Genomic DNA, 72089 nt, shown 5'->3' with positions numbered 1-72089 from the left:
GCTGCCTCCCTGCCAGCCCACCCCGGGACCCCGCCCCCATCCCCGCTGGGCCATAGGCAGGTGACAGCAGTTCAGGAGACTTCTGACACCAGGAGGACCCAAGGGCAGGGAGCCTGTGGAAGCGTCAGCCCTGGCCACAGGTTTCCCTGCACCTTCCTGCTCCTTTTTCCCTCCGAGATGATGGGATTGAGAGCTGGGCCTCAGAACAGTGCTCTGTGTACCTGCCGGGTAGCCAGGACTTTCTGAAGAAAGTGCTAGAAATTCTCCCTGGAATTGCTCAGCTTCTATCAGCTGTGTGTGACACGGATGGAAAGGCTTCCTACAACCCACCTCTCACCCCCCCAACTCCTGCAGAGTCGCAAGGGGCTGCCAGGAAGGGATGCAGCCAGGACAGTGGAGGGGACTCCGGACTCTGGGAGCCACGGGAGGGCGGCAGGCTCTCAGCTCACAGTCTGCAGGGAGGATGCAGCTGACCCCGACTGGCTCGGGGCCTCCCCAGCAACGAACACCCCCGGGCTGTGGTTCTGCTCTGCGGTCAGAGGCTTGTTCCCAGCTGCCCTGGCTTAGTGGGAAAATCTGGGTTTGAACCGGCAAGCCCCGGCAGCTGTGGGCAGGAGGCCAAGGAGGGTGCCTCCCTCCTGATGTCCTGTGGCCGATGGCCCAGGCACACAGCCTGGAGGGTGTCCACTCCTGCACCCGTGTCTGGCTCTACTTGAAGGCTCCTCTCTGCATGTAATAAAGCAGACACCTGTCTCTGGGATTCCTGTTTTGACCCTTGAACCCCAGGCATGGAGCTAGGCCAGACTTCCCTGCACAGCCCTGGTCTCCGGGGGCTTTAGAGCAGGACTTGCTGCTGGTGGTGACAAGGACCACCCAGCACAGGAACCCGGAAACAGAAGGAGGGAGAGGGGAGGAGCGGGCTGGGGGGCGGGAGGGCCCTGAGCAGATCCCGGTGCCAGGTGGCCCCAGGCACCTACAGTCTCTAGGGAACGGCAACATCGTAGCCTTTCTGACCATTCGCCGGCTGCCTTGGAACCCTGAGAAAGAGCTGGAGAGTCACTTCTCCCACGTTTAGAGGTTGAGGATACCAGACGGGCAGCCCGCAGAGCAGGTCAGCTGGCAAATGGCTTCCTGCTTCTCACCGTCACTTGCTGATGGGAGCCTGGCCCGGCTGCTATGAGGGCGGGTGGTCGGCAGCAGGTGGGCCCTGTCCGCAGCCTCAAGGACAGCCTTGAGCCCTAAAGCCTCCCCTCTCCCTGTGCCAAGGCTGTGGTTGCCCCGTGACGCTGATCAGCACAAACGGCTGGAGAGCCGCCGAATCTTGGGAAAGAGCCTGCTCTGCACTGAATGCTTCTGTCCTCCTGAAATTCACACAGTGAGATCCTACCCGCCAAGGTGATGCTATTAAGGGGTGGGGCCTTTGGGAGATGCTTAGTCCTGATGGTGGAGCCCACGTGGATGGGATCAGCTGCCTCATTACGGACGCCCCACAGAGTTCCCTCCTTCCTCCCTGCGAGGACACAGCCAGGAGCCTGCTGTCCGTGGCAGAGGGCCTTCACCGGAACCCGACCAGGCTGGCCCCCTGACCTTGGACTTCCAGCCTCCAGAATGGTGAGAAATAAACTTCTCTTGTTTACACACCACCCAGTCTGTGGAGGTTTATTACAAATGGACCAGGACAAAGCCCACCTCAGGCAATCAGCCCCTCCACGCACCCAGCTCCCCGTTACCCACCCCCGTGTCTTCCCCTTCCTCCCCCCCGCCCCCCCTCACTCCGACTCCGCCTTTGGGGTGGTCTCTGCTGCTCTCCTCTCCTCTCGTCCCCCGTCTCTCGGCTCTTTCTCCTTCCCTCTTCCCTGGTGCCGGGAACTCCTGGTTCTAACATGACGGAGCACGATGCTGTGGCCTAATGATATCCAGCCCGGGGAATTTGGCAACACACAAAACAGAGACAACTTCACACACACACTCCCACCCGCCAAACCCCATCCCAGCCACCCACAGCTGCGCCCAGGGGCAACCGCCGTGCAGACCAGCTGCTGCCCATCTGCTGTCATTCCCCCTCTTTTCCAAATGACATCTTCCAATATCAAAGACACTGCCAGCTGTCAAAATCAGGTTCACATTTTCATATACGGGACAATGACTGCCGGAGAGAGACTGATGCAAACACATAAACAAACGGAGGGGAGGAAGGGGAGGCCGCTGGGTTGCCTCCCTCCAGACTCATCATTTCTACAGAAGCAGGGACTGAAGTGACCTCTGAGTTGTTAAAACAGCAACTGACAAGCACAGCCTCGCAGCCATCAAGGCTCGCATCAAAGGAAACTAGAAAAAGGCATAAAGGAGTTTGATCTCTGGAGGAAAAAGGCTGGGAGGATGCAGAGTGCTGGGAACAAAGGGAGGCCAAGCCTGGGAGTGGATTATTCGTTCTGCCGCCAACATAACGAACGATGTGTCATGAGCACGGAAGAAAGCAAAGTGAATTTCTAACCAAGATAATGAGGAAGCCAAGACTGGGGAGTAGAGCCATTCAGGAGGGGGGTGACCTTCTTAATTAAGCATCTAAGGATGTCATCCTTTCTTTCTTGAGAACCAGCCCTTGTGGACACATCTCCCTGCTAAAAGTGTAAAGAGTTGCTCTCGCCAAGCTAAAGGTCCAGAATAGGGTTAGAAGTTAGGAAGTTAAAGTCCTTATTCGTGCCCTGTTACCTTGAACAAATCACTTAAATGTTCTCTGCCTCCGTTTCCCCATTTATAAGATGCAGAATCCTAAACGCAGACTCGAGGATGGTTTGGAGCACGGCTGGGGAAGCAGAGCGTACAACTCCAGGGGCCCTCAGAAGGGGCGGGGGGGTGGTACCGTGGATGGAAATGGTACCCCACTGACCGCTTGCCAAAGGGACGTGTTTATTTTTAAAGGGCGTTCAATTTCATAGAACATGATGACAGTCTGCAGTGTGTGTTCCCAGTGCCTGCCCCACCCACAGCTTCTATGATGAGGCTGTCCAGCCTACAATCATGCAACAAGGTCAAAGTCAGACCCAGGAGGAAAAGCACTTCAACTGATAGGCTCTTATGCCCTTCCCCACCTCCACTAAAACGGGGAGGCCAGCCCAGGTTGTTGGTAAGCAACAAAGGCCTTAGGGCAGTGGTCTTTTGGACCTAGTTGTGGCTATAACAGCTGGTGACTCCAAAGGGTGTGGTGATCCAAACGCCTGGAGAAGCAAAATCATTCATCTATAAGCCAAGAGGTTCCAGAATGGGAACTGATGGGCAGCCCCCAGGGATTCTGCAGGAGCTGTAGCATCATAAAAGTCCTCAGCCTAATAAAAAGGGGTAGGTCCCACTCAAACATTGCAGGGAATCTTGGTCCCTCAATTTATCCTGAGACCTCAGAACAGAGCTGGAAAGCCAGGTAGCTCTCCCTGTGATGTAGTGGCACAACCCTGTCAACAGGCAGAAGCTCCGGAAGTCCCACAGAGCAACCGCAACTCACTGCAGTACAGAGAAGTGAGTTCACATGGGGTCTCCCAAATTCTCCCACCACCCACAGGTGCTCAACCTGACAGCGGAGGTCCCACACCATGAGGCTAGGATGGCGCCTGCAGGGCTCAGGGCAGTCTGGGGACAAGTCACAATGATGGTGCTGTCCCTGCCATCACTGGAATTTGTGGGTCCAGGAGCCAAGCAGAGGAGGTGGCTCCCTTTCTGCCCATGCAATGGCTTCATTTCTGTGCCACTGTCATATGGGATCTATATTGGCTGTGGTTACGTGAGCCATTTAGTACGTGGATTACAGAATGGAGAGGGATATCTAGAAGGGATCTCAACATAGCCCAGGATGAAACTGACTCTGCTGAGCAGGTGCCTTCTGAAATGGCCCTGCCTAGTGATGCTAAGGCAATAACTAGATGTGGCTTTCGATGAGGTGTGTTTTGACAGCTGGATCATATTAGAAGGGAATATATTGAAACTACATAGTGGAAGGCGTGTCATGGGGCCTCAGATCCACGCCTTTCCTGGGAGCAGCAGGCTGTCCCCACTTCTCACCATGCTGTATCACGTAAGCCACACTTCCGCACAGCTGACTGGAAAAGAAGTGGCCTGCGCCAAGGGCAGCCCCAGAAAACTATCACATGGGCCAGTCCACCTGCCTCTCTCTTTGGAACTGGAGCTAAGAGGCCGTTGGCCATGGAAGGGGAATCTGAGGTGTGATGCTGGGAGGTCGGGAGGGAGCGTGATGGGCCACCTCCTGAGGAAGTGGCTCTGTGGACGTTGAGGCAGTGGTGCGGAGGAGAGAGGAACACCCAGCAGAGGGAGAAGCAGAGGCTCACAGCAGGAGAGCGGGGTCCTGCCGGCCACCATGCAGAGCCCTCACAACCCCCGACAGTGACCCAGGCCAGTTCTCGCTGGTCACGGGTATCCTTAAAATAAACCCCCTTTTATAAAAATAAATAAGTAAATAAATATTTTATTTTATTTCATTTTTAGTAACTTAAGACTCTTGCTATGAAAAGAGCCTAACTAGAGCACATTTCCTACTGGACTAGGGAATGATCTATTCTACACGGGTGCTAGGAATCTGGTGACATAGTAACTGCCTAGAAATCAGGCTTTGGTTTTCTCGTCAGAACACGAGCCTGGTTTCTCAGCATATCCAGCCTGAGGACATTTTCACACCCTAAGGACCTGCTTTACTTTGGCATTGCTTATTCTTGTCATCATCGATAAGATTAAGGGCTGCTTTCACTGTAGTTACTCTATGGAGAGCTTTTTCATTTTCTTAGGTGAAAAGGGGGGATAGGAGGGGACGGGGAGAAAGAAAAAGGATTGTTTCCTTTCCAGAGAAAGAATCGAGAGCGAGAAACAATGGCTGGGTCTCTCCAGCATTAAATGAAAAGACAGAGAAATCCAGGGACTCCTGTGGGATCTCGAAGAATGAGGCACTTTTGGCCAGCAAGCTAATTCAAGGTTGTGCTAATTCCCGAGGGTATCTGCTGCAAACCTCTTCAGAAGCCTCAGACAGGCTGCCCTTCCTGTTGCCCTCACAGGTGTTAAGTAGTGGTTTCCAGGTGCAGATGGCTGTTACTTTGGAGACTAGACAAGAGCATAAGGCATCCTTGGAGGAGCTCTGCCCTGGGGTTCAGGGAACGAAGAAATCCTAGCCACCCCCCAGCCAGGCCTAGCTTCTTGGAGTTGTGTCCACAGAGAGGGGTCCCTGGAAGCTTCCCAGACAGGGCTGGTCTGATGAGTGCTGACGCAGCCCCGAAGGGTTCGTGGGCAGGCCAGGGGACCTGCTCAGCACCTCTTGGGTGCAGCAGGACGCACCGTGAAGAGCCCCGAGCTGCGGCGGGTGGCAGTGGCACACCGCTGGCTCCCACTTCCATCCACCGTCTCCTCCTTTGTCCCGGTGTCCAGGCAACTGCAGGGAGATCCCGACAGGGCAGCAGGGTGCCCAAGTGGCAGCTTAGCCACCTGGCCTTAGTAACTGGGTGCTGGTCGTGGTCACGTCAGGGCGGCTGGACCGTTTCGTTTCAGGATCGACGTCCAGCTCACCTCAGCTCCGCCTCCTGACAGAGGCCACAGGGCAGGATGTGTCAACCTGAGGGCTCTGGATGGGTCCCGAAGGGTCCACGGTCCCTACGATGCACAGGCTTTGTGCACTGCACACTCTTCTGGGGAAAATCCGCAGACTTTATCCAGCATCTTGAAGAGATCTGGGAGCCCAGAGAGCAAAATGGGCTCTCCATAGTAGAAAAGGAAAGGTGACTGGAGTCCTGGAGTTTTCTGGAACAGGAGGCAGACAAGCGATTTCCGTGTTTCTCACAGAAAAGCCTGGACTCAGAGGAAAGAGTCCAGGCTTTGGCATCAGGACCGCTTCCCTGCCCCTGAGTAGTGTGGTGACCCTGGGTGAGTTTCTTATCCTCCCTGAGGAAGGACACTGCATTCATTGAACATCTACGATCCAAACCTCTTCCCCACTGCACAGAGCCTTCCGTGGGCCCTGCGACCCCATCTCCACCCTCCCCAATTCCCCAGTTCCTACATCTGCAACCTCTTCTCTGAATGTTCTCTTCACCTGCACATGCGAACCTCAGCCTGGCTCTGTCCAGCAGGCGCTGCGGCTCCGGAGCCTCTCAAGTGACACCTGTCCTCCCGCCTCCTTGCTCCTGCTTGGCGCCCAGGACTTTCCCCTCCTCCCTAAGCCGGCCACACACCCCCATCACCTCCCCCAATACGCCTTGGATTAGTCAGGGTTCTCCAGGAAACAGAACGAAGAGCATGGATGCAGATATACACAAAGAAATCCATTATGAGGGCCTGGCTCATGCAATGGTGGAGGACGAGAAGCCCCACGATCTGCCCTCCGCAAGCTGGGGGCCCAGGAAAGCCGGCGTGTAGTTCCAGTCCAAACCTAAGGCCTGAGAACCAGGGGAGCCGACGGCGGCAAAACCCCCAAACGCGGTTAAATCCAGCTCTGCCCGCTCCACGCCCATGCCCACGAGGCTGCGCTCTGCCGAGGAGGCACAGCCACGACCGGGACGGGCGGGGGGCGTCCCTCCTTAAAGGCATGACCACGGCCGCCGCGGCGGGGGGGGGCTTCCTGCTGCTCGGCGCCACAGGTCCCGAGGCCACCCGCGCCCCGCTCTCCCGCCACTCCTGCGCGGCAGTTCCCTCTCTCCTCGGACCCCCAAGACGCCTCTTCATCCTCACTCTCGGCTGCTGCCCAGGCTCTACTTTCACTCCGCACATTTCACTTGCCCGGGCTCTCGCTGCCCCGTCTCCCGGCAGCTCCGGCCACATCCTCTGCCCCCTCTCCGGGCGGTAACCACGGGCGAAGCGTCCCTGCTGCCCTTGCGCACCAGACCCCTGCCCACGTCCCCGCTCCCCTTCACAGCAAGACCACCCTGTCCGCAGTCACATCCACTCATGTTCCCCTCCTGCTGTCGGCTGAGCCCACTTCAGTGGGACGGCCACTCCAGCGCTCCACAGGAACAGCTCTCGCCCGGGTCACCGACGACCACCTCAGGTGTCCACCCTCAGTCCTCACCCTACTGATCCCTCAGCACCACTGGATTAGTTGAGGACACCCTCCTCCCTGAGACGTGTTCTTCTTTCTTATTCTGAGACACCACACTCTTCTGGATTTTTACTTACCTCCCAGGCCGTCCTTTTCATCTCCCGGCTTGTGGCACGCACCCCTCGTCCCCACCTCTGGCCACTGGAGGGACCCAGGCTGAGTCTTTGGACCTCTCCTCTTCTGACTACATGTGCCAGCCTCCTGATAAATGCCAGCCAGATGGTGATGGCTCCCCACGTCTCTCTCCAGCCTGGACTCCTCCCCGATGCCAGGCTCCTACATCCAGCTAGTCTACATCTGTGCAGGGATTTCCGGTCGGCATCTCAAATCTACCCTTCCCAGAGCTTTCCCTATCTCACTCAGCCCACTACCTTTCTGAGAAGATTATTGCCAGAGAAATCACAAAGTCACCCTGAAAATGTCTTTGACTATGCATATAGCAGACTTAAAACATCCCTTTGGGTTCCATGAGCAGGAAGAACGCTTCAAGAACCAGGTGAGGGAGCCAAGGAGAAGGGCTTACGCCCCAAGGAGAATTTCAGGTGTAGTCAGGGAAGATGATGAAATAGGAGAAACTCCTTTGAGATGAAGCTGGGGTGCCCTTTGCAGGCCAGATCAGAAACCTAAGGGAACGTTCCCCTTGTCAGGGGTGGGAACCCTCACAAAACCTGTCTCTCAGGAAAGAATCTGTCACTTCTGTGAACCAGGGGCTACTGCGCCCTCCCTTTGCTCAATGGGAATCTGTCACTTCTATTTCAGCTCTGTACGTTGGGTGTCAGGAGGGCAGGCAGACAACTCACCTCCCCTTAGTTCACTGGTCACCAGAACACAGGATCGGAACCTAGTCCTGCTGGAGAAGAATGTGTGACCCGGAGATCCTGGATGTAACTTTGGGTTGTCTCCTGAGAGAAGGAGATGAGACTGTGTGTGGAGGGGAAGAATGAGATGGCTGGTCACCAAAAGGATGTACTGGGGCAGAGACAACGCAATTTCCTTTCCTTCTGGGCACCCAGGAAGAGGGTGTTTCCCAGTCTCCTCTGTAGTGGGTGAGGCCGAATCACAACTTTAGGTTGATGCAATACAGGCAAAGACTGGTCCCTAAAACAATGCCCTTGTGTAATCCTCCCTTTTATCCCATCCTTTGGTGACCTTGGAGGCCACATGTTGAGGATGTCAAGTGCCACAGGATGGATGCAGCCGAGGTCCCTGAATGACTATGTCACTCAGAGTCCCCAAAGGACATAGTATCCCTCCATAAGTCCTGCCCTTCCCCCACCTCCGCCTCAGACCACCATGGACTTGAAGTAAGCAAGCAACGTTTTTATTGTACTAGGTCATTTTTAGGGTTGTATGCTAGAGTAGTTACCTTACCCCAACTTATACAGCAGGTACTCAATAATTACGGTGACTGAGTGTTCTAATTCCAGAGCCCAAAGCTTTTAACCACCACACTCTCTTTTAACTGGCTTTCTATATGCATTTTCCCCTTTTCTTCATAAAATAAAATTCTTTCCTGATTTTATAAGTAATATGTGCCCAGAACCCAACACCAACAACAGAAGCAAACAAGCTGATGAAAAATGGACACAGGGCTTGACTAGACATTTCTCCAAAGAAAATATACAAATAGCCAACAAACACATGAAAAGATGCCGTCGACATCATTTTTCATTAGGGAAATACAAATTAAAACCACAAAAAGATACCACCTCACATCCATAGGATGGTTGCAATCAAAAAACCAAAACATGTCAAGCGCTGGCGAGAATGTGGAGAAACTGGAACACTGGTGCACTGCTGCTGGGAATGTAAAATGATGCAGATGCTGTGGAAAACAGCATGGCAGTTCCTCAAAAAATTAAACAGAATTATCATATGATCCAACAATTCCACTTCTGGTTATTACCCAAAAGAACTGAAAGCAGGTTCTCAAAGATATACCTACATACCCATGTTCACAGCAGCATTATTTACAATAGCCAAAGGTTGGAAGCAACTCAAGTGTCCATCGACGGATGCATGGATAAACAAAATGTGGTTTAACATACAGTGGTCTATTACTCAGCCAGAAAAAGGAAGGAAGTTCTCACACGTGCTACAACGTGAATGAACCTTGAACACATTATGCTAAGTGAAATGAACCAGTCACTGGGACAAATACTGTATTACAGATTCCACTTACATGAGGTTCCACAGTAGTCAGATTCACAGAGGCATAAAGTAGAATGATGGCTGCCAAGGACGGGGAGAGGGGGGACTTGTTTAATTGCTACAGAGTTTCAGTTTTGCAAGCTGAAAAGAGTTCTGGAGATGGGCTGCGCAACAATGTGAAGGTACTTAGAACCACTAAACTGTATGTACACTTAAAATAATTTGTTAAGATGGTAAATTTCATATTATGTGTATTTTATCACAATTAAAAAAATTTTTTAAGTATTATGTGCTCATTTTTAAAACATGACAAAATATAAAGGAAGTTTTAAAAACATCATCCTCTATCACTCCAACAGAGTCTACCACTGTTGAGAGAGTCCTTTTATGTAGCCAAAGTGGAGTTGTTTTATAAAACATTGATTCAAAACTATAAAGCGAAAGCCCAGTCTTGGTGGAGAAAGCAATCCTGTTATAGAGGGGGAGAATTAGCCCACTTTTTGCTTCCAGGCAGACTGGAACAACTCCAGTATTTCTTTCTAAATCTTCACATTTGAATTTGGTGAATATTGCCTTTGTAACTAACAGTGCGGAGGCCTCTGGTGTGTTTGGATGACTATAATTAGCTTTGGATTCAGGACCATACAAACTGATACCTGGGGCATTTCTTCCCTTCATTCACACATGTATGAATATTCATTGAATAAATATTTGTTGACTGTCTACATATGCTAGACAATGGGCTAGGGGTTCAGGAGACAGCAGTGAACAGGAGAGTTCAGGTAAGAGGACTCTTACCTTCCAGTTGGGGAGACAAACAGCAAACAAGTAAACAAACTGCAAACCCTGAAGGGCTCTGTAGGAAAGGCACAGGATACCGCTATGGAAACCGCTATTGAAAGGAACAGGAGAGGAGATGACATCTGAGCTGAGACCTGGAGGCTGGGAATGAGCTCCCAAAGAAAGTGCTGGAGACTCCGAAGGACGTTAGGACATTTATAGGAACAGACAAAAGGAATCTGCCGCGATGGAGGTCAGAACAGTGCTTACCTCTGGGGAGGGTACTGACTTTGGGAGGTACGGGGGCAGGCTTCGTGTGCTGGAGATGGTCTGCATCTGAATCTGGGTGAATATATATGCATAAAAGTATGTAAAAATTCATCCAGCTGCACACTTTAAGGTTTGTGCACTTATCCTACAAATAAAATTAAATACCCCTTCCCCCCAAAAAGGGAAACGAAAGTGGGGGTGGCTTTCCAGGTGGAGGGAATAATAAGCAAGAGTCTTGCAGGTGTACTGTCCCTCGTGGAGAACAGCCAGAAACCCGCAGCTGGAGCTGCACAGAGGTCAAGGAGCGCCGTGGGGTGAGGTTACACCTGGGGAGGGAATTAAGACTGGGGCTCTGGGGCCAGGGACTTTAACTGTTTACACTTTTCAGAAATACATTCTTTTTGAACATATCTTCATGTTTTACGTGTATCATTTTTAAAAGTAAATAAGGTCATTTGCTTTTGTTTTCAAAGCGTTGCTTTCCGCCTTTCCTATCTGCTTGTTCTAAGGAGGTTAATGGCTTTGAACATCCTTTTCTCGTCTCAAGGGCGGGGGGGGAACCCCAGGACTATAAAGTCCTCATAATTCTTTCTCATTAGGGCTGCGGTCCTAGAATGCCCACTCAGAATACACTCGTCATTTTCTGGTTCGTGGAAGAACAAAGGGAACCGTGCCGGCTGGGGGACGGTTCCTCACTTCATTCATTCCTGTAACATTTACCGAGAGTCTGTTAGATACAGACACCGCTTGTCTTCCAGGTATTCCCAGGTCCCAATCTCTCCCTGCTCATTTCAGGATAGAACCAAAGGCTGTGACGCTAAGTCTGAGGCAGTAGGATCCGGGCTGCGGGCGGGCCGCGTGCACAGAGGGACAAGCCCATCCAAGGGGAATGTGTCCTGGCCTCGCGGTCAGGACAGTTCCAGTTGCGGCGCCGGGAACCAGTTGAAGGGACGGGGAGCACTTTCTAGACCAACCCTGGGGAAACTGTGCTGAGCCTCTTGGAAAGGCCCCTTTCTCACCGTCTTCGAGACCCGCACACACTGATGCTCCGAAGGGCAGGTGGTGCCGGGTTGGGGCCCACCTGGTTGGGGCCCATCTCCCGAGCTCTTCGGCTCTTCCGGGCCGCCGCGCAGGCCGAGGGAGCGCGAGAGGGCGCGAGAGGGCGCGAGAGGGCGGGGCGAGGCCGCCACACGGACGCCGCGCGGGAGGGCGGGGCTAGGCCTCCACGTGGACCCCGCGCGCGGGTGGGCAGGGCGAGGCCTACACTTGGACCCCGAGCGCCGGCGGGAGGGGTGAGGCCTCCACGTGGACCCCGAGCGCGCGTGGGCGGGGTGAGGCTTCCACGTGGACCCCGAGCGCCGGCGGGCGGGGCGAGGCCTCCTCCGGGGCCCGATCGCCTTTCCGGAGGGACCATCCTTGGTGGTGCGGGCCTCTGTCAGGACATTTAGCATCCTCAGCTCTGGCAGGACAACACCCCTGGGGGCGGCGCGCCAGGGGAAGATCCCCTGGGCGGCTCTCTCGGTCCTAAAATGGGTTAGGAGAAGCGCAGAGGGGCATCCACGCGGCCGGGGGGAGGGGGGCAGAGGCCGCGGGGGTCGCTGAGAAGGCCCCTCCTCACCCGCCCCGCCGCCGCCCCCAGCCCTGCAGCCGGTCAGTCCCTGGGCGCCCGAGGTCAGCCGACTGCACCTGCCGCGGCACCTTTGTCAAAAATCAGTTTTGGGCATATGTGTGGGTCTACATCCGGACTCTCTAGTCTCTTCAAGGGACCGATTGACCTAAATAACTATCTGTGGCTACTGGCTACCAGATTGGACAGTTCGGGTTTAGACTGAGCATCTCAGAAAGGATACTGTTTGTAAGGCTCGTCAGAGAAAACATTGTTCTGCCTTGGGCTCCACAATAATAATTACTTGAACATTCCATGCTTACCATGTGGTTGCTGAAGAGGAGTTAAACTTCCACTGTTACCCAGGAAGTGGACTTCCATTTTTCTCTATCAGTTTACTGTCAGGTCTTTAAGGGCTAGAGGCCCAAGAAGAGAGCTCCAGGCTCCAGGTCCCGCATTCAAATGCAGACTTCGAAACTGAGTGGGCAAGTTCCTTAACCTGTCCTTGACTCGATTTCTCCATCTATAAAGTGGGTATCATAATTATACCTATTTTATAGGCTTGAGGGTTAATAATACGTGGAAGTGCTCAGGATAATGCCTGGTGCATGATATGGACTCAAATAAAAGCTAGTCATTATTACTTCGTGTAAAACAAACAAAACCCCACAGTAGAGGAGGGGGACAGCCTACACTTTCTGAAGCCCCCTTTCTTGTCTTCTGAGGATCTCTTGTGTGCATCAGTACATGTTTCAAGCACTTTAGCTTTGGTAGCTGTGCAGGCACTGGGGGGTCTCCACAACCCCATTGCTATTATTCCCATTTTGCAGATAAGAACGAAGCCATTTAAATATTTGTCCAAAGTCACACGGCTACTGGGTGACAGAGTCAAGATCTAAAGCCAGCTTTTTAGGCTTCTGAAGTTTGTGCTTTTAACTTAATGATTTTCAAAATTTTGTGCATCATTCGGAATGGAGAGCTTGTGAAGGGCTCGCTCTTGCGCCCTCCGCCAGGCATCCTGTGCAGGGGGGGCCGGGGGGCAGTGGTGGTGGTGCTGGAGTCCGTATTTCACAGGCCTCCCAAGGGGCTCCCCGGACGGCACTGGGAGAAACAATGCGCTCCACCAATTTCCCTCCACGTGACGGGCCTTTTCCAACTGTTTTCAATCAAGAGACCATCTTTGCTAGAGTAAACACACCTCCACTTTCCAGTAGGTGGAAAGTCTGGCTTAAGAGGAAACTGGGATTCAGAACGAGCTGGGCACAATGATTTATTTCCGCTTGGATCACACACACTCTAGAGTAGTTCACTTCCTCCTCACCAGGGTTTTCAATGTAGCCAGAAATATGCCTATTTCGATACTGAGCTCCAGAGAAGATACTCAGCTATGTGGAAGCATTAAGGCATTGCATCAATTTATCACGAGATGGGTGGGTGGGAGGGGAGATCTGAAGACCCACAGGCAAAGCCCCTCTGTGGAGCTGAACTTCCCGTCTGCTGCGGGGTGACGACTTTCCATCCTGGGGGAAGCACTATTGTCTCTTGTTCCGCCAAGGCCCCACCAAGGTCTGTTTGTGTCTGGCGGAAAGGAAGCTCATCCACACCGAGGAGCACAGGCAACGCCGGCAGCCCTGCTTGAAGCCCGGCGTGGAAACGGCTTGCTTCCTTTGCCGTGCACGTCTCTGTAAACACACTGGGGAGGAACTCGGTCCTCTGTGTCCCAAATAAGGTTGAAGAAGTTACGAAGGGATGTCGCTGTAGACCCACAATTTCTGTTCTCTGGGCAAGTAATAAAAGGGCCAGTGGTGGCCCAGCCGCTTAATCTTGCCGGTTGTCCCTTCAGAGGAGGTACTTGGAAGCCTCCAGGGTCCCACCCCAGTTGCCAAGTGCGCCCCCAGCTCTGCACTGAGGACCTGGCAACCACTACGGGATCCCGCGTCTGACATGTTGCCGGACGCCCGCTGGAGATGTATGGCGCTGCGTCTGAGAAGAGTAAAGACACAGGGGGACCCTCTGGGCTCTGTGCCTTGATGGCCTCACATTCCCGTTTCATCCCAATAAAAAGAAAAAAGCGTTAAAAGAATGCTTTTAAGGAGAAAATATTTGCAAAGCACAAAGGATTGGTGTCCAAAATATACAAAGAATGCTTAAAACTCAATAATAAGGAAATAAACAGCCCAATTTAAAAACATCAGCAAAAGATCTGGACACCTCACCAAAAATGACAAACACGTGAAAAATGCTCCACATCTTATGTCATTAGAGAACTGCAAGTTCACACAATAAGGTGCTACTACGTACTTATAACGGCTAAAATCCAAACAAGGACAACACCAAGTGTTGGTAAGGATGCAGAGCAACAAGGACTCCTGTTCACCGCCGATGGGAATGGAAACGGGGCACCCCTTAGGAAGACGGTTTGGCAGGTTCTTACAAAACTAAACATAGCTTACCATATGATCCAGCAATCGCACTCTTTGGTATTTACCCAAGTAAGATGAAAACTTACATCCACACAAAAACCTGCACAGGGATGTTTAGAGCAGCTTTATTTATAATTGCCAAAACCTGGAAGCAGACAAGATGTCCTTCAGTAGGTGAGTGGATAAACAAACTGGCACATCCAGACAGTGGATTATTCAGAGTAAAAAAAAAAAAAAAAAAAGAGCTATTGAGCCATGAAAAGAGATAGAGGAAACTTACAAACTTACATGCATATTACTAAGTGGAAGAAGCCAATTTGAAAAGGCTACATACTGTGTGATTCCAACTATATGACCACCTGGAAAAGGCAGAACTATAGAGACAGTAGAAAGATCAGTGGATGCCAGGGGTGGGAGGGAGGGGTAAATAGGCAGAGCATGGGATGTTTTGGGCAGTGAAACTATTCTGTACGATACTACAATGCTGGATACACGTCATCATACATTTGTCAAAACCCACCGAATGTTCAAGACCAAGAGTGAACCTTGATGTAAACTGTGGACTTTAGTTAGTAATAAAGTGTTGATATTGGCTTATCAGCTGTAAACAACAACAAAAAAAAGATATAAAATGCGTGTATAGGATGACTGCAATTATGTAAAACAGAAATAGCTAACAGGAAAGAATAAAGCCCAGTCATAATCCAAAGGGAGGCATTCCTAATTCTGACAGGCCCTAAAATAGGAAGGCAGGTTCTGAATAAGAAAGTATTTTTAAAGGAAATATAACATTGTGTTAGTGCTCCCTGTATGCCAGGCACCACGTTGGAACGTTTTAACCCTCACAAAAACCCCAGGAGGTTGACACTCTTGTAATCTTTGTTTACAGGTAAGGGAACTTGCTCAGAGGCCCTGGCTCAAGTGACAGCCTTGGGATTCAAAGCACTACATTATACTGCCTTTAAAAATAAGTAGCAACTAGAGTGAGGTTAGTTGTCCATCCTCACATCCTTCTGTCTTCCTCTGGCTCTCCTCACAATCCCCCATAACTGTTGTCTTAAAGTTACCAGTGACCTCGTGACTGTCACGCTCGTGGCCATACCTCCTGACCTCTACTGTATGTGGCAATAACGACCATTTCATTCTCAAAGTTTATCTTCCGGTCTTCAGGGAACATTCTCCACTATCTGCATTCTCCTTCTCAGCCTTCTTTGACGGATCGGCTTTGCCCTCCCCTGCACCCACCAAAATAGACATTGCGAACTTCCATTCTCTAGGTGTGTGTTTGCGGGGAGGGAGAGTTGAGGAGTGTGTGTTTTAGTTACGCCCTTCAGGTGACTCTGCTGCAGGTGACCCAGGGCCACGCTGTGAGACAAACACTGGATGACCAGGTGTCACTCAAGCACCACAAATTCAGCAAGAGCAAAAGAATCCATGTTTTTTTCTTCCAAACCCTTGCCCGTCTGGCTCCCTCCCGTCTTCATGCCCTGCTGCCCCGCACCTGCCCTTGCCTGTTCCTCCCACCCTCTCACTCCTGAAGTCGATGACATTTTCTTTGCCATCTCTTTAACTCTTCACTAAGAATATCTCACTTCTCCCTTTCTGGCCCAGCAGAAATGTTGTCCTTTGAAAACCCTTTCCCAGTTCTCAGCAGGCAGAGTTCACCTGTCCACCCACTGAGACCCCACGGCTTGTGACCAGGCTGTAGCTGGTTATGCCCCTCGTGACACTCAGCTCCCAGCCAAGAGATATTTGCTAAACAGCTGATGGACTGTGTGCACCAGAGGTGATCTCATTTTGCTAAGAAGACCCAGCAGCAAAAAGGAGAGTGAAATTCCTGCACTCGCACGTAGGACCTGAAAGATACCGGAGAGCGCACCTTTACTTGGAGAAGGTTGCTATGTGTCAGGGGTCAGCAAGCTTTTTCCATAAAGGCACAGACAGTACCTCAGGCTCTGAGGGCCACGTGGTCTCTGTCGTAACTGCTCAACTTGACCATTTCTGACGAAAGCAGCCACAACGACACAAACGAGTGGCCGTGTTCCAAGAAACTTTATTTGTGCACACTGAAATGTGAATTTCATATAATTTTTTTATGCGTCATGAAAACGTATTCTTTTCAACCATTTAAAGATGTAAAAACCATTCTTAGCTGTGGACCGTAGTTTGTCCATCTCTACGTGTTGTTGACCTGTGAGCTACGGCTAACCCTGTGTCCTTCAGCACAGGACTCGGTACGCAAGCTTCGTTTTTTGACTGGAAGGCCCCCCCAGGTGAAAACTTTATCAGTACAAGTAGAGGAGAACCTAGAATCTTGAGGACAGGACAGAGCACCTGCTCCTCCGCTGGACCAGACACAGTCAGAAGCCGGTGCTGCCACCTAGTGCCCAGCCAGCCCCAATTGGGGTCTTTTCTCTTGCCGCTCCCTAAGGACCTGGAAACATTTCCTGTCCTGTTAGCACATGGTGACAGCTGGGGTTTGTGCTCCTGGCCACACCCAAAGAGGACTTCAAATCAGTTAAAACAAAAGTGTAAAGGTAAAGAATTATAAAAACTTGATAAATCACTTAAAGTGAAAAAGTAAGCTTCAAGCCACAGAATTCTAAGGTCATTTAGCTCAGTTTCTACCACTCTTTTCCAAGCAACACTTAGCTTTCGGGTAAGAAAAATGAAGGTCCAGGAGGGCCAGGTGTTCAAGACGACAGAGTTTACGGCAGAGCTGGCCTGAGTTCTGCCTACCTTACCCCAGTGCGGGGTGCCCTGCACTGTCACACCATGCCTGTAGCATCCTGTGACCCGGGCACAAAGAATTGGAGGAGCCTGGGGGCTAAGAGCGGCAGGTTCCAGCCCCAGCCTTGCCACTGAACCGCTCTGTGCCCTCAGACACTTGGGCGGCCTTCATGCCTCAACCTCCCCAACGGTAAGATGGAGCAGAGTACCCACCTCATATGGCTGTGGTGAGGTTGACACATGCCTGCCCCCCGCTGGGCATGAAGGCGTTCGCCACCATCACGAATGTCCTGAGCACCTACTGTGTGCCAGACACTGAGTGCTTTATGTATTTTGTCAGATTCAATCCTTATAACTATTCTAACAAAGTGGATGTTATCCCCATTCTGTAAATGAGCCTGAGAAAGGTCATGCGTACTGTGGGTGGGTGCTGAAAATAAGGCTTTACCAGCGCCACCTCTTTGTACAAGTCCATCTGATGGAGGCTTCCAATGCAAAAGTGAGTTACCATGTCACAAATACCCAACCCTGATACGCTAGCAAGAATGAGCACCGAGTACTAGGTGACCTGGTGGCATTCTTAACATCCAGAAAGGCTTTTGGGGCGGGTGTGACTGTCACTGTTCCTGCTTGAAGGTGACTTTGCCTCTGTCATTTTTGGTCTTTGGAGTGTCTTTGAGTAGTGGTGGCGGGTAGAGGGAGTGCTTGGGACAATCTATATATAACGGTCAGAGCTTTTCAAATAGCAGCAGTGAAGTATCTTTCCTGTGTGCCCTGCTACTGCACTTCTTAACTTCTGAAGGCTTAAAATTATGGACTGGCCACCAAATGCTCAAGAGTCACCGAGACATCTGGGGACAATAAAAACCTTTGCAGAGCAAGATTCAGTGTTCCAACAGAGCATACTGCTGCATGTTTCAAACCTTGGATGTAGGCAACAGCTGCTGCTCCTTGAATTCATCTGAGACAGGCAAACGCCGAAAGCCTAGTTCTAAAAGTACTGAGGTCTCCCAGTTCTGCAAACTTTCCCTCACCCCTTCAACAGAGATACAGAAAAAAGACATTCTGACTGACCAGGACCCAGCCCACTCCTCTCTCAGGAACCCAGAGGCCCCATGGTTCTTAAGACCATGGGTGCCTATCGCTTTATACGGTTTAAAAGGTCATTGCCCTGGGGTCAGTGAAGAAGCAGTTGCAGGCCAGGAAGTGGGGCAGGAGGTAAGCACTAATCTGAAGTTGGGGCCTGGCCTTCATCACTGGTGGCATGTCTGTGGCACTTAACCCCTCTGAACCCTGAGTTCCTAGTCTGTAAAATAGGGAGGAGGGAGACCCCATACCCTTCACAGTTGTGCAGGCCAATGAGCCCAGAGAAAAGTGCAAAGGAAACTCTAAAGTACCATCAATGCGTTTAAGATGTTTATAACAAACTGAGATTGCAATGTCTGAAAGAGGAGACCGCTCAAATTACTTTTATGGCCAGTTGCCTGCATTCTTTAAGGTTTTGAGCACAGGTTTACAATCTCAAATGTTTTCTGCCTTACGTTCAATTTTCTCTACATCAGGTCAAGTGGGCAATGACGTCCGCTTGCTTGCATTGTCCTCGTCCCCCACCAGGCGGCGCTGCTTCCCAATTAGCAATTTCTTTTGGGGAGAGGCTGGCCGAGCGAGACCTTTTACAGTGGATCAAGTCGGAGCTGCAAGAGGAAAAAGAAAGACAATGAAAAACCACCCAGCCCCCCACCTCACCCCACCCCCAAAGTTCAAGTAGCAAATCAGGATCTTAGAATTAAGAGCTCTGGAGACTTGAGGCCAGCAGTCACTGAAGAAGAGGTGTGACTGCAGGCAGGCAGGATTTTTGATGCCTACACTTGTGATGTACCCCACTTTCCAGAGCAGGAACGAGGGAGCCTAAAGCCATCTTGCTTCCAAGATGGACAGACATTTGCATACACACAGAGTTCACGTCATGTGTACCCATGCTCCAATGTAGGGGCTCACAGTTTTCAAAAGAGGACAGCATTTAAGAATTAGGTCTATTTTTCCTGAAACGTGGAAAAGTTATTTTTGCACATATGAGTACAACAGCTGTGATTCATAAGCAGTGGTATACTAAAATACTGATGTTCGATTGACCTTAGGTATACAAACCGTGCGAGCGGACGGGCGTGCTCTGGGAAAGGATGGTGCTGCCCTCTGCAGGCGGTCTAGGGCACTGCAGTGAGAACACGCCCTCATCTGAGTTTACACCTGCCTCTCAATCTCGGGCCCCGGAGCCCTTCATTCTCATAATAGAACCCAACTTCAGACTGTCTTCCATCCCCGAGGAAAGGTCCAGAGGTGCAGCCACCATGTTTACGGTCAGGGCACCTCTTTCTTCTTTCATCCCCCAGACCTCAACTCATTTCTCTGGACAGAAACGGGCCCTTTCTATGGGTGGGGTAGGCGGAGGGAGTCAGCATTTTTCTTTATCCTTTGAGAGGAAAGATGGAAGGGTTATGGGGTTAACTACTGTCACAGCTTGCCTCCATTTGGTTTCACTGCCTTAACCTTAAATGTTTTTGTAATCAGTATGTAGAATTGAAAAAAGGTGTCCTCCAAGCTCAAATGGATGGTGGTGCTCAAGTACTAGATGCTACCTGTTAAAAAAAAAAAGAGAGAGAGAAATTACTTTATACTGTGCTTTAACCTTTTTGGAAACTTCTCAGAAAAATTAGATGTTTAGCACTTACATAAAAAATTAAATGTGGATTTGCCTTGTAAGACCTTGTTCTACTTTGGTACTGCAAGGCTCAGCCCATGGATATAGAGCCCATAGCTACCTCCACATAGATTTAATTTTTGAGCACAAGAAATATTTTGTCTTTTATAAGTGGACAGAGCGGAAACAACTAAGCTTAATATAAGGAAGAACTACAGTTACCAGGCTCCTTGCCACCCAGAGAACCACTGCCTTCACACAGACTTAACTCTCATCCACATTTTCCTCGTCTCTGAAAACAGAATCACAGTTCTCCTGTGCGTTGAAACGGAATTCAACTAACATTTGGGTGCCTCCTTGGTGCTACTTCATCATGCTGGACCTTTCCCATATATTATGTAATCCTCACAGCCGTAACTTAGACCAGCTCATCTTCTATCTGGGGAAAACGTGGCTCTGAAGCCCAGGGTTCCTTCCATCCTCTTCCTTCCTGTCGCCTCATCCTAACCGGTCTCTCAACTTCCAAGCCTTCTTTCAAAAACTATCGTCAACGTATTTTTTCTCTACTTAAAAATGGCAACTTCCAATTTTTCACTCAATCAACTCCAAATTCTCCAGTCTGGCTCTATTTTACCTACTGAACCACAAATCTCATAACTCTTTCAAGATGTTCCCTCTATGACAGCTGCCTGTGTCACCTCCCGACCTCACAACCCATCACCTCGGGTCCTGTGCCTTTCCACACACCTTCTTCCTAGAGCGCGCCCCCGGTCCACACTGGTCCAAACCCCGCCCGTGCTGTCATGTCAGGCTCTCCTCCACACTCAACCTCCTCCATGAAGCCTCACACAAATCCCTCCAAGCCTACACTTATTTCTCCCTCCCCAAGCCGCCCCGGGCACTATCACAGCATCAGGATATGGACTGAGGGGCATGCATGCTGCTGGTGAGAGTGTAAACCACTTGGAAAACCACATGGCGAATCTGGGAAAACTGAATACTTGGCATGTCCTACAACCCAGCACTTGCATTCCTAGATGTATATCCCAGGGAACTCTCGCACATACAAGCCAGGAGACTGGTACAAAACTGCTCCTGTTACAAGAGCAAACGAGTGAAAACCACCCAAATGTCTGTTGACAGAATGGATGTGTGTGTGCGTGTGTGTGTGTGTGTGTGTGTGTATTATTCTCCCCCAATGCAATGGAATATTGTAAAGTTAGTGAAAATGAACAAACTGAAGGAATGCAACATCAGGACTGTAAAGCCAGATGAGTAGAGACAGTCACAGAAGACGAGGTAAAGGGTACCCTTTCTAAAAAGCTCAAGAAAAGTAGAAATACACTGTATATTTGGGGAAGGAGGATGTAAAATGTGAGGGGAAAAGAGGAATAGTGAAATTGAGAGTAGTGGTGACCTTGCGCAGTGGGGGCAGGAAGGAGAAGGGTCGGTTAAGGGACACAGGTGATGATAGGAGGTGTGTGAGTTAACTGGAGGCGGGTCCATAACTGCCGTGTGTTACGTGTAGGTGCCTGTTTGCTGGCTAACGGAAAAGCCATCGGGGTCCTGTGATCTTTTCGAACCCACTGCCCAACTGGGTACAGAGGGAACGTGCGTTAGGTGGCTCAGGACAATCATTCTTAGTGTCCATCACTGCACAGAACGTTGGGGACAACCGGAGGGGCTGGGCCGAGTGACATCCGTCGTCACCAGAGGACATGACTGATGCATGGATATGTGGAAAGCACCTCCCCACAATCTCTTATAAAATTACTGATTGTGTAAAGACTGACTTGAGACTGGATTATGCAAGACAGAACCAATGTAATTCAAAGGTACTCTATTGGGAGAGTTTCCTGGAAAACAAAATGGTATTAATAAATTTGAGGAAGTAGTTAGGTCCTCTACGCTTTTGGTGAGGGAGGGCCTGAACCAGAAACACCGCTCTTGGGTGATAAGGACTCTGTCTGAGCCGCCACGGTGCCTCTGGCACACAGTGTGTGCTCAGGAAGCACAGAAGTGCAGACTCTTCTTTCAGCGGTCACACAGGTGACATATATATAGTAAGGCTGCTTGTGGGAAACATTTCCAGATGGTAAGTAACTTGGGGATTCACTGCCCACATTGCAGGAAAATAACGGGTTGATTCTTTAAAAAGGGAAAAAACCCCAAACCCACGAGGTATGATGTCCTCCTATCTTTCACTTTTACAAAATTTGCAATAAAGCACAATTCTTAAGCCATTTTTCATTTTTTTTATTGCTGTTAATTCAAGGAAAAAAGGTTGCATAAAATCCAATCTGTTCTAGAAATATAAGTGGCCTTTCCAGTACATAACATTTCAAATATCAAAGTATATGGTAAACATACAAATAAGGAGAAGGTAACATACCTCCTATGTACAGTACAGTCTTTTAAATCATAAAATAAGCTCCATAAAGTACAACTGGCAATGGTTCACAATGCGGTCCAGATGGGGCTTATCAAAACTCTCACTTGAACAACTCAACTGCAGCTCAACAATTAATTTAATAATGTGGTCCAAAAATACCCAGATCAAACAAAATACATTTAATCAAAATAATTTCCTTTACTCGGACTTCTTCTCTTTTTAAATTAAAGCTTTCGTCTACCCCCCCTTCACACACCCCCCTTCCTTCCCCTTTAACTCCCACCCTGGAAAGAAGGTTTCAAAATGTACATTGGTGCTATAAATATAAATTCTATCTGTGAAGCATTACACGAAGCTTCTTTCTTCAAGTGTTTCCTTTTGTCTGGCAATCTGTTAGGCTTCTGAACCGAGACCAGATATTCAAGTTCCTCTGCTGCACACCAATGTGACCCCACACAACAAACATCTGTCGATTCTGCCCTGTACTGAGGATGGGGAAACAAACCCAACCCCAAGCCCTCAACCTGCGACTCTACAGTGGTAGCTGCTCACTGCTGTTGAATGCAGCAGTCCAAACCTGCACCCCGTTCTTCCAGATAACCTCAGTGCACTTTAGGAAATCAAAAATTACCTGGAAGCAATTTAGTACATAGATTGGCTTTAAAAAAACTTTTGTTTTTAAACAGCAGCATTAAACTTAGTGATGTGACACTGACGTGATTCATACCATCTTAACACACGCAGAATTCAGTCTTTCACATTATAATCAAGCATAGTGGTAAACTGTTATAAAAGTGACTTTGCTACGAGACAAGTTAGGGAACAAATACCTGACTTTTGTAGAAACGCAGAGCTTCTGTTCAGATTGCAATAAAGCATACACATTTTAAACACAATGGAACACTGTAACAGTTGGTGTAGGAAAAGAAATCTTGACTCAAGTGTCTCTTTTACATGACACAGTGGTAGACTACAGGTAAAATTGGCTGTTGATTTTCATGACAAACACACACACAGAAGAACCACACTCACACTAGTTTGTTCACTTTATGTCTCTCTGAAGCAACAGGCTAAAAAAGTATGATGAAGTAAAAAGGTTTTGTTTTTTTTTAAAGAAAAAGCTCTTTGTCCACTTCATATGTCATATTTTCTCAGTTTCATATGATTTTACTTCCTCCTCTCTCTTCCACTTGTTTTAATTTTTATTTGGACAACAAGCATTGCATATATGTATTTACGTGGTGCTGTTTATTACATATATACACACTATTTTGGGAATGTGATTCTCCCTTATGATTAAGGTGAAACATTCTACCCTCAATTTATATGCAGAGCAGTTTACAAAGTGTGGACAATGCAGTGCCAACCACTCCTGCGGCCACTGGAAAGAGTGGGGGTGGGGGAGAAAAGCGGAGTGTAGGACGAAAGTGAGAAAAACTGGGGAAGAAGCAAAGTTTTTTTCCAAAACCACAGGACTGTCACCAGTGTTACTAAAAAAGGTCAAATACACAGTTTTAAAGATTCAGTAAACATTGCACACAGCAAGTATTCAGTGTAAAAAAAAAAAAAAGCACGCATCAACATTTTCCTTTTGGTAGTCTGTTTGGATGTTTAAATTACATGTATCATACAGATAAGCCTGTTGTTGTACCAGGAGACCAGAGGCTCAAAAGCAATGCATTCTTTTTTGTTTTGGACATTTTGGTACAAGAGAAATGAAAACTCCCAACTGCATAGAAATCTAGGAAATGTATAGACAAAGAAACACAAACAAAATACCTTTCCTTTCCTCCCCTCCACACCCCAACCATGACTCCCCACACTTCAGTGTATTAAGTAGGCAAGCTTTACTTGTTTCAGTCTGCAGAATCCAACGTATCATTAGAAGGGGGGAGGGGAGGTGCGTATCTCAGTCTGTAAGTGCCTAAAATGGGAAAGACAGAACTGCTAAGTCACTGCGTACAATGCAATGCATCACAAACCACTACAAGATATCAAATGGGCATGCTCCTCAGCCGCTGCTCCTTCGGCAATACTCGGACCGCAAAATGGTCCATAAAATGACTTTAAAAAAGTAATAATGAAGTTTGTGCTTTAAGTTCAACCTAAAGCTATCAAACTCAATTTTCCCTTAAAAAATGTCAAGCACATACTCCCAAGTCAAGCCTTTTTTCTGTGTGAGATCTGGCAAAATGACAAAAGCCTAATGTGAGTGAAAGGTAACAGTTTCAGGTCTACACTGAACTTGGTATCTTACACGTACTTATTGAAGAACAATTTCTTTATTCTGGTGGTAATAATATTAAACTCAGTTTGAATCTCCTTACTCCAAAAACCAGTGCTTAAATATTTTGTGCCTTTTAAAATGCAATAGCACTGAAAAAAAAAAAAAGTCTGCTGGGAAGGAAGGGTGTAGCGTGAGGCCAGGTGGTTATGCATAGATAGACCCAGACAACTAAAAATCTTCCATGTCAGATGACTATCACTTCCTAGTTTTTCAGCATTTAAAAATTTTGCTTACTCTATGACACAGGATTGTAGCTTTAAAAAAAAAAGTGCTGCTAGCAAGAGATTCGCAAATCCCCATTATATTCCTTAAGAAGTGCCTTATGGTTTATTCCTTAATTGGGAACTGAATTTCTCTGAACTTCCTTGTGCTGTGTGTGTGTCCTGTGTGTGTCCACGCTAGGTTTTGCCGTTTGCATTTTATGATTTGTCACTGAGAGCACAACATCCGTAAACAAACACACAACACCTCTTTCTGCTTCAACAGGATCACCGTGATCACCAGGGGAGGGAGGGACGGGCACACTCAAAAACAAGTCCTCTGGGAGCTCTCATGATTACCTTGTTGACTGGCCTCCATGGACGACTGCTTACACTCCTGTGCATAGTGCCCGCTCACACCACAGTTGTAACATGAAACGTTCCCATTCTTCTTGGGCCCCGAACCACTCGTGCTGGCGACTACATTAGGTGCTGGATACACAGGATAGAACCTCCCGAATCCTGCCATCTGCTGCATGCCATAGTTGGCTTGGACTGGGTCATGCACCAGTCCATTTGCATATGGAGTCTGAGGCAGAAAAAAAGGAAGTTGGTTTCCATTGCTCTGATGTGCTTGGTTGAGGTAGCTGCCATTGCAGATGGATGGCAGAGTAAAGAACGATGGGACTCGGTACATTGGTCCAGGCATTGGATTAGGATAATAGTAACTATTTAGCTGAAGGTTTCCATTGGTCCCACAGCTGCACCTTCGCCCACAAGAACCACAAGGACCTGAGCCCATCTGCTGTGGAGGCAACACTGTCCCGTTGGCGTTCGTGTTTCCCACAGCACTGATGTAAGACGTGCTGTCGCCCTGCGCAGTACTGTGTGTCAAAGCAGGGCTCGGGCTTGGGGCGGGACCGGGGGTGTGGGTAGGAACCGCGGGAGGAACACTCGACTGGGCCTGGCTGATGCCTGCTCCCGCGGACTGGGCAGACGGTGCCGCCGTGCTGAGGACGGTGGAATTCTGGCTGGGTAACACCCCGGCAGCAAGGGGAGAGCCTGGCAAGGGGTAGGAAGCTGGTGGCTGTACGGCCGAGAGGCCAGCTGCTGGAAGAACTACCTTCACATTGGTAGGCTGAGGGGCTGTCCCTGTGTTTCCCTCAATCTGAGGCACCATTTGATTTAGTCCTACCACTTGAGATGCAGATTTTGTGATGGGGTCTGTGGTAGCAACAGGAGATCCTGGAAAACTACCTGGATTATGAACAGGAATAAAGGCAGTGTTTGGTGATCCGACGCTCAGACTCCCGGTTGGTTGCTGGGAGAGGTTCACCGTGCAACTCTCGGAAGATCCCTGCGGCGGCGGCAGTTTCAGCCTCTGAATTGTGAGGTGCAAAGCGGGAGTACTACTATGTGGAAGGAATGTTGATGGAACAGGTAAAGGGGACGCCAGTAATTCAAGGTGCTTTTCTGATTCTGCAGTAGAAGCTGTTGACCCTAGTATTCCGACGGGGGTTGAGTTCGTGGACTCCCTTATTGCAGAGAGAGCAACAGGGCTAGGAACAAGCATCCCTATTGTTTTACCATCAGCAGATTTGGGTGGAGGAACGACCACCTCAGACTTCTGGGCACCATTGTGCATGACACAGTGTAAAGTTGGCATAAAAGAAATATGCTGATACTTGGGTGAGCTTAAGGGATCTTCTAAAAGGTTTGCATCGTCGTTTCCTAATGAAGCAATCTGAACAGGTGGCTTGACAGTGACAGTCTGGTTGACAGAACCATAACCTGTAAACCTGGTTGTGGATGGATTTCCAGAATCCTCAGAATTGCTGTCTGTGTCTGAGGGAAACAAACATAACTAGATGTTAACACAAGCATAATCTCCCAACCTTCTTGCTAGAAATAAACTTTAAGTATATCTAAAATAAACACTGAAGTTTGGACTAATAAATGTATCCCTAAGCTTCCTGACTACCAAGCTGACCTTCTTTTAATTTTTGGCTTTCTGTGGACTTCACTGTAAACATATGGAGATTCTGGAAAAGAGGCAAGACTATGGAAACAATAAAAGCTTGGTGGCTGCCAGGGGTGGGGGCCCCGGAGAAGGATGAACGGGCAGAGCCCGGGGTGTCTTCAGGGAAGTGGAAGTACTCTGTGTGATGCTGTAATGGTGGGTATGTATCATTACACATTTGTCCAAAGCCACTGAAGGTGAGCCCTTAGATAAACCATGGGCTTTGGGCGATAATGATGCGTCAAAGTAGATTGGTTCATCCTTGGTAAAACATGTGTCATTCTAGGGAGCAATTGTTGATAACAGGGCAGACTATATATGTGTGAGAGCAGGGAATATTTCTGTATCTTTCTCTCAATTTTATAGTAAACCCAAAACTGCTCTAAAAAATTAAATCTTAAATTAAAAAAAAATCCATGGAGAGGTAAGAAACAAAAGGTTAATGGAGACTGAATGAAGCACAGTATAAAATACAGACCTTTATTACAGAGAAAGGGATCAGATATTTTTAACCTTAATCAATTTTAGGCAAATCACTTGATTTATATTCTGTACTACTAAACCCGAGGTCTTCACATTTGTCTCACATAAATAATACAATTTAAAGGAGTTCAATCAAGACTATATTTAACTTGGGACTTCCCTGGTGACGCATTGGTTAAGAATCCGCCTGCCAATGCGTGGGGACACAGGTTCGAGCCCCGGTCCGGGAAGATCCCACATGCCACGGAGCAGCTAAGCCCGTGCACCACAACTATTGAGCCCACGTGCTGTAACTACTGAATCCCGCATGCCTAGAGCCCATGCTCCGCAACGAGAGGCCACCGCAATGAGAAGCCCACACACCACAACTAGAGAAAGCCCGCGTGCAGCAACGAAGACCCAACACAGCCGAAAATAAATAAATAAATTTATTAAAAAAAAAAAAAAGACTATATTTAACTCAAATATCCAGAGATAGGGAAAGGAAGAGAGTTTTCTTAGAATGGAATAAATATTCTTACTTTTAAATATTTCAGTGGCGGAAAGAAAATTTAAAGCTACCATTATGGTCATAAAACAAGTGTGCTAGAGCACAAGAAGCAGTGCCATTTCTCCTAAAACAAAACAGCAAAGTGGCAGATACAAAATTGTACTGCATTTGTTTTTATTACTGCATCACTCTTCTGCTTGTAAACAGAAATAACTTTAATCTAGACTTCCCCTGGATTTCTTGACTTTTGGTATAAAGGGGACAAAAGACAAAATCTAACTCACAATGTTTAAATATCGTAAACCCAGATACTGCAGTACTATGTATAGAGACCATTCAGTTAAATGTAGTGCCTAATTTAACATCTTTCTGCCCATAAATATAAGCAGAATTGCACTGTGTACTTAAAATGTTTATATTTGTTAAGGTAATAACTAGTTATATTCAGTTAAGATGCTAAAATCTTTTGAAACAATACTAAAAACAAATCATACTAGTCTTCCTGGAGAAAGGTTAAATAGAACCTTCCTGGAGAAAGGTTAAACCTGAACCAACCTACAGAATGTCAACAATGTTATTAATTCAACAATAATAATTTATATTAGAAGAGATTCAACTTATGAGTAAGTGGTTCTAACATATACTCTCCTTAATAGCTGAGGAGTTTCTGGTTAAACTTTGCAAAACAAAAAGTATCCAAAAATTAGTAACTTATTTAAGGCACTGTATTTATATCTGTACCTTCATACAAGTATAGAGTTAAAAATAAACATTTAAGTTCAAAAGAAGCTGTAATATTTTTCAGATGATCAATTCAATTTCTATAGGAATTGGGCTTTGTTTAAATCTTCTTAAGTCATAGCAAATGGCCCCATGATCCCAAATGGTTTTCTAAGCATTATAAGGACTTACCCAGCTATTTAGAGAGAGGTCCTCCTTTTTTGCACTGACTCTGAAAAGTATAAAGTCTTACAACAAAACCCCTTTATGACCAACAAGAACAACAAAGCCACATGCTTTTCAAAGCAACCTTTCCATGCACTCAGAATTCTAAAGATGATCAACACTTGTTATCACAGTGGACATTTTCCCCCCTGGTTGGTTTCAGAGAGCCCTTAATGATCCTTCATTTAGGGAAGGCTCATTTAGTCATGCGATAACAGAGCCTATCTGAAAAAGGGCAAGCTCCTCTATACAGGCCCACCAACTCACCCTATCTGATGACAGGAAAGGACTGCTGCAAAGTCATCTAGGCATGCAGATGTACCCTTAATTCTGACAAAGAGGCAAATCTGCACTGTTAGCTTAAGAGCCATGGATTATTGGTACATCCTACAGAATCGAGCATAGCATATTGAAAGCGTCTCTATTCTGGATAAGGCATAAAAATTATCTCGTTTAACCTTCATAAGAGCTCTGGGCAGTTACTTTCATTTTTCTTCTTTCATGAGGAAACTGCAGATCAGAAGTGCAGTGTTGCCTCAGATTAGTAGAACTGGCAGTAGTCACTGCATGTTACATTTGTTATGACTTCAAAATAACTTCAAAGTAAAAACTGGCTTTAACTGTATGTGATACAGCAGAATCACTGTCATAGCTTCCTAAGATGTGACCTGACGGTATAACACAAAGGCTAAGGTCTCGAAGAGCTGTGGACTGTGCAGGAAAAAGCCACGTCTGAAATGCTGTTGTTAAAGGATCTTTATGATCTTTAAGTGGCCCAAGAGAAACCATTTATTACTGCCCACCAGCATGGACACACCTTATAACCAAGACACTATTACTAAGACGTTTATAGCCAAAATGTTATCAGATAACATTATCATTGTAAAGAATGACATCCTCATTCAGCATATACATTTTTCTGTGTGTCTGTGGACCACTTTTAAAGTCTTTATTGAATTTGTTACAATATTGCTTCCGTTTTTTTATGTTTCCGTTTTTTTTTTTGGCTGCAAGGCATGGGGGATCTTAGCTCCCCGATCAGGGATCAAACCCCGCACCCCCTGCATTGGAAGGGGGAGTCTTAATCACTGGACCACCAGGGAAGTCCCAACATATACATTTGTGATACCTCATTTCTGGAATGGCAGGGTAAGAGCCTCTGACACTCCATTCCTCCATAAAAGCAACAAGAATCCTGGCAAAAACTATCAAAATCAACTTTTTCAGAACTCTGGAAATCAATTAAAGGCTCGCAGCAATGTGAAGAGTGTTTATTAAAGAAAAACAGCTGAATCTTGTAAGAATAGCAACCACTGCGGTATTTCACCTTGCCCGAATTCTTGCTCACATTCTCCACCTCTGAAGTAGCTTTGTAAACTAATAGTCTTGCAACTACAGTAGCTACGAAAACAAGCAGCCTAGCAGCCGCTCTAAGAAACATGGATTTGGAACTCTATAAAAGCACCTTCCTAAGGAACCATCACTATCTGTCTGGCAACTTGAGTTCACTCTGTGTTAACAGCAGCTTACCCACAGGGCATGTGTCACAATCAATCTGCGGCAACCGTTTAACAATTTGGCTGCCTGGACTGGCATGACCAGTTGAGGCTAACCATAGTCTGACCAAAAAACTTAAAAGGAAAAACTGAAGAAGCGGATGTTCACAGGGAGCTCTGAAAAGCTTCAATATATTCCTGGGAATCTAAAAGGCCATGCTCATATCTAGGGCTATATATGCATGCCCAGGAGAGACCTAAGAAGGCTCTATACTCTTATTTCTGGCTGACTCTGAGCCTCCATTTAAGGAGGAGTTGAAGACATAGTACATACAGAAAACAAAGCGCAAAAGAGCAGATGTAAATCCTACCTTATCAGTAATTACAGTAAATTTCAATAGGTTAAACACTCCAATCAAATGGCAGAGATGGGCAGAATTGCTAAAAAACCATAATCCAACTATAAGGTGTCTTTAAGAGATACTTTAGAGTCAAAGACACAAATAGGCTTAAAGTAAAAGGATGGAAAAAGAGGTACCCTGCAAACACGCAAAAGAGAGCTAAAGTAGCTATATTATTATCAGACAAAATAGATTTTAAGAAAAAAATTGTCATTAGAGACAAAGAAGGATATTTATAATGATAAAAAGGGTCAATCCATCAGGAAGACATAAACGTTATAAATATATGTGCATCTAACAATATGCAAGCTTTCAATCTTTCTACATTGACTCTACATTTTGTTGTGACTGTCTTCTTTCTCTTTAATTTCATATGCAGTGAAATAGGTTTAAAAAAATCAACATCACTAGGAACTGCTAAGTCAATAGTCTACACGACACCCTTTTATACCAATTAAAGTCAATAATGACATTTACAGTACCATAAAAATACTTATGTTTGACTGATTTTAAGAGCACACATTTTCCTCTGACACCCCCAAATCCCTCCAAAGAGCAAACCTCTGTCTTTTTCTTCTTCACTTTCAAAACTTTCTCTTCCATCATGTCTTGGGCTAGACGGAGAACTGTAACTCTCTGAAGATGTTTCTCCACATGTGTCATGTCCAGATCCAGTGTCCAAATTCACATCTAAAAATAACGTGATTTTTAAAAAATAGAATTGTTTAGTTAAATAAATTTCTGAATTGAACCATCAGAAATTAGTTACACCCTTAAATTTTTTTTTCCAAGTTTTTCTATAATTACCTAAAAAAGCTGGCCTCTGACCTAGGTAAAAATTCATTACTGAAGCACAATTTTATTTGAAAATAATTGACGACTTTTTTGCGGGGGACAAATGCATTCTTAGGCAGAGGCAGAGGAAAAAATCAATATAACAGACTTTAAAAAATCAGAATTAAGATTCTTTGCAGGATCTGTCCAATATTAGCACATTGAGCCACTTTTTAAGTCTATACATTTTAACTCCTCAGAGCATGTTGTAAAATTCTTTCTTTAAAAGAACTCAAAAATAGAACTGACTGCCAAAAATGCCTATTCAGTTAAAATTTGTATGCCTGAATATTTAAAAAGAGTAAATTGCTTCCCATGAAGTAGACTGAGTAACCCCTGAGTTCTAACCAGAAATGATGGACTGGGAACAAAACAAAACAAAACAAAACCATTGGGATAGAGTGAGCCAAGATTTGCTCACTAAAATGCAGTGAAGACTTTGAAACTCTAAAGAGTAAGTTTCAGAAATGTAAAAAGAAAAAATAAAAAGGCAGCTATTTCTCAAAATGAATTTATGAAATGATTTTGTTTAGATTATATAGCTAGCAAATATTCTAACCACCAAATGTCATATATTAATTTGCAATTTTCAAAGAACTAAATACATAAATGTAAATCTATGCTGAACATAATTTTCCCTTTCTGACAATCCAGGTGCTTCAGAATTGTGTAGAGTCTTTGGAATTTTTATAATAAAAAAATATGTGATCCTTTGGAGTCAGAGGTGTGACTGGAAGGTGAGGATGAAATAACTATGCCAAAGGCTATTCCACAAATTGCCCTTTTAAACAGAGAGATAAACTGTTTTATCTATCATGTCTCAAAGAGATATTAAAAGCAAACACACTGCAAAACACAGATGATGAACAGCACTGACTGCTTTGGGGAGAAGACAACATGGAGCGACGCAGTGAGGGATTTATTTTGTTCCCTTTTGTACCTTCAGAATTTTGAACTACATAAATGTATTTTACTCAAAATAGAAGTTAAATTTTAAATTAAAAATAAATAAGGGCTTTCCTGGTGGCACAGTGGTTGAGAGTCGCCTGCCAATGCAGGGGACACGGGTTCGCACCCCGGTCCGGGAAGATCCCACAGGCCACGGAGCGGCTGGGCCCGTGAGCCATGGCCGCTGAGCCTGTGCATCCGGAGCCTGTGCTCTGCAACGGGGGAGGCCACAACAGTGAGAGGCCCGTGTACCGCAAAAAAAAAATAAATAAATAAAATAAAATTAAATAAATAAATAAATAAATAATACTTATCTTTAACTGAGTTATTTAAAATTTTCAGCTTCAATATAGTATCTACACTTATGATATGCGTGATTGTTCTATTAAAAAAATCTTAAATATATCTTAAGTTTACTGAATGCTTAAAGGTAATCACCTTCTTAAAGGTAATTCCTTAGTATTTCAAAGGGGAATTAATAAACAGAGGGTTTTCCCTTTAAGTTGGAGCCAGCAAACATCTGAGCTATACTAGACAATAAGACAAGTTGTACAAAGTATTGATATATATATTTATAGTCGTACTCTATAAATGTAAATATATATGAATCAGTGACATATATAGAGAACAAAATAGACAGAAAAGGTTAATCTTGAATCAAAAATCCTGAGATTGTACTTTCATAATATTTGAAAATAAAGAAATAAAGGAATTAGAGCCTGAGATGTTATCAAAAGTTCTTATAGATAGCTAGTAGGAAGCAGCCACATAGCACAGGGAGATCAGCTCGGTGCTTTGTGACCACCTAGAGGGGTGGGATAGGGAGGGTGGGAGGGAGACGCAAGAGGGAGGGGATATGGGGATATATTTTTATGTATAGCTGATTGACTTTGTTATAAAGCAGAAACACACCACTGTAAAGCAATTATACTCCAACAAAGATGTTTTAAAAAAAACTTCTTAATAACGTATACAGCATATGTTTTCTTCTAACTTATTAGAATAGGGAAAAGGAACCACATTACTGAACACCTCTGTGCTTGATACTAGCTAAATGCTTTTCATGTTATCACATTTAAGTTTTACAGTCTGGTGAGGTAGATATTCTTCTTCTTTTACAAACTTAAGAAAATGGTGGAGTAAGGATTCAAACCCACATCTGTCTGAGATCAAAGTCCACACACTTCTCTGAAAATATGAAGCTAAAAGGGAAAGAACTGTTACAAGCTTTTTTGGCATAGTTCCCAAATCATGTGAGAGACGAGAGAGTGATGTCATGAGGGTGGTATATATTTGACAGGAATTTCAACTATAGAATGACCTGATTTAGTGTGTGCTTTAGAAGACAGTGCAGAAAATGAACCAGAAGGAGGAAACAGACAGGGAGGCCTGGCAGAAGCTATTTCTAATCATCCACTGACAGAGAACTCTTGTCTTCCTTATTTTAGCTTCTCCCCCTCCTTTTAGCTGCCATCACCACAGGAAACCTCAAAGATACTGAAGTGTTACAATATACTCATAAACATGGTTTTTTCCCATGTCATTTTCCCCCCAAAGACAGCTCAGTTAATTAATTCAATGAGTGGGCCAGATGATTTTAGAGTCAAAATGCAACTATATTTCCTTATCAATATTAAATCTCTCTAAACAAATAGCTAGTTTAAAAATGTACTCCATTAAGAAAATGGATATATTCTGGTTATTTATGTTGCATCACAACTGAAGGTACTAACATTTGAATAAAATTTAAATTAAATCTTATTTGTAGGGTCAGCTGTCAACATATGTGTTAGAAACAGACACGGACAAACACTTTCCTAGAGGTCTGTGAGCTTTTATTCTTTTTTTAAAAATCTTTACTATTAGTGGTGAAGGTAAATGTAACACAGAAAAGTTACCAATGAACCAGCACAAGGGACATTTCTCAGTCAAATGAACACAAAATCTTTCACTTAAAAATAAAAGAACCTTAAAATAATGGTGGGTAGATGGAGACCACACAAATCGAGTACAACGAAAATCTGAGGGTCTGAATTCCCCTGAAGTCCCATAAAACTCCACAAAGGACAGTCATTAAAACATGAAAAAGTCAACAAGATTTCTATAAGTGACTTTACACAAGAACGGGTACAGGCTTCCACGAGGGTGGAAAGACCCCGCAGGTCCTGCAGCCCCTGCTCTGGAGCAGGGATTGGCTGAGAAGGAAACAATCGAGGAGACTGCTGCTACCAGGGGAAGGAAGAGGTGCCAGAGTGTCACTGTAGCAAAGGAGAAATTTACCTCCGTGGCCGAATCAAATTTCCTGCATTAAACAATTCTGAAGTATTAATGGAGTTAATTCAGAAATCACTATTCTCATCAACGCAGGAAAAAAAGTGTTATCAGGCTTTGACACAACAGCCTAATACCTCCTGCAATAGGTACCCTGCTAAATATATTTAGGTGACGTGTATTTGAAAGAAAAACACCCTTACCTTTCACAGAACCACCGTGGGTGTGCTGAGGAGCGGAGATTCGAATACCATTTATTCTACTATTCAATCTGTTGTCAGTTTTCTTAATTTTCTCCCTAAGCCGAAAGTATACATGTTACCCACATTGTTTATGAGTCCCTAGAGAACAACACTAAGTACAGTATTAATAAAATTCCCCTCAAATTTTTTTATAATTAAAAAAAAATGTTTAGTAAGGTACAATGTAAATCCAAGATTCATCCTTTAGTTTACAGGGCTGAGAATTTTGCCCCTCCAAACTGAATATAATATTTGACAATAGCTTTATTTTTATCACCTGCATGTGTTGATTATTTAGAACTGAAAAAATTAAGTCCAGAGTAAAAATATAAAGAAAACTAATGGAAAAATACTATTTATACTACATACATTAAACATGCCCATTATCAAATGTTGTCTCCTCTTACCAATTTCTGTTACTGGAAAGATTAAATTGCACCTACTTTTCTATTTGTGACTTTCCTTTTTTCTTATTTATTGAAGATAAACTTCGTTTTTCAGTTGAATGCTAGGGAAAAGAATAAAAAAAAAATCCGACTAAAGCGAGACCATACTCGTGTAGGTATCCTCTTATTCTGATAAAAAACATTAAAATAATGCAGTCCCAGTTGTATATTCTAACACGTTTTTATTTCCAACCTCTTTTTTGAAGTTACCTACTTGACTCACTAAAATCTGCATATTCTGACAAATACTTAATATTAATTATGAGTATAATATTTATTTCGTAGTTTGCTTTTAAAATGGATGTGTATTTTTTCTTCTCATCACAAAATAAAGCACAATCAAGTAACCGGTATTTGCTATACGTTTACTAATATTCTCGTAAAGTTCAGGTTGGTAAAACTGCAACACACAATTGCGTCAACTCTAAGAATAAAAGGTGCTAGCGCTGAAGTAGAGGGGGAAAAAGTATAATCACATAGACCTAAAACTCGGCCATTAAGTAAGCATGACTCCGATAACACACAATTCCTCAAAGTATGCTTTAATGCTTTAGTTCGTAAAAACACATTCCAGGAAAGGTTAACATTTGGATCTGAGTGTTGGCCAGTAATAAAAATCAATTTTCTAGAGAGAAGGTGGCTCTCTCCATAGCTGTACCAGTATCTCTCATGTATCTGTGGTGCCATGTTACCTAAACACACTTGAGAGCATTCTGTTCTCTGATTACACCAACTCCTAAAAACCAAGTATTTCCTAAGTACATTCAGGATTTGCTGGTAAACTGGCCCAACAACTCATGAGGGAAGGTCCGTTTCAAAATTCACATCACCAATAAATAGCAAGACAGTGACTGAAATGTGAATAATTCAAAAGCAAAAAACCTGGCATAACAATGCATCCCTAGTGAAACATTTTAGGCATCACAATAAAATGTACTAATATTTTTGAGCAATAAAAGTAATACAGGGCTTCCCTCGTGGCGCAGTGGTTAAGAATCTGCCTGCCAGTGCAGGGGACACGTTCGAGCCCTGGCCCAGGAAGATCCCACATGCCATGGAGCAGCTAAGCCCACGTGCCACAACTACTGAATCTGCGCTCTAGAACCCGCAAGCCACAACTCAGCACACGTGCCACGACTACTGAAGCCCGTACGCCTAGAGCCCGAGCTCTGCAACAAGAGAAGCCACCACAACGAGAAACCCGCGCACCGCAACGAAGAGTAGCCCCCGCTCGCCTCAGCTAGAGAAAGCCTGCACGCAGCAACGAAGACCCAACGCGGCCAAAAATTAATTAATTAATTAAATTTTTTTAAAAAAAAAAACCAAAGTAATACATATACACTTCTTCAGGTCACAGAGGAGCTCAGATCATGTACACCAATTAACTTTGAAACATTCCTTCATTTCTTCTTACCAGATACACTATCTGACATAATAATGCTTAAAGAACTCGACTCTCATGCAGTGACAATGCTTGAACAGTATGGCACGAAGACAAAACAAAGCCCCCGTACCTGGTCAGCTAAGGCCACACAGTGCTCCGGGTGCTGAATGGTGGTGCAGGTTTGCTTCCTCCAATCCATGATTCCATTCTGTTCAGAATACTGCATGGTGAGCCCATCCAACGGAGAACAACTTGTACCAATAGTGCTATCAAAAGAAGAGTTCACGCAAGTATGAAACTCTGTCTTCAATCAGCTAACCTTCTCATCTCATAATGAAGAAGCTATACTAATCCTTTCTTCAGTATATTAGTTTTTTATAGAATGCCTAGCAACAGCTCTAAGGAAAAAAGTCTACTATAAGAATAAACCAGTTCATACCTCTCTTACCTATTTAATAATTAATACCTGCCTCTGAGGAGGTTGACAACAGAGGCACAGTCTGTCTTTAGACTCATCCTGCACCACGCACAGCTGGGGTAACTCCAATCTCAAGAGAACCACTATGTACTGTGTGTGTCTGAGGCAAGTGAAGGGACAGGATAATGTGACTGAAAACCAAGAGAAACACACAACAGAAACAGACTCAGAGAGAATCCAGAGAATGAAGTGATTGGACACGGACTCTGAATTAACAGTGCTTCACATCGGTCAAGGACTACAAGACGACGGAATTTTGGAAGAATACTGGAATATATAAAAAAAGAACCAAATTTAAATTCTAGAACTGTACAATAAACTGAAATTAAGAACTCAATGGATGGAAACAGATGAAAAAAATCACCGAAGAGGAAATTTGATCATGAGAAAATAGACTGGAACACAGAGGAAAAAAATGTGGAAAACAAAAAAAATTTGAGAGAACACCTAGGACATGGTGAAAAGTCTAACCTGTAAGCATCCCGAGCCTCAGAAGAGGGAACAAGAGAACAGGCAGACGCAATATGTGAAGAGAGAATGGCCTGGGCTTCTCTAAAACAGAACTGTATCAAACTTCAGACTTAGGAAGCAGAACTCATTCAAAGAAAGCTACAAATATATCATAGGAAACTGCTGAAAACCAGACAATGGGAAAATTCAAAAACACAGTCAGTTTGGAAAAGCACACTAACTTTCAAAGAGCAGCAATAAGATTGAAGAACAGTGTCCACTGTCCACAGTACCCACTGTCCACTGTTGCCCCTAAAAGCAGAATCTGGGGATGACACAGTTGATGTGGGAGGTGATCCAGAAGTGGGAGCAAGGAGTGGGGAGAACGAAACAGGAAAGGAGGAAAAACCAGCGTGTGGGTCCATTAGTGAGGCTGCCGCTATGAGCGACAGAGGCTCAAACCAGCTGGGACCTCCCAGAATTATCTCCCCAAAGGGCAGGAAGCGGGAGCTCCCCACCAGTTGAGGGCTGACCCCTGGGGCAAATTAACATGCAGCTCTGAACTGGGCTGGTTCAAGGGCTAAGCAGGCTCATAGAATCAGCGCGGGCCCTGAGGCAGGAGGCGGACAGTCACGAGGCAGGGCCTGCGGAGGGACGGTCGCAGTGTGAGGGGGGTTAGAAGTCACGTAAATGATTTTATGTGGCTTGCAGCAGAAATCAAACTGGGCTGAGAGGATATGATGTGAAGGACCAAGGGCACTAGACCGGAGACAGCGACACTGGAGCTTCCGAGCACTCACAGAAAGTAACTGCTAGCCTGGAGCCCTATGTCATATGAGCAAAAATGTCTTTCAAAACTGAAGGCAAAATAGACATTTTTTCCAGATAAAAACAAAGTGATTTCATTACTGGCAGATATGATGACAGGGAATTCTCAAGCGTTCCTCAGTTAGCAGGATGCTCAGGCACACTGGAAGGAATGAAGAACAGTGGAATGGTAGAAACCTAAATGATTAATGCAAAAAGGTTTCATGAGGTTTAAAACAGAATTAAGATGCATGACAGCTACAGTTTATAAGCTGGGAGGAGGTAAGTGAAGTTACAGTGATCCAAGGTCCTCACATGGGAAATGGTACAAGCACAAATATCAGACCTTCCTAAGTCAAAGATGTAGAATAAAACCTCTAGGTAACCATCAGAAAAATCGAAAAACAACGTATGGAGAACTATCAAGGCTAATAGAAGAGAAAAACAGAATTTTAAAAAAACGCCCAAAAGCAAGAAAGGAGAGAAAGGAAAACACAGAAAAGGTGAGACAAATAACAAGCGAACAGTAAACCGGCAGAATTATAGCCAAATACACCAGAAAGTAAAAGTGATGCTGATTTAAAAACACACAAAGTCATTCATGTTTTAGGAACTAGATACCTACTTCACAAGGGGATTTTTCCCGGTATGTTTCTTGTGGATTATGGTGTGCTGTAATACATCTAGAGTGGAGGAAAAAAACAATTTATTATACCATATGCTTCTACAAAATCCAAAAGGAAGACACAACTAATGTATGTAACCATAACAGTGTTGACAGACCACGTAGAGCACTTCCAAGCATTTTTCACAGAAAATTCCTTAAAGAAACAATTTTTCAAAGGCACAGTAATTTCCTTAAATATCCTCTCAAATATGTTCCACCTAATAGCAAAATCAATTTTGTCCAAGACTACGAAATTTGACATGAGCATTATGCTGCAAAACCACACATTCAATTTCAGGCTCTTTTTTAATCATTAGAAAAAAAAAGAAGTGTCTCAAATATCAAAACACCACATGTTAATAAAACCAACACCCATGTACCCACCTCCCAGGTATCTCTGTATTTGCCTCTTTTTATTAGGAAAGGAAATATCCCAGAAACAACCGAAGGCCTCCCTCCATTCCATTCGGCTCCCTCCCTCTACGGAGGTTAACTAGTTGAAATAATCTAGTGCATGTTTTTATTTTAACTACCCCTGTGTGTATTCAAACACACAGTGGTGCTACATGTTTGAATATACTATAAATACGCTTTATTTTAATTGCCACCTAGCATGAATGTACCACAATCTATTTATAACTTTATTAACATTTGAAACATTTGGGTTAACATCCAAGTACTTGCTGTTACCCATAAGCTGCTGGGAGAGCCTGAATCCCTGGCCCCTGAACACACGGACGACAATTTTCATAGAAGCAGAACTGCTGGATAGGAGCATTAATCACCTCCAACTTCACGAGAGTGTCAAATTTTTGTCCAAAATAGTTGTACCAAGAGTTGTACCAATTTAAATTCCCATCAACAGTAGATGAGGATTCCCATTACTTCATATCTTTGATAATGTCAGACTTGAAAATGGTTTGTCAATCTGATGAGTGTGAACTAATCTCTCATTGTTTTTTTGTTTCTTAATTATTTTATTTATTTATTTTTGGCCGCATTGGGTCTTCGTTGCTGCGCGCGGGCTTTCTTTAGTTGCGGCGAGCGGGGGGCTACTCTTCGTTGCGTGCACGGGCTTCTCATTGCGGTGGCTTCTCTTGTTGCAGAGCACGGGCTCTAGGCACACGGGCTTCAGTAGTTGTGGCACACAGGCTCAGTGGTTGTGGCTCGCGGGCTCTAGAGCACAGGCTCAGTAGTTGTGGTGCACGGGCTTAGCTGCTCCGTGGCATGTGGGGTCTTCGTGGACCAGGGCTCGAACCCGTGTCTCCTGCATTGGCAGGCAGATTCTTAACCACTGCGCCACCAGCGAAGCCCCTCTCATTGTTTGTTTGTTTTTTCTTTTTTCTCATTGTTTTTAGTTTGCATTTTCTGGACTACTCGTGAGGCTGAACCATTCAAGTTTCTTCTGTGAGAACTGCCTATGTTTATCTTTCCCCATATTGTTGACCAGACTGATTTTCTCAATGATTTTTAGAAGAATCTATAGTCTGGACGTATAGTCTTTACACCTGTACATATCCTGCAAATGTCCTCTGAATGGTAACCTCTTGTCACTTGTTAAGCTTTCATTTAGATTAGAAAGATCTCCACTATGGTCATGCTCTGGCCTGTCAAGAAAGCCTTCTCATCCCAGACTATTAACATTTAAAAATTTAAGTTTTACATTTTACATATTACATTAAGTTTATATATGTTGCAAATAATTTGTTATTCATTTGAAATTTTCTGGGCCCAAAGAAGTAGGGATCTAATTATATAACTTTTTTTTTTGACTGGAAAGCCAGCCAATACCATTTATTGCATATTCTTTCCCCACTTTTCTGTAAGGCCACCTGTCACATTCCAAGTTCCCATATGTCTGTTTCTCAGTTCCTTAACCTGTTCTAACGGTTTGTTTACCTATCCCTGTGACAACATCACGCAGAAGGACTTTATTCCAGTGAATCAGCGTTTACCTTCTTCTTGACTTGAAGCTTCTGAGCTGTCTTCTTTTAAGTGTTCTAATATCTTAGAGGTCTTCAGAGAGGATTGTAAGTTATCTGCGGGAAGTATTAAATACCATTAACTTTTAGGGAAAATTATAATAGTGAGAAAAACAAATATAATAATTACTCTTCTCCCACGGAGGATGAGAGTGGAGAGTTAATGGTAAAGAGAACATGTCTAGTAGTTAAGACTTTGAAGAAAGCTAGAGGACATAGCACAAAACCCTGGACTGGGAGTGGGGACCCTGAAGCATGGAGCCAGCTCTCCCCATAAAAGCCACAGGAGTGAAGCAAGCTGCTTCACGTCTGCCTGCCCCCGTGTGCTCTTGTGCAAAATGAGGAGATGGACTAGATTAGTGCTTCTCAGCTATCTGTGCTGTGTAAGGTTTTTCAGAATCTCCAGTTTGTGTGGATCGCTCCTTTTATGAAAGACAGTATAATGTGGCAACGTCAGATTACTCCCAGCGTCTCCTCTCTGTTCCTGTTCTTCTACCATAGACCAGTGACCAGCAGTCACGGACCAGCACTGACCCATGGAACCCACTCTGATGCACTGGATTACGTCTCCATTAAAATACAGACCAGTAGGCTTCTGGAGGTCAACATTTTAAGTCATTCAGGAGTTTAACATTTGTTCTCTCAGCTGTCAGATATGGAATATTGCTCTCTATTGCGGGGGCAGGGGAAGTTAGAGCTGTCATTTCTTAAAAGAGTAAGTGCAAATGAACTTTGCCAATGGTGTGTTCTTTGGAGAAATAATTTGAACATCCTGACCAGATTTTCCACAATCTCAAAACATGTCCTTTACTTTATTTATTTATTTATTTATTTATTTTTTACGGCACGTGGGCCTCTCACTGCCGTGGCCTCTCCCGTTGCGGAGCACAGGCCCTGGACGCGCAGGCCCAGCAGCCACGGCCCACGGGCCCAGCCGCTCCGCGGCACGCGGGATCCTCCCAGACCGGGGCACGAACCCACGTCCCCTGCATCAGCAGGCAGACTCCCAACCACCACGCCACCAGGGAAGCCCTCAAAACATGTCCTTTAATACACTATTTTGATTTCACAACGAACTGATACCTTAAAATCTACCAGCCTCTTTAGCATTGCTCATGTAATTTAGATACTGCCAAACTCTGCAGACGGGTTTTCTGTTATTTATGTGTGTACTACTCACTTGGGTACATTTTCCTAGGCAGCCTGCTAAAATCTGAATTAAAAGCTTAAGTTCATGCTTCAGTGCTTTTTTAGAATTAGACAGACGCTATTTATAGATATTCATTAAAAACCACACTTGGTTCAAGTGAAAAGCACTGACTGTTAAATCTGTTATGACTCTAGAATGATCAGGATTCTCTTTTCAAAAAGCTATTGCCACTATTCAGACATGAATTTAAACATGGAGTTGTTCATCTCGTCTTAGTCATGAAGAGTCATTAATTCTAGTTGCTACTTTTTGTTTAAATTGTTTAAGAGATATATACATACACACAAATGATTAGAAAAACTAAAGGTTAACCCCTATGTTACAATAAATATCCAATCATACTATTTTTTTTTTACCTTTTTTTTCTCCCACTTCGAACTGAGGAAAAATGCATTTTCTTTCCCCTCTAGATACAGGGAGACATGGCTTTGTTGAAAGCAGAAGGAAAGATTTGAAAAACAAGAAAAATACACAGCGACTTGCCACAGTGGCTGTGCTTAAAGTTAGCAGAAATTCTCCTAAAGCACACATCGATGTTACTGGCAAAATATTTGTTAAAAAAGGCAGCTAAGATAGACGTGTATAAAACTAAACTCAAGGTAGACCATGATGAATGCTGAAACATGCAGGCAAAACCAAACCACAGGAACATAAGAGAAATCTAGGGAATCCTCACGAGGTGTTATTTCAGTTGGGTCCTGAAACAGGTGTGATTTTAACAGACTGTAACAAAAGATGGGGTGCAGAACGAGCCAAGACCCTGGGACAGGAAAAGGCAGGGAGGGTGTCCTGAGTGGCTGCCAAGCCTGTGAGCCCGAGAGAGGCGAGAGGCGGCTCAAGGGGCTCACGGCAGGGCTTGAATTTCACAGCAAACGTTTAAGGTTCTAAATAGAGGATTAACAAATTGATCCCCGAGACAAGCCCAGGACAGGTTATAGTACAGTAAGAAACTAGAATCTGAGAGAAGTGAGGCTTTGCACAGTCTGTGCATGAAAAAAAGACCTAACTAACAATGGGATTGGTGAGGAGGGGTAAAAAGGATGATGTCCTTTGTCTGGCATGACTTGGCCTTTAAATGACTGAATACAAAGAGGAAAAGTGAAAAGAGTAAGGCCAGAGTTTCCAGCCTAAGAGGCCGGGGAGGTCATTATGGGAACAGGGGCACATCATGAGAGGTTATCCATCATGCAAGCAGCACTGCAGCATCTCTACAACCTGTAAGCCAGATCTCCCAAGGAACTTGAGGATCCAGTATGCCCACGAGTTTGAGATACTTGGCCCTTGCCTTGGAATCAGTCTGTTTTGTGACATTAGCTTTTTTTTTTTAATTTTTTACTTTTTACTAGAGTGTAGCTGATTTACAGTGTTGTGTTAGTTTCTGCTGTACAGCAAAGTGAATCAGTCATATATATACATACATACACTCTTTTTTATATTCTTTTTGCATATAGGTCATTACTGTTTTGTCACATTAGCTGTTGTAAGTTATTTTCTTTAAAATTGCAGTGTAAAATTCACTAAAAACTACAAATGTTTCTAATTTTGTATGCCACTATTCCTTGACCTTAACTAAAGTGACAATCCCATACAAGATGGCATGGTAAAGCAAGAAATCCAAGCAAGGAAAAGGCCAAATTTCTACAGAGAAGCAGAGGGACACTTACTGAGGCTGTGTAGAGGGTCTGATGATATGGACTGAAAAAAGCTGTGTACTTTCTGATTCTGTAGAAAAGCTCGTGATGAAGTTGAAAATAGCTGCCTGCATATAAAAAGAAAAGACATTCATTAATTTCATGTACTATAAATCCACGAGATAGTTTAGATTGTAAACAAACCCAGTGGCAGTTTAATTCAGGTATAAAAAACTGTTTTCCTAAGGAAAAGAATATTATTTGCTAATGTATTTCCCATAGGAGGAAGTGAATAAAAGACTTATTTACAAGAATCTAATAAACAGGCTTATTTTTAATTTTATATAATCTAGTGGTAATGCTTCAATTCTAACCAACTATGTATTACTTCAGCCTTTTACCCAAGTGGTCCAATAGTCGCCTTTCTGCTCAGAAAAACAACTTCAGTTTCTTTACCCTTCTTCATAGGTGTTACTTTTCATCATTTGGGTGTACCATGAAGGCACCTTCCCACAGTCTGAAAGTAAGAGGTTCGGAAGTTCGGGATGCAGGAGTTCTGGAAACTACGAACGGAACGCAGCGGCCAAGTTAGTTACAAGTATTACTACAGACTAAGGTATGACTGATGATTCACCTCAATATGTATCATACCATAATTCTAAGCTGTTATCTTTAAAAAACAGCTTTCCTCATGCTTTACTAATGTCATTAGAAGATTCCAACTGGAGGTCTTCCCTACAAAAGGGACTCTGCAAAAAGGGGCATAGTTACAGCACAGTCTAATGCAAAGTTTACTTGGGATCTGAGTACCAGCTCAATCGCTTAAAAGCTGAATCACCCTAAACAAGCTATCTGGCCTTTCAGTTCCGATTTCTTCTTAGGGAATATACTAACATTCTTCAAGATTATGACACTCAAATAGTATACGCATATTAAACTGTCACCCTGCTCAACATCCAAACCCCCTTCCATTACTTTTGAACATTTTAAATGCTCATTTAAAAATTTAATTCTTAATGTCTCCCCAAGGTTTTGGACCTATCATTCAGATTAGTTATAAAATCATCAAAATACCATATCAAGAGATGACCCTTATGGACCAAAGTTGCCTTGTGCATTAGACAAAATTGCTTCTTGGTTCTCAAATGTGGAGGTAAATATTCAATAGGAAGACAAAGGGAGGAAATGAAGAGATGGAAGAGAAATTGAGATACAAAGTGTGGAGCTAATCTAAATTTCCAGGTCTGAACACATTACCTAAGGCTGAGGATTAAAATCCAAAGGCATCTACTGCCCAGTTACATTTACAAACCAAATTAACTGGTCAAAAGTACAGGCATATCCAGTATAGGAAAACCACACCTGAGATAAAGGCAGGGGCTTGGCTGGAATCAGACTCAAGTCAGGGTTCATTGCTGCATAACCACAAGATGGCAGTTATACCCAACTAGAACCCAAAGTGGCCATAAACTACTCAAGCAATCAAATAAGAAAAACAGGATTACATTTTTTGTTTGTTTGTTTTTGTGGTACATGGGCCTCTCACTGTTGTGGCCTCTCCCGTTGCGGAGCACAGGCTCCGGACGCGCAGGCTCAGCGGCCACGGCTCACGGGCCCAGCCGCTCCGCGGCATGTGGGATCTTCCCGGACCGGGGCACAAACCCGTGTCCCCTGCATCGGCAGGCGGACTCTCAACCACTGCGCCACCAGGGAAGCCCAGGATTACATTTTGACATAACAGAAGTCATCCAACCCCAAATGTACATTTCAGTGCCATATCTTCATTTTCCTAATTTACAGTGTACTTGGAAGTAAATGCAGTATGTCCTGTACCAATCCAATCTCCACTTCACTTATAAATTCATTACCTACCTCTCGCTTTCATTTCTGCCCCTCCTTTATAATTGCTACATTTCTTAAATGAATTATAGCGATACTAATCTAAAATTCACAAACTGACAATAAGTGTCCTAAAATCCAATTAACGGTGTTGAGACCACAGGCTAGCCATACAAAAGAATCAAAGATGTTTTTAAAAGGAAGTCTTACGAAGAAAACATTTTAAAAATATAACTTTTGAAGAGAAAAAGTCTTTTCAAGCTGGACACAAAACCCTGAACCCGTAAGAGAAAAGACTGATAAATCCAACTACATAAAAATTTAAACCTTCTGCATGGTCAAGAAATGACAAACAGTGCTCCTTTCTTTTATCTAACAAATAACTCTTATAAATTAGTAATCAATAAAAAAGTGAAAGCGACTGAAAAATTCATTCACAGGAAAGTACAAATGGCCACTCAAATACAGATTAAAATGAGATACAGTCTTCCTTTTTGAGAGACTGGCAAAGATGAGAAGCTGAGAGTATTTATGTCTGCTGAGGTGTGGAGGAGATGCAAAAACAAGGCTTCTGAGGGTATAAAGTGCTACTGCCTCCTCAGAAGTAATCTGGAAGTACCGCATATTAAAAAATGCACACTGTACTTCTGACCAAAAATTCCAATTCCAGACATTTCTCTTACAGAGAAGTGTGTTAAGAAACATATATGTGGACAGTCACTGTAATATTCTTGTAGCTTTAAAATATTTAGGAAGAACCAAAACAGCCATAAAATACACTGATTAGTTTAATTATGGTACAACTAAAAATGGAACATTACGTAGCAAATAAAAAATGAGGCAGCAATCTTTTTTACATGTACTGATGCTTTACCATGTCCAATACATTTAATGAAAAGACTAAGTGGCAAAAAAGTGTGCAAAGGAGATTCATTTGCGCAAAGGAAATACACACAAATACACAAATTCAGGGATGTGTACGTGCACAGAAAATTTTTGGAAAGGTATGTAAGTTTTTAATGAAGGCCACTTCTAGTGAGTAGACTTGAAGAAAGGGATATTAGGGACTTTTCACATTACACCTTCCTTTGCATTCTCCACAAATAGCTTGAATAACATCTTTAGAGTAAAAAGGCTATACACACACACACACACACACACACACACACACGAGATCATATGAGGAGAATCCTAAAAGGTATAACAAGGAGTCCAACACATACTTCTTAATTGTGGTGTTGGCCAAGAGCCAAATTTCTGAAAGTGGCTCCTTGTGGAAGTATTTTTTTTCCCTCTGAAAACCTCAAACTTACGAAGTTGCAAATAAAGAGAATTTTCTTTCTAAACCATAAATAACTGACCTCTGCTGCCCCAACACCGGGTGAAACATGAGTATTCCTACAAAGACATTCTCCTACAATCAAAATCAGGACGTTAATACTGATAAATCGTGACCTCCTAACCCCCAGACACCAGTTAAATTTTGCCAATTGATCCCAAAGTATCCTTTTTACCACAAAGACCCAGTTCAGATCCTGTGCTGCATCCAGCTAGCCGTGCCATCTTCTCAGCCCTCCCTCAACTGTCCTGCCTTTAAGAGGACAGCGCAGATATTTTGTGGAATGATCACAATTTGGGTTTGTCTGCTGTTTCCTCGAGATTAGGTTCACAGCAGGAATATCACAGGAGTGAGGCAGTGCTCCTTCGGTGCTGCCTACTGTGTGGTAGGCGATCCTGAGTCAAGTTCACTCTCCTGGATCCAAGTAGCATCTGTCAGACTTCTCCACCCAGGGTTACTCTCCCTTCTTTAGAAGTAAGAAGCTCTGGGGAATGACTTTGACAATGTAAATGTCCTAGTCCTCAAACATTCAATCTATTCGTTTATTATTTATCTCAACATGGACCCACGGTTTCCTATTTTATTCAATGATACTGTTCTTATTTATTTTGATGTTCAATTTGCTCCAGATTTGACCAGTAGGAGCCCCTTCAAGCTAGCCTTTGTCCTGTGACCAAGCCAAACATTCCCTGAGCGCTTCCTTGCTCTCTGGCACGACGGGCTCATCTTGTATTTTTCCTCCTCCAGCCCTGCAATCAGCTTCTCCTCCAAGGAGCCCTAGCTCTGTTCAGTGGAGAACGGAGTTACAAGTCAAGCTCTGGACACCAGGGATGCCCACCACTACTGGGGTGTGGCTGCTTCCAGACCCTTTCAATGACCAGAGTCAGGGAACACACGTGTACACACACAACCACATTTATTTCTGTATCTACCTATATATACTGAAAATCATGAGTCTGCACCGGTATCTTCAATTCCAATGAGACACTCCACGGTTCATTCTGGTTTTCTCCTTTCCATACCATAACTCTCTTCTCCAACAGAGAAACTTGGTTCTCATGATTCTTAATATATACCCTAACTAGGCCCATCCCCCTGTAGTAAGCTTATCTGTCTCCCACTGTCACTGCTTCTCCCTTCGGAGCCCTGAGCATGCGCCCTCCTGACCCCGTCTGGGCCCCACGCCCTGCCGGGCCACCTGTCATGTGTGCACCCTCTGGAACATTAGGCCACGCCTCCCACCACCATGCCGGGGGGGGGGGGGGGGGGGGGGGAATGACTTCCCTCCCCAGAGGCTGTCACCCAGCGCAGACACCAGGCTCGCGCTGCCACCCCCCACCCCCGTATCACAGCTGCACAAGCCCCTCCTGAGCCACCTGTATGTGTGGGGGCCTGGGAGCGCGCCACCCTCTAAGGCGTGCTCTGCGGACCACGCGCCTCCAGCAGCCTAGAATCCCAGCACTGCGCTCACCCCAGAACTGTGCGGCATGACTCTGCCCTTTAACAGGCTCCCCAGGGATGCACACGCCCACCGATGCTTGAGCAGCAGCACAGGGGACTCGAGTTCAGCCAACTCTTCCTCACCCAACCCCACCCCATCTCAGCCCTGGAATGCTCTCTGTGCCCACCCCCAAGAGACCCAGCCCCTCCCACTTCTCCTCGGCCTTCTCTGGGCCCTCCCACTGTGCCCTCTGGGATGCCCGCCCTTCAGTGAATGGGCTGGTGCCTTCTGACTCTAAAATCCCGCCGGCCCGGCCCGCTTTCCTCACAGCCCATTGTGCGCCGGGCTGCGCGGGACGGGCGCTCCCCTGAGGCTGCTCCCCGGCCACTCCACGTCTGGCTCCAGCCTCCAGGTCGCTCTTCAGTCCCTCCACGCCTTCCATCGTGCTCGCGCTCGTAGGGGGGCCTCGAATCGGACCCTCCAGCTCTCTGCTCCGCTGCCTTTTCCCAGTCACTCCCTCCATCTCCTCTCTGGTTTCCCTCATTTGCTTCCAAATCACACCCTAAATCTTGTCATACAATGAAAATACCCTCCCTCCCGGATTTCTGCTTCTGTCCCCAGCCCCACCCCATCCTGAGAATACTCAGGGGGCCTGGGGGCAGCAGGAGGGTCACTGCATGAAAAGGCTCGCACCTCTGCCTCAGCAAGTCTTCCTCCCAGGCTGGGCCCGCTTAGCTTCAGAGGGCAGATCAGTCTCACCTAAGCCTCGACTCTAAGCCACATATGCGCCAACACTGCTTTCACTTATTTTACTCATTAATAACTGCAAGTTTCCAGTATAACAGCATTTGTTTCCTTGGCCGTTATTCCTTAGTTTCTCTCTCCTAAAGGGGGGCCCTCAGAGAGGGATGAGCGCCAACAATGACCAAAACCACACTGCAAACCTCGGCTGCCCTTCACTTTCCCACCCATTAGCCTAATCTTACTCAGCAACTTAAATCCAAAACCATTTCCAAAGTTGAGCTCTTGGACAAGGGCCTCTTCCAATAAATATTTTATGGTGAAAATAAGAGGTTTCACTGAATATCTGCATACTTCAGAAATGATTTTTATGATAACAGACAGCTGAAAAGTACAAGGATATGAGAAATTCGTTTGGTGTCTACTACTAGCCTAGATCTAAATAACACAAGGATAAAAAGTCCATTCTGAAAAGTACTCCAGAGGAGGAATCTCTGTGATCTCCCCTAGAACTCCATCCTCAGCCCCGGGACAGCCATGGCCCAGCCTGTGAGGCTGCCGGGGAGGTGCCAGTAAACCGTTACCTCAGGATGGGCTCCAGGTCAGGGTGCCGCCATTCTTCCCTCTTCAATGAGCCCTGATTCAGGGCTCTTAAGATGGTCTTGTCAAAAGTCTCCGAGGACAACTCCTTTGGAAGCTAGGAAAGAAAAACGGCACGACCAACGTTAAGTTTCTCACTTACTGACAAATATGTCACACACCAGAGGCACAAAAGGAAGATGAATGCCTCCTACTCAGAAATCATCCCAAAGCAGTTCCTTTTCTAAATCTTCCCGAAAGAAAAGCGGCACTGCACAGGGCACCGCGGGGTCCCGAGGGAAGGGGAGGGGCCGAGGGTGCCGGCAGCACTAAGCCTGCTCTGGGCCCGCCGGCACTCCCCTCCCATCCCAGGACACCGCACCAAGGTTCTTTAGTGAAATGGAGCCTTTTGCAGGGCACAGGGAGTATTATTTTTATCCTCAAATAGTATTCTGAAAACTGCGATCTCCGCCTTTGTAGTTACCACTTTTGTGCCTTCTGTATCACGTGTGAACCTCAGGCCATGTCAGACTGTCAACGCTACACACCAAATAAAGACCTGGGTGTGAAAGATGGGGTGAACACTCAGAATCTTACATAAAAAGATGAATTGGAGGTTTAGTAACCTTTTCCTCAGTGTGATGGAGGTGGCCTCAGAGCCATGTACAAGAAATCACAAAAAAATCATCAGTTGACCAAGAAAATTTTTTAATTAAATAAAATGACTTAAAACTTTGTTTTTATTAACTAGTTTACCTACTAAAATGCCTAATAAATTGATCCCTTATAAAACTAATTTTCCAAGTCTTTCAAGAAGTCAAAGTTTTAAATTTGACTTTTGATAACTCGTCTTTGCAATTAACTTGTGAACTGCAGTCACTTTCACTAAAATTAAGAATAGAACCATTAACACATTTATCTAAGGTGCCACAGGAATATAACAATCTATACAAATTTGTCCGTTTACATATTAATGTTTAATTGGAGAACCCAAAGTAAGTATTCTTCTGACAAATAAGCATTTTGAGTCAACAATTCAGAAATGGAAAATTTAACAAAGGTAGCGTAAGTATTACTATTTTAGGCACAGTAAGACTATGGAATCAAGATGTTATCACAGAATGAAGCTCTTCCTGGCCCTTTTATTAACGTGGTAAGGTCAAACACTCTGCTGGCATTCCACACACCCACTGTGTAAATCACATCCTCAGACCACAAACAGGAAGAAACATGTTCTGGATCTACACATTTTTCCAAACAAGGAAATGACCATTCATTTCAGTATTTATACTTTGATGTTATCATTTTAATACAGATTTAGAACATTAGGCATATATCACATTACCCATTTTAAACACAATTTCTCCTGAATATCTGTACACAGCCAAAACCAGCTTCAGTGGAGAAGCTTATTTCAACTACCGAATGACTGATGGCTCTTCTAAACACAGGAAGGTGAGAATATATTCATTTTCACCTGGTCAGTGACTGCTCACGTGACTGGGCAGAGTGCGGATATGCAGCCAGTGGAATTTGCCAACTGATTTATTTTCAAGTGCTTTTACCTTCAATATCCAGGGACTACTTCCAGTCCTAGAGGAAGGCATATTCGCTAAAAATACATGTCTCTTCTATACCAGTCACTCGAACTTTCTCACCTGCCTGGTCTTTGTTCCAGCATACCCAGTCCCCCACCTCCGGGGCCCCGGCTCAGCCACAGCACAAGCTCAGCGTGCTGGAAGGCATTCACACCTCGGTACAAGTTCTTCTTTAAAAACACTGAGGCCTGACGGATAACCATCTACAAAATCTCATTACAATTTGGTTTTTGCAACTCTCCTCATTAATCCATTCATTCATTGAGTCAACATATAGTTCAAACTCCGACCCTGTCCTAAGTACTGTTTCTGGCACTGTGGATACAGCAGTGAGGATGAAACAAGAACCCTGCCTTCATGGAGCTTCCTTTCTGGCAAGGAGAAACAACACAGGTGCCAGACACAGCCGTCAAGGAGCAGCAGGGGAAGGAGGCCAGGATGTGGAGGACAGAGAGGCTACTACTGATATGGAAAAAAGGATTGGAAAGCACTGACCTCAAACTCACTACAGCAAACTCACTGACCCTTCTCACTATAGCAAACTTTAGGTGCAGTTCAACAGCCTCCACAGAAGTTAAAGACTGTTAGTATGTACAGGTTGTCAAGCAGACAGCTTATGCTCTTACCTTTTGTGGATGATTTTAAAAGGAAGATGAAAAGGAAAAGAGACATATGGTAAACTTGAAAGGATATTTCATAATCAGCAATTCATTCCTAGAAGTATGCTAGTTGCCAATTATTTCATATAACCTGATAAGGCATTGGTCCTACGAAAAAACCACTATATTCAGATGTTGGCTAAGTAGGGGGACCATTAATTACTGTGATTCTGAAGAGCAAATTATTTATTTCGGGCTGCATTTTTTTTAAAAAAACACCTAAGCCTTTAGAGAAATTCTGTGACTGAAAAATGAAATCTGTCAAGACAAACAGTAGATAAAGTTTAGGGAAACCCAGAGGAGAGACCCTGTCGGGCGCCAGGCGCAGAGTCACCAACAATATACATCTCAGCAAGGAACCAGGAATAAGGTTCCCCCCCCCTTTTTTTTTTAATGTGGAAAACCATCAATTCCTTATATTGGTAATGTAAGGTAACATAATCTATGTTTAGAATAACATGACATTTTCTACATCAATGTTCATGAAGAGTTGTAAGCCAGCCTCTATATACACGCTTTAATTTTCCTGGTGTTTGTTTTGGTACTAAGGTTTTTGGATTCTGTATACCAGCAGTCCCCAACCTTTTTGGCACCAAGGACCGGTTTCGTGGAAGACAATTCTTCCATGGACCGGGGCGGGGGGTCGTGGGATGGGATGGTTCAGGCAGTGATGCCAGCGATGGGGCGCAATGGGGAGCGGCAGGGGAAGCTTCGCTCACCGCCACTCACTTCCTGCTGCGCGGCCAGCTCCTAACAGGCCGAGGACCGCTACCTGCCCACTGCCCGGGGGTTGGGGACCCCTGCTGTATATCACATAAAAATCGTTTTAACAAAAAAAATCTATACTTTTACCTTCAGCAGAAATTCCTGTAGTTCTTGGTGGGTTTTTGTTACTGTTGTGACTGAAAGATCAGACCAATTTACCTGATTTAAAAAAAAAAACACGTTATACAGTTATTTCTTAGGCAGGAACTGACTGGAAAAAAGCCATGTGTAAAACAAATGACCTTACTTTAACTTTATCAAGATTAACAATTAGAAATATAAAAATCTGGTATTGTCATAATTTCTTCAAAACTGTTAAAATTAACTGTATATTGACATTCTACTTTAAAAAATTTTAATAACTCCTTTCAAAGTTCATTGTTTATCAAAACAAGCTGTCTTCTAAAAATGTGACTATACTTTAGTAATTTTTCAGAAAGGGAAATGTCGTACGTTCCTCTTGGTGACATTGTAGAGACTCTAAAATGACACTTCGACAGCACAGATCTATGCCCCAAGAAAAAAGAAAAACTCGATCTCCTGGAACTTTAATTAAATATACATTCTTAAGAGAAATACCAAGTTTACTGCCCGCCCTTCTTTGGTAGTACTGTATTGCATTTTTATGGGGACTTATGGTTTATGAAAAGATTTCATCTTTATCTTAATGCTTTACAATCCTATTAACGTAGATGGGGCAGACATGACTACCTCTGTTTTCAGATGGAGAAACTAAAACTCAAAAAGGCTAACTTACTTAGATTCAACTCTAGGTAAGCAGAAGAGCCAGAACTAAAATCTATTACCCACCTACTTCTTGGATACCTTTAACTCAGTGGACTCGATGGTAACCCACTAATAATTTCTACTTCACAATTATTTGAGCTGAGTGAATACTTGAACTATGCTAATACATAAGCCTTACCAACCAATCATGCCACAGTTAACCAGATACTTAAGAATACATACAAAATTTTATCTAGCAACCCTCAAACAAATATCCTTATTAAGTGACACATCTTTTAAATGATTTTTAATTACTCAAATGTTTGTTGAGCAGCTACTTGTGTCAGACACTGTTCTTATGAAAGGATACAGGAGTGGACAAGACAGTGAAGCCTCTGCTGGCTGAGGTCAGAGTCTAGTGCAGGAGTCAGATTAGAGCCAATGAATGTACAAGGAGTTCCATCAGTGATCAGTGCTCCAAAGAAAACGAGCTGGGCATGCAGCAGGAGCTGGGAGAAGCACATCAGAGGGGTGCCAAGAAAAGCCTCAGAGTAGGGGCCGTCGAGCCTGTGTGTGACCTGAAGGGACGTCAGCTGTGCCAGGGTCTGGGGGAATATCGTTCCAGAGCCAGAGGACAACGAAGGCCTTAAGGAAGGAATGCGCTTAGAGCTCCAGCAACAAAAGGAGAGCTGGTCTAACTGAATGACGAGAGCAGGGGGGCTTGTGTTAAACGTCACAAAACGTAGGTGAAACATGGAGATAAGGACTTAAAATTTGAAAACTGAGAATATTTCTCACAGAAGAAGGCAGAAGCCAGAGTCCTGAAACTCCAACTAATGTACTAAGCAAGTCAGATATGGCGAGATGCAGAGGATGAAGATTCCTGCTCTCTATGAGATGACAGCCTTCTGGAAAGAAAAATCATGTAACCCAAATTAAGAATCTGGGAAAGGGATGATGGTGGTACACCTGGGATGAATGAAAAAACATTCTGCTGGAGGATCAGAAATGACTTTGTGAGGCAAGTACAGCTAACGTTGGGCAAGCAACACCTTTGGGTAGGAAGTGAAGTGAGGATGCACAGAAACACAGCGTCCTTCCATGTGGCTTCAAGGCGTGGGCAGTCCCACATCAGAAGAAAGTGCTTGACAGCAAAGCCCGAGCAGGGAGGAAGGAAGATGCCAACACGGAATGCACATCATAGTCAACAGGCAAAAAGGAGCGGCGGGGACTAACAGAGCTGGGCTCTGCAGTTAATCAGAAAGCTGTGTGAAGGACAGAATGACAGCAGAGCAATTAGAGATAAGAAAAGCCAACAAAGGCCAGAAAATAAAAGCCTTGGAGAAAGAAGAGGAGGAGAAAAATACCAGGAAAAGACAATGCCTGTGATCTTGATTTTTAAAAATACTGGTGAATGTTTACTTTCACTTTTTAAAGATATATCTTACACCTTAAATCTAAGGCTCTTATTTCTTTTTAATAAAACTGTCAGAGTAACTTTAATGTGACACAATTTTTAACACTTGGCAAACCATGCAGTATATACTGAAAACAGTACATTCCCTTAATTCAGACAAACACAGACATGGGTATAGCTTCCCTTAAATTGGCAAACCTGCCATTAAGTTGTTCCAAAGATCAATTTTCATTCTTTCCAAAAGATCATTTAACATAGTATGAGATATCTTTTTGGGTGATGAGAGTAGCTTACTTTGAAGGTGTACTCCCAATATTTGTCAGCCCTTTTTCTCTGGACTCCTTTCAACATTATCTTCTCAATGTGTACAGCTGAAAGAAAGAAAACATGCTGACTTGTTCTACAGAGACTAGATACATATTTCAGTTACCCAACCTGACAAAGCCAAACGATTAAGCTATTTATCTTCATCTTTACTACTAGCCTTAATCATGAAATAAAACAAAAAAAACCCAGAAGCACAGCAATGTGCTGTCCATCCATGAAGTAATTTGTTTCTATATCCACTAAGCATGCTGAATGGCTGAAGTCATTTCAAGCACTCTGCTAAGCACCAAAGATAAATAATAAAAGGCGCCTGCAGTGAAGATTATTTTTCTAGATGAAATCTTCAGAACTGTTAATTCAAATTACCACAAATACAGCACTTTAGAGTCATTCAGTTATTTATGCATATTAGGTGTAAACTAGAAAATGTTTTTTGGTTTTTTTAAAATTGGGGGGGAAAAACCCTTCAAAAGTAATATGAACTGGTAAAAATTTCCTTCCAATTGAGAATTTAAAAATTGGTTTTTTCGAATGTGACCCTTAATATCATATAACAGTAACACAAACATAACATTATAATAAACTATGATGGTTCACTGTAGCAACATTTTTCACAATTTATTATACAGATAAAATAGTGATTATAAATTACATTAATGGCTTAAGAACAATTACTCTGAATTGAACTAGATAAGATGGTCAGCTTACTCGTGAAGTAATAAGCAAAAGTGCAAATTCCCAAACTACTCATTTCATACATCCTTCAGTAAAAGTTATCACCTTAGCAAGTAAATCTCTTTACAAATTGAAAAGAGCCAGTCTACTAAGCATAATATAAGGACTTAAGGGGGGGAAAAAAAAAAGATTGTTGCTCACAGTGTAAGTAGAAGAAATAGTCATGAAGATGATAAAGGTCACAGGGAAGAAGTTAGGAAAGTGACTCAACAGAAGGTCACTGTTGGATTCAGGGGACAGGAGATGGAGAAGAAAAGGGAAGGACTCACTCTGCCTTAAAAGAATAAGTTAAAATAGGCGAAGTAGAATATACAAAGCAACAAAAGTATACAGGAAGAATTAAGATTGCTGTAGATCACAGAAGGTGGGCACTGAGAAAGCAGGAAACGTAAGATTACAGAAATTTGCTGGTAAACAGGTATAATAAACTAAGGAGATACCATTACCAGTATTTTGTGTTAACTTTCCAAATGTATAATGTTTGGTGGCCTGCTTCTGGACCAATTTCCCTTGGTGGGTGAGAAATGTTGAGAATGGGACAAAAGAAAATCTCAGAAGCCAGGTTAGAAGCCTTCAACTGCTCACAACTGCTGCAGTATGATAAAAGCCAAAGTGGGGAAGTGAGAGAGTCTGCTGTTTCCAAAAGCTGTTCTATTAAATCATGTGAAGGATGATGCTATTAAATAAAAACCACCTGAACTAATAAATGTTCCAAAATATGAAGCAGCTTTACTTCTAGGGAAGGGGACCACTGGGGCAGTGTGGGTACGGGAACACGGCTATGGCTTCAGCCTTGATTTCAAGTTATACCTGCTGTGATCTATCAGAATCAAGATGAGGAAAACAAAGGAGTATGTGGTGAGGAATGGCTGATAACGGGAGATCCCCTAACCCTCATAAATTAAAACTGAAAAGCATGGACTGTGTACATTTGTTTACAAATTAAGAATAAAGGAAAAACCATCTATGAGTACGTTACAGTTAATTGTTACCTTTTTGATGTAGTCTTTATGTTTTTTTTTTAATATCTTTACTTTTTTTAAAAAAAGGACCTTCACGGCAAAACCAAACTCTGCTCTAGGTTACTGGTAGGCTCACTGAGCCTGGCTGAAGCAGTTCATTCATGATTCGAGTAGTTTAATAGTCTTGAATAGAAGTGGTAATTCTGTAAACATTTTCTAAACATTAAACATTCACACCTATTTTTCCTCCGTGAGGAAAAATGCATTACACGAAAGGATTATTACTGGAATTAAAAGGAAGCAAAACGACATCAATTCAAAGCTGTTATAACTGAGTGTGATGCTAACTGTACATCCTTCACCCTTCCAAGACCACCCAGGTGGCAGTCAACATTTGCCATTTCAAATTTCCCTCAATACAGGTTAACGGACTCCCCAGATGTGAGGAGAAGAGAATATCTGAACTCTTTTCTTTTCAGGTGGCAATGTCCTTTCACTCCTCCACCCAGTCCCCCTGAAAACTGCATTACTGCAGGAAGAACGGGCTTGTAAGGAATTTCTTCACTCTCTTGCAGTGAGCTTCTGTAAAATTAATTTCTTCAGTAGACACTGAGCACGTTCTACAGATAAAGCACTATGCTAATACTCTGGGAGTACGTTAAGGTCTTTGTCCTCCAGAAGTACGCAATCAGATTTAAGACAAGGGACCACAAGGCAGAACCATGTAAGCATGGGCTGGGACAGGGGCTGCAGAGCCAGAGCCCAGACACAGAGTCAAGGAAGTGGGAGGGCTGGCATTTGAGCTAAACCCAGGACCTGTAGGATTTCTCTACTTCAAAAAGGAGAAAGAGGAGTGAGTTAACCAATGTCAGTAGCGCTCTGCAATCTTTTCGTGTACAGATGTTTTAAAGTTGAGGAAAAACACAGCATACCTTCTCGCTGGGTTCTATGAGGTGCCACAGTAAGTCCATCATGAGGTATCGGGGCTTGCTCCATTAAACTGGCCTCATTACTTTGCATGTAATCACCATGAGCAGAGTCATTCTAGAGGAGAAAGAGGGGCACATGTTAATCTATATCAGAGACTAAGAATAGTGAATGCCACAAAAATAAACCAGATTAAAGTCCTACTTTTAATAGCAATAATTTTAATAGCAATTTTTAGAGATAAAATAGGTGATTACACATTAAGAGCAGAAAGGTACAGTGTCAGAGCAGTGGGGAAAGAAGTATCAATATTTATCTTCATTTAATGGCAATATTCTATCCATTATTTACTGTCCCAGTTTCCTGGGACACCTTGCAAACTGCTATTCAGAACTGCCAATGATGTCAATTCTTTACCTAAGAGAACCAGGATCGAAGAAATAAATATAAAAAGATGGTACCCTTTATGCTATTCCCCAGATGTAAGGGTATTTGTATTTTTTATATAATTATGCAATTTTTATTCATTACTTGGTCTTAGTGACAGTCTAACAAGACGCTTTGTTAGCAAAAGTATCATCAATACACAATTCTAAACAAGAATGTGTGTGGACAATGACCTTACTATTAATGTTAAACCATCTAATAGCAACCGGGTGCTCTAAATCTGAATTTGCTCAGCCAATCGCTACCATTAGTGAACTAGAGGTAAGTTTCACCCCAGAACTGCTACTTGGAGTAATGAAGAGCATGCTAATCTTACACACAGCTCTCAGAATTCAAGTATTGTCTTGTATATATTGTTACTCTAACCCACTGGGTAAGCCAAAAATTAAAACAGCTTTATCACAATTCTTTATCACAACTCACACAACTCCTCCCCTTTATGTTCAGAATCTCAAAACACTACTCAGACCCAAATTATCTCAGTTACAGGAACCAATTACAATTTTGCAAATCTGCAATAAATAATATACGTTAATTTTTTGAACTGTATAGAGAAATGAAGTAAACAGAAGACCCTAAACTTTCCAAGAATCCTAATTTAAAGACACAGACACAGAGAATGGACTTGAGGACACGGGGAAGCAGAAGGGTAAGCTGGGACGAAGTGAGAGAGTGGCATGGACATATATACACTACCAAATGTAAAACAGATAGCTAGTGGGAAGCAGCCGCATAGCACAGGGAGATCAGCTCGGTGCTTTGTGACAACCTAGAGGGGTGGGATAGGGAGGGTGGGAGGGAGACGCAAGAGGGAGGGGATATGGGGATATATGTATATGTATAGCTGATTCACTTTGTTATACAGCAGAAACTAACATGCCATTGTAAAGCAATTATACTCCAATAAAGAAGTTAAAAAAATATATTTTGTTCTATAGTCTCATCATTCATTCTGGCCTGTCAATGAGTGTGGGTTGCCAGTTGACACCTCTATTTCTAGGAATAAGGCACCATAATAGGTACTCTTGGGAGCAAAGCTTCAGCCTTATAGTATGTCTTGTTCTAGAAACCCAAGGAAATAAAGACTGTCTACACAGAAACACTTAAGAAGGGGAGCACTGACCTCTTAAGTCAACATCCAACTTTCGAATGGCATTCACCAACTTTCAATATTACTGAATAAAAAAAAAGTGGATACAGGAATTCTTCTAACAATAACAAAATCATGTATTTCCTAACCCAAACCATATAATCATTTACTACAAAGTAATACAACCACATTGGCCTAAAATTGCTGTAAATACGTCAAAAATCAATATAAATAAAGCACTGTAATCCTCTCAAATACTTGTGTAAACTGGAAGTTTAGCTTAATAGGTCAACCATTTTATAGAGAGTATTTTCCACACTGTTCATATGTAGTTCATGAATTAAAAATAACACCTTTAAATATAAATGAATGCAAAATATAAAAGAAACAACAGTTTTCATCAGGGAAATGAGAAGCAAAACTACAATGAGATACCACTTCATACCCATCAGAATGGCTATTATCCAAAAAATGGACAAGTACTGGTGAAGATGTGGAGAAATCGGAGCCCTTGTGCATTGCTGGTGGGAGTGTAAAACAGTGCAGCCACTGTGGAAGACAGTACAGCAGTTCCTCAAAAAAATAAAATTATCATATGATCCAGCAATTCCACTCCTAGGTATATACCCAAAAGAACTGAAAGCAGAGGCTCAAGCAGATAATTAGTACTCCAATGTTCATAGCAGCATTATGAACAATAGCCAAAAGGTGGAAACAATTCAAATGTCCACTGATGAACAGATAAACAAAATGTGGTATATATACAACTGAACATTACTCAGCCTTAAAAAGGAACAAAATTGACACATGGATGAATCTTGAGGGCATTATGCTAAGTGAAATAAGCCAGACACAAAAAGACAAATACTGTATGATTCTACTTATATGGGGTACCTTAGAGTAGTCAAATGCATGGAGAAGGTAGAATGGTGGCTACCAGGGGCTTCAGAGAGAGGGGAACGAGGGGTAGCTGCTTAATGGATACAGAGGTTCAGTGCGGGATAAAAGAAAAGTTCTGGAGATGGATGGTGGTGATGGTTGCACAACGGTGTGAACGTACTTACTGCCACTGAACTGTACGCTCAAAAAAGGTTAAAACAGCAAATTTTGTTATTATATTTTACCACAATAAAAAATTAAGAAGAATAATTTTATCATGTTGTCTCCACAAATTTTATATTGAAGCAATTGTGTGAAAGTAGTTTGCTTCACAATCAAAATCACATTTTTAAAGCCTGAAGTTACTTTAAAGAACACAATTTAAAAACCAAGTAAAAAGCCTCCTAGTTTAATAAGATAGGCAGAAAAATGGTATTTGACCAAGGACTGAAGTTCGTCAACCCATGAAATATCTACTAATTAAGTTTTCTGCCCCCTCCCAACACCAAGTCTCAGCATGTACCAAAGCTATAAAATCATTTAGACTAAATTTAGAAACTATAAAATTTTAAATTTTATTAATTTAACAAAAATTTAATGCCTCATGAGCTACAGAGATCAGAATCATGGTGTTTATTGGTCCCAGCGTGAACGGTGGTCAGTTCTGCCGTTTCTCCTCTCCTTGTCACGAGTGCTTTGCTCTGCGTAGAGGAAGGTGCCATAAAATCTGAGAACTACTGGTTCAATGGAATCGTACAGGAAGGAATTATGCCCACTTTTTCTATTAAGTTCAGATTCCCAAGCAAATGCAATATAGATGACATGCCAGAATTGGCATTTTACAAAAAGAATCAGGACCAAGTAGAAAGTGGGAGAATTTTCTCTGCTTGGATTAAGAAGACGAAGTTTAAAAATTCTAAGCCGGCAAAAGAATGCACAGGAACAAAAAGAGCATTGGTATGTGTGTGCCCTTCTCCTTTCTATAACTCATTTGAGTGTGTAAAGCTTTTTCTGACCTATGGCGTGCTCCTGGTTAGCTCAAATCCACATGTCACGTAATATATCTCGTTCATTCTAGAGATTGCTCAGATTTCAATTTTACGCATGTAGAGCCATCACAATTACATACTTGAGATCTCTTAAATGTGGAGAAAGTTTGTGAAATAGTCAAGTGACTGGACAGTCCTAAAAAGATTCTTCTCTGAAAATACATCATTAGAACAAAGATCACACTGGTCTCATTTTACTTTAACAAAGGTCAAACTGTAGGTTTATTTTAGCTCATCTACCAATGTTCTACACATTCCCTCTTGTCCTTTGATGCGGACTGTACATTTTAAAATACCAAGACATTCTTTCTAAGAAAGAAACAAAAAACAAAAGCAGAAAATGAATTTCTTAGTTTTTTTTTTTTTTACTAATTTTACTAACTTCAGAAGTTTTTACACTCATCAAATCAGACTTAGAATTTAACACTAGTTTATATAACACCACCACCTTATTAAGCTTTTGTGGTAGATGAAAGATAGCCAAAAATACTTTTGATACTCCTCCCACTGAAAGGTGGGTCTAATTACCAACCAGTGGATCTGGGCTGACTTTAGAGACCTGACTGACCAGTAGGATGGGATGGAAGGGATGTTCCTGGATGGCTATAGATAGGTCATAAGAAGCCTTGCAGCTGGGCCTCTGGGAACACTTGCTCTTGGAGTCCTGAGCCAGCCTGTGAGGAGTGCAATTCTCCTGAGGCTGCCATGCCAGAGACCACGCAGAGAGAGGAGAGGGGTAGAGATGCCCCCAGTCCCCAGCTGTGTCTCCAGACATCCTGGAGTAGAGACAAGTCGCCCCTGCTGTTAGTTACCTGTCTAAATTCCTGGGCCACAGAATTATGAGAAATAATAATAAAATGGCTGTTGCTTTAAGCCACTAAGTTTTGGGGTAATCTGTTACAGTTCTAGGTTTTAGATTCTCTTCTTTAAATAACCAGGATTGTACCTAAAGCATATGCTATTATTTAAGCAAGATTCATAGAAAGTCTTCCTTTGAATGTCAGAAAATGATTCATTATTAGAAACATTACTGAGATGTCAAATTTCATCTCTTTTGGTAGAAGAAGAGGGAAGAAGCTGAGGCGAATTTAAGAATTATTGTCTGTCTCTTTAATTGAGAGGATGTGGTAGAAAAGCAGATATCTGTCTCATCTTTACTCAATGAAACAGTATAACCCAACCCAAAGAAATGCCTTGAATCAATCTATAGCATCTGATAAAAGGCAAGTTCTGGTGTGAGAAGAAACATGGATGGTAAATGTATTAAAGTTATGTCGCAAAGAACAAAACTGACCCAACAGTGCAGAAAGGAGGGAGCAATGAATCAGCAGCTTAGAAACAGTATGCCATTTGGGTTTCTGCTATGGATTTCAGTATGGATTTCTGCTATGATCATGGACTCACTTCCTATGTAATTTACTGTTTAACTAGAAATGTGCGAATAAGGTGATTCAGCAAGACGAGTGTGGTAGAATTCACTATGTTAAAGCATGGGTAAGTGCACTCTAGTTATTGAATGTGGGAGGAAGTGCTAAACTATGTACTGAATCCGTGTATACACTTTGCCATCACAGCCCACAGACCAGACCTGGCTCTGTTAAATTCTTCCTAACATGACATCTCTGAACTGACAGCGGCTACCTGTGTAGAGCAGGAGTGGCCTGGAACTGGGTGCATCAAACAAAGATGGGAGTGGGAAACTTGATTCACTGTAACTTTCTATGTATTCTGGGGAACTCTGAATTTATTACAAATAAAAAACATTAAAATTGTCGATGTCATCGTCTTTTCTAGAGAACTGCTCTTGTAGGATGCACAATTAGGGAAGATCTAGCAGAAGAACACTGATACAAAAGCCTACTGGGGATGAGGGGAGTATAGAATGAAAGAAGTGAGGGTAGCAGTTTTTACCTGGATGTGATGTTTACGAAACTCCCTTTGTGTCTCTGCTCTTTGAACCTCAATGGCGCCATCTGTAGCTGATAGGTGGACTGGTGAAAAAATATAAACTGTATTGGACTAGAAAGGTATAGAATGCAGGGAGTAGTGGTAATGGCTTCTGGCCTAGACCAAAGCTGGGGTGGCCCCCTCTTTAACATCAGCGTCTGTTTCCTTTACCAACCTTCTGCTCTCCTACCACAGAAGGGGAAAGACCTCTTCTTTTACCCTGGAATTAGGAGGCTGAACAAGAGCTGCTACATCCCTGGGCTAGCAGCCCCCAGATTTTTAAATCCCCACTTTGCCAGAATGTTTCTTGGGTGAGTTGAAAAGAACGCACCCATGAGCATGGGTACAAAAGGATCTAACGAGGATGTGTCTCTCCTCCCTAGCCCGTATATGACAGAACTGCCCTCTCCTACACAGCCCCACCCCACAGGAGACACCAAAGGATCTTGGTAGGAGGTGAGCCTGGGCTCAGGAGCCTGACAGCCAAATGGCCCTGCACGGACTTCTAGCTGAAGCACAGCCTTCACCCCCAGTGGAGAAATGTTCCTGGGACCATGTGGAAATTGTAACTTATAAAGCTTATGAAGCATCCTTGACAGAAAGTGACTTATAGGTCGGTAATTATTAGTGTTGGGAAACACTGCATTAGGACTTGTGTTCAATACCAACTGGGAGAACAGGCACCTTCCCCAAACTAACAAAACCACTCAACATCACCCTCTCTGTAAGTGTTTGATCTCTTTCCTGAGGAAGTCTTCTCCAAACACCACAGCACTGTGGCTGACACACGACCATGCTGTTCCTTCCAGGACCACTAGAGAATTTCAAGCATTTGATACCCAAAACAAAAATCAGTTATACTGAGGGAACATTATGCTTCCTAACGTTCCCAATTTAAACGTTCCTAACAAGAAACATAAAAACCCCACAATTCTTAGATTATAAACTGCTCACTTGAGTGACCAAAGTTTTTAACTTTCAGATCATAAGCAAGGTACTATCTCAATTCCACATCTGGCTCCCACCACCCCTCAAGCAAATCACGGATCAGAGATCAACACTGGGCGACAGTAACTACGATTACCCAAACAATAATACAGTTTGTAAGTTGTGACTTTCTCCATCCTATCAAAACATCACCCATAGGTTTGCACCAATATGCACCCCTACACACAAAAACTTAGTTAATTTAGGGAGTGCTGTACATAACACACGACCTGATTTTGAAAGAATAATTAATAAGCACAACTATTCAGCATTCACTCATTGAAGCTTCAGTTCAAATCTATACTGTTCCATGCTTTCTACCTAAAGGAACAATTCCTTCTATTATTTCCAAAACAACTGTGCCTATACTACATGGCTGCAAGTAACCATAAGGTAGCTGATAATTCACCAACCCCCCCCACCAAAAAAAAATCACTTCCTGATGCACTTTGTCTTACAGCAATTAATCATAATGGTATTTTTCAGAGCTATATTTTTGTTTGTTTGTTTTTTTGTTTTTGTTTTTGTGGTATGCGGGCCTCTCACTGTCGTGGCCTATCCCGTTGCAGAGCACAGCCTCTGGACGCGCAGGCTCAGCGGCCATAGCTCACGGACCCAGCCGCTACGCGGCACGAGGGATCCTCCCGGACCGGGGCACGAACCCGTGTCCCCTGCATCGGCAGGCGGACTCTCAACCACTGCGTCACCAGGGAAGCCCTCAGAGCTATATTTGAAATATCCTAAGCATACGAAATTTTGACTGAACACTTACAATATATGCAATGTTGACCAAAAAATGAGACGTGATGCCTGAGTCTTTGGGGAACTTATAAAATTGACCTTCCCTCCTGGATTTTAAGTTAAAAATAACTCAAAGTAAAAGAAAAAAAAAAGAATCATAGGATACGTAGCGAAATTGTAACACAGAATATACACGCTACTGGAATGCAGAGGCAGTGAAGAGTCTTAGGAGAAGATTACCACACGGACAATTCCAGAGAACAACATGCAAGAGATGATGGCATGAGTCAGCCTTGAATAAAAGAACAGACGTGAGAGGAAGGAGCAGAAGAAAGATTTTGAGTCCAAAGACCTAGTAGAGACCACGTCCCATCAGTCACTGTAAGAAAACATGGTATGATTAAATATTGCTTTAGGAAGATGTATCTGGCAGTGGTATCCAACAGGTAAGAAGTGGGAAGGCTGAAAGCAAGGGAATCAGAGGTAAAAGTCCCAAAACAGAATGGTGTCAGCAAGGATGAGAAAAGGGGGGATCCAGCATATGAGGGGTGGAGAGGATTAAGATTATCAAGCAAATCAGAGTGACTAGGAATATGATGGTACCATTGAGAAAACTGGATGAGTCTGGAAGATCTTTTTTTTTTTACAAATCAGTGATGCATTCTTTTCATACATATGAATTTAAAGTGACAGTGAACATTTCAGGGAGACACACAAATTTCCACTTGCTCCCACTGCAACCAGTTTCTTTCATCTGATCTTCAAGGCCCTCTGTAACCCAACCCCTATCATCTCTTCAGGCTTCTGCATTTCTGTTCATCCACTGCAACCAAATTGTGCTATCCACTCTTGGAACCATCAATAGACAGATGGGTTGACCTATCTCACTCGTGTTTACCAAGCATTTTCATGTACGTTATCACGTTCATCTTCACGGCAGTTACATGCAATAAATGGTGATGAGATCCCTATTCAATACTAGGCAGTCTGAAACGTGAAAGGCCAAATAACTTGCAAAAATGACCTCTTCAAAACCTAAACCTGACCTCAAATGATTTCTTGAATGAGCATTAAACAGGCCCAATGAACTAAGACATTTAGAAGGGCATTAAAGCCAAATGTTCCCTGGAGCATAGGAAGAACAGAAGGAAACGGACTACCGAGCACCCAGCAGCTCTGCCACCTGTAACATAAACACCCGATTAGGCACTTCCCTTCTGGAGTGACTGTTTACACAGCCTGGATGAAGGTGGCTTGTGTAACAAAGCGCTCTCTGTGAAGAAAGGGACTGCTGTGACAACACAGTCCTCCATAATGGAAAACACGGTTGATAAAAGTGAAACTCAGTCTGCTTTGAGGGTAGTTCAGGCTTTTTCTGCTTTTCTTAAAAAAAAAAAAAAAAAAAATTAAGCTTACTATTTCTCAAGAATAACAAAAATATTAAATATGCTTAAACATCAGCCAATTTAATAGATTCTATAAAAAAAGGCATAAAAATGTTTAATTATCCATGGATTCCAGGCTGCACTCTGAAATAAACGAAAAATTACATAACTTAACAAAACTGCAAAATAGCTTTACATCATCCTAACTAAATGTGAAAAAGATTTAAGCAGATTATGGTTGCACGGGAGTTCATGATAACCCAAATTCAAAATATGTATTTTCTCTATTCCCATCCCCAAATCCAATATGGGGAAAATACATATTTTAATGATTTGTGACCCAGAGAAATGCTTCCTTTGGGCTTATCTGTAGCATACCAGATCTTTACAATGTAAGAATTAACAAAACTGCCCCAAATGTGTCTCATACATCAGCTTAATTACTTAACCTTCCTGAACACCAATCAATTTAGAGGTATGGTAATAGAGAATACAGAAAATACTATTATGTATAGACTTCTATTAGGCTAAAAAAAAGAAAAGAAAAGAAAAGAAAACCTACTCCTGAAAACAACTGATGTAACAATCTGGATGGCTGCATCTTAGTGGAAAAGAAAACGCACTGAACGTCATTCTCAAAGAATTTGTGCTCAAGACAATGTGAATTATTTTGCATCATATCCCCTTAATTCAATCACCATAACCTTAAAAATAAGTTATTATTCCCATTTTACAGATCAGAGTGAGGCTCACGGATTTAAGTGTCCTGGTTAATATTACAAAGTAAGTGGCAGAGCTGGAATTTAAGCCTCCAAGTCTAGTGCTATACTAAACATGGCTATCACTCTTCAAGGCTTTGATAGCCTCTACAACACACTTCCTGTCCCCTATCCCATAAAAAAACCCCACAAAAGGTAATTAAAAACAAACGATATATATTACATTAGTTAATTTGCAGAAAAATTAATGGTATATTAACTTACGGTATAAGTGAGATTTTCCCTGAGTTCTCCTTACCTGAGAAAACCACTGCAGAGAAAAATGTAAGTAACTGGAGGAGGATACCCAATAGCTCCCATTTGCTACTAAAATAATCACTGCTTAACTGTGATCTTCTAAAAGCCTCTCCCCAAAGGCATTTATTAAGTGAGCTGTTTGTATTCTTTGCTGCAGCCAAAGCAACCTAAAACTTCCCGTAAGTCATGGCTAGTATACCCTTACTCTAACAGAGAATTAAAAGACGATTAGCTCTACTTCATCCATTTAATATAGCTGATGCTTAAGACACTAGTGAAGAAATACAATTATTCCTAAGCAATGAAGAAGTTACAAGTATGGGTCTGAAAGGTTACTTCCGGGGCCAAAAAAGGCTGCCACAAGAACTCCCTTTTGCCATTCCCAGAGTGCACCATGCAATCCACAGGGTTTTTCGCTCGATCCTTCAACTCCGCCTCGCCCAGCGAAGGCCTAAGGGACACCCCCTTGGAAGCGCAGCCCGTCCTCAGCCCGCTCCCTCGGGGGCGGGCCCAGCGCCAGTCACGTGGGAGGCGCGCGGCCGCCATCTTGCAGGGCGGGCGAGGGGAGGAACCCCGCAGGACCGGCCCCCAGTCGCCGTCCGCCGGTCCGCGGCGGCGCGTGACCGCGCGGCCCTCGGGCGCGAGCCTCGGGCACCTCCCTGCAGACTCGGAGGTGGGCCCTCCCTCCCCCTAGTGCATCGACGGTGCAAGGCCGCGGTACAGCTGGGTTGGACTGCAGTGAACAGGGATTGAAATCAATCCACCCCCATCTGCCGCCTCTAGAGAGCGAGCCTGGGAGCAATAAGATCCGCGGAAATGTCTTCAAGTCCATAACAAGCCACAGCTGAGGGCCTCCGAGTCCACGCCAACAAGCAGAAAGTGTGGGGCAGTAACAATTTAGTGAGACTTAAGTGACTTGTTACGGTAACCCTAAACAACTACTGGAGAAAAAAAGTTCATCACAACACCAACGTCTAGAAATAGCTTTCAGTGTCACCTGTAGTGTGTGTATCCCCTATTATTTATTCCCCCACTTCTACTGATAGCCACAGCACAAGGCACTGCCTGAGAAGTAATGATGTGCTGAAATTAATGGCAGGATGCCCAGCCTCACTCTGTCCACTCTTCCCAGCACTCACTGGTTGCCAGAAAAGGCCACACACTGCAGTCACGATAAAAATTTCATTACTGTGGTTTTCGTGCTTCTCTCTCCTTGTCTAGTCACCTTCCAACACATTATAAGCAAATTTTAAAGGCAAAAAAAAAAAAAGACTCAGCTTTAAAACCAGAAATCGGTTACCCTTGTTGGAATGATACGAATGGAATATAAACTGCTCCACTGTGGGACATTTTGATTATATCTACACTCTAAGGTTATCTCTACAATATATACTACTACAAGAAAACAATTTTTTTAAAGATATATAAGTACTGCTTCTGAGTTCAGACTTGCTTCTCTAAATTTAATGACGGGTGCAGGATTTTTTTGGAATTATTTTAGTGAGTAGGCTGAAGAGTGGTAAGGGCTTATACCATCAGTATACACAGTTGCATGCTAGTAGTAGACATTGGAAAATATTTCAAGCTCACCAAGAAAATTCTGGATACTAGCGTTACTACATCTGAGTTTGATAAAGTATGTCCTAAAATGTGAGTTAGTCACTTCACAGAAGCCTCGTTATAAAAAGGAGGGGTTCAGCCTAGATTATCCCTAAATCCCTTCCAGCCCCCAAATTCCTTTCATTCTATGGGTGCTGGGTCCACACAGCCATTAGAGAAATACAATGCCCAGTTTAAATTCCAAGGTATTGAACGTCAGCAGATATATAAGTTTAATTAACTTTCAAGCAAGGAGTGAAAAAACTCCCCCTTTCCATCCTGGAGATCACCTAAGTTAACACGGCATCCAAATAAATACTTTTTAAATAGTTGTGAACCACGAAAATAAACTTACTGTACAGGTTTTACTCTAAATAAAAGCTACTACTCCATAAGATTGTGACGCTCAAGGACTTTATATTGGGCCTAGATTATTATTAAATTGCTTTCGTGGCCAAATAAATTAATTTTCCTTAATGTTTGCGACAAATGACTTATCTTAATTCTCGTCTTCTACACTTTGGTGTTTAATAACTTTTTAGAAAACACTTATGCCTCAGTAAAGGACCAACAAACATCCCCGTACTCAAATGTGTAAGCACGGCTCAAACCCGTTAGAAACTAGGACACGCCAGAGGCAAAGAGCATAACCAACCGCCCCACGAGGGGTTTCTTTACCCAGACAACCAGCGCTACGACTTATCTAATTTGAGTCATTTCGCGGGTCTCCACATCTGACGTTTTTCTGGGAACATCAAGTTCCCTAAGCAGGAGCCAAAGACCCTACGACTCCCTCTAACTCAGGCATACACTGAGCAAAAAGAGCCCCTCTGTATCAAAGACAGGGCCACACGCCGGGAGCGCACCTTTAGGACGCCTCACCGAGGGGCAAGGCAGAGCTTTACAACGTGTGAGCAGAGCGCCAGGAGGCAGGAAAGGGAAAGCTCAGCCCAGGGCTGACTGCGGCCAACACACAGGCTCCCCTAGCGCTTCGCCTTTCCCAGCACGTCGAGATGCTCAAAGCCAGAAAGGTCCCGAGACCCTTCATCCGAGAGGGGGACGGGGCTGAGCGCTCCATGTTTTCCGTGGCAACTCCGGCACGGAAGAGACTTCTAGAGCATTCTGTTATGGCGGGTACCCGTGTGTGTAGGGGCGGGGGGGTGGGGAGTGCAACTGAGCGGCCCAGCAAAACGCAGATTAGTGCTCTGGGGCTGGGAGCCTGGGCTGGGGATGCCGAGCCACCTGCGCCGGGGTGAGGCTCGGTCAAGGGGCGTCCGAAAGGCAGGCGGGGGAGGCCGCCCCGCGGGCGTAGGGAGGCTGGCGCGCCTTACCTGGGCCCTGGGGCCGGCAAAGTTACACAGCTCCGCCTCCCCGTCTTCGGGGCTCCCGCGGAGCGCGGTGCGGAGCCTCTCCAGGTGCTCCCTCAGGGTGACCCGCTGGTGGAAGGAGAACGCCGGGTGCAGCGAGGCCATGGTGAAGAGCAGCAGCAGTTCCTCCTGGGCCCTGAAGCCCAGCCCGCCGCAGGGCTGGGGCTCGGCGCCGCCGCCTTCCGGGCCGGAGCCGTCCTTCTCGGCGTCCTCCTCGTTGTCGCCGTCCTCGCCGGGCTCGTCCTCCGCGCCGCCCCGCAAGCCGTCGCCCCGGGCCGCGCGCAGGCTCTTAAGCACCGAGTCCACCTGGGGCAGGAGGCGGTGCAGGCGGCCGGCGGCCTCACGGTTCTCGGAACCCAGCAGCGCCAGGTAGACGATGAGGCGCGAGCGCACTGCGGGCTCTCGGAAGTCGGCCAGCGGCCCCGGGTCCGAGAGACCGTTGGCCTTGGCCTCCGAGTCGCGCAGGTAGTGGTAGTCCTTGCGTGCCAGGTCCTCCAGGCACGAGCCGAGGAAGCGCAGCTCCAGCGGGTTGCACAGGTCCAGCAGCCCGCACATGAACTCCAGGCGCTGCGCCGAGCCCAGCACCAGCCCGAACCACTCATACACCCGCTCCTGCTCGCGCAGCGCCGCCGTGGGCCCGCCGCCGCCGCTCGGCATGCCCGCCCCCGCCGCCGATCCGCCAGCAACAGGCTGCCCGAGCCCCCCGGGTGGCGGCGGCGGCGGCGGCGGCGGCGGCAGCGGGGGGCCCCGCGGCGGGCCCGAGAGCGGCGGCGGCGGCGGGGGTCGGCAGTCGCGGCGGCGACGCGGCGGCGCCTTAGCGCCTGGCCGCGCGTCCGCCTCAGGCTCCTCCGCCTCGGGCGGCGGCTCCGCGGGGTGCGACGGCTTCAGCGGCAGCTTCATCCTCAGCATCCTCGGCTAAGGCGGCGCGGACATGCGAGCGGGGGCGGGAGGGAGGGGCCAGGAGGAGGGGCGGGGGCCGAGGCGGCGGCGCGGCCGTCAGGAGCGGGTCCCCTCCATGCCGCCGAGGGAGGGCCGGGGGCGGGTCTCGGCCGGCAAGGGGGGCGGTGGCCAGCCGGCGGGGTCGCTGGCGTAGTCTTCCCGGGCCAGAGGCGGGGCGTGCCCGCAGTGGCTCCTCCCCCTGGGCTCCGCGCCGGCTCTAGGAGCCCGGGTGCGGGTGGGAGCGAGCAAGCGAGCGAGCGTGTCCTCCTTCTGCCTCCCTCTCCCGTCGTCCGCACTGGGCTGTGGCGGCGGTACCTGAGCGGTTCCCTCGCGAACTGGTGCGGACCGATCGGCTGGGAGAAGAGGAGGAGCGGCTAGTCGGGGCGGAGACGCTTGCGGGCTCCACTCCGGCACTTCAGCCAATCAGCAGCCCGAACCAATGGTTGCGTAGATCTCCCCGCCCCCGAGGCCCGCCTCTCTCCGAGAAGCCACGCCCAACTGGCCTTTAGGCGCCTTCCCTCTGGACGGCTTCCGCGCGGTCCTAATGTCTGGTGGTTGCTGCGGGTCGGGGGGAGGACGCTGTGGGACCGTGGGTGGCGGCTAGATGGGCAGGAGCGCGGCGAGGAGGGTGCAAGCCCCACGTGTGAGGAGGGAGGTGGCGAACTGCACCTTTTCCAGGGGCCCGAGCACGGCTTGTGACTACCGACTCTGCCCTACCTCCTCACGGGGGCCGCCGCCCCAGAGCGCCGCCGGGTTCCCTTCGCGGCCGCGCGGTACGCGTC

The 72089-nt window shown here is 44.6% G+C and overlaps 1 protein-coding gene across 1 annotated transcript; it reads right to left on the bottom strand.

Annotated features, from left to right (window-relative positions):
• Window positions 1-21982: 21982 nt before the first annotated feature.
• Window positions 21983-71277, bottom strand: ZCCHC2 (zinc finger CCHC-type containing 2). The gene is made up of 14 exons (XM_030868116.2): window positions 70333-71277; window positions 57867-57978; window positions 55205-55281; window positions 52855-52926; window positions 49751-49863; window positions 43840-43934; window positions 40939-41022; window positions 38942-38999; window positions 36712-36847; window positions 35195-35259; window positions 34713-34807; window positions 31018-31146; window positions 24982-26466; window positions 21983-24058 (listed from the first exon to the last, which is right to left on the bottom strand). The coding sequence occupies exons 1-14, from the start codon at window positions 71275-71277 to the stop codon at window positions 23991-23993; spliced, it is 3534 nt and encodes a 1177-aa protein (XP_030723976.1). The 3' UTR covers window positions 21983-23990.
• Between the last annotated feature and the right edge of the window lie 812 nt (window positions 71278-72089).

Source organism: Globicephala melas, chromosome 13 (assembly GCF_963455315.2).
Source record: "Globicephala melas chromosome 13, mGloMel1.2, whole genome shotgun sequence".
NCBI classification, from domain to species: Eukaryota; Metazoa; Chordata; class Mammalia; order Artiodactyla; family Delphinidae; genus Globicephala; species Globicephala melas.
This window is presented reverse-complemented; position numbering and strand designations above follow the sequence as displayed.

Bases quoted from the DNA above. Each gene is read 5' to 3' on its own strand.
- ZCCHC2 (XM_030868116.2), bottom strand. From the start codon at position 71,277: ATGCTGAGGATGAAGCTGCCGCTGAAGCCGTCGCACCCCGCGGAGCCG. The intron at 43,935-49,750 runs GTAACGGTTTAC...TTTTATATGCAG, and splicing joins GACCTGGAGCCCATCCTGAG to GCAGCTATTTTCAACTTCAT. The intron at 26,467-31,017 runs GTTTGCTCTTTG...TGTTTCCCTCAG, and splicing joins TGAAGAAGAAAAAGACAGAG to ACACAGACAGCAATTCTGAG.